Here is a 72,089-nt window from a genome sequence, read left to right as displayed (position 1 = left end):
TTTATGAAATACATAAGGGGTCTTTAAAATATTAACATATGTTTAATGTTGGTTCCTTGGTTTCCATTTGAAGGACAAAGGCCTGGACATACTGCTAAGCTTGCCATCGGTAATATATTTCCCAGATATAGGCTTGTTTCACAATAGTGCTAAACTGTTCCGCTAGGCTGTTTTGGTAGAGCAACAGCCTGTCATAATTCATTGCATCGGGCTTAGCCGGAAACTATCGGAGCACCGCCTGCACCTGTTGACAATCGAGCATGTTTCCAGAATTACTGCTGAGATTTACCCGGTCAAATACTGTCCAGCCGAATCCTGGCACTAATTCCAGAAACAGGCCAGGTGCCCACTGGGTCCCATTACAGTCAAAAGGCTCTGGCAGGGATAGGTAGTATATGGCTGGATACCAACAACTCTAGCAAGCCGGTTCTCTACCGGAACAGCCTGCTGGAAAAGTTTAAAGTGTGAAACAGTACTAGTGTGACACTTGCCATATTCACCGGATCCATATAAGGCCCCCTTTACACAAGCAGATGGACTTTAACACACACCGACAGATAATATAGGAAATTGATCGGTCAATTATTGGGACAGATTGGAATGAACGATCGTTCATGTGATTGTTTGATCAAACCCCTCCTCTCAAAGAGTTACTGTTACTGAAAAATGATTATTTTTATCCCCATGCGAAGATGCCATCAACAACAAACAGGTGTTTCCTATTTTGTCAGTTGATTACTGGCCATCGCTGGAAGTTGACCCATGTAAAAGAGCCTTAAGGGTTGTTACCAACCTGATAGAATCTCAATTAGTATAACATTACTAATCATTTAAAAATGTACTGAAAATAAACCTTCACATATTCTTTTGTTTTCAGAATGTCTGGAGAAGTTGTCAGCAATGTCACCATCTGTAAGTATAGCTCACCATTGTGATTAAGGTAATATAATAATTATGCTGAAGTCATTTATGAAACATAACTAAAGTTTATTCTTTCTAAATCTAGCCGTTGTTGGCGGTTCTTCAAGCCACTCTGGTGGAATAGGAGGAGGATTTGGCGTTGGTGCAGGAAGAGGATATGGCATTGGAGGAGGCACTGGCGGTGGAATAACATATGGAGGAGGCAGGTCTGGCAGTGGAGGGTCATATGGAGGAGGCAGCTCTGGCGGTGGAGTAATCATATGGAGGAGGCATGTCTGGCAGTGGAGGGTCATATGGAGGAGGCAGCTCTGGTGGTGCAGTATCATATGGAGGAACCAGCAGTGGTCAATATGGTGCCTCTCAAGGAAGCAGCAGTTACAGCCATTCTGGAGGCAGAAGCTCAGAGGTGGTTTCACAAACATCAACATCCTCAGTGAATAAAACATATTAGCATATTCCAATGCTCTGGCACTAGTCACCACTAGGGATGAGCGAACCCGAACTGTATAGTTCGGGTTCGTACCGAATTTTGGGGTGTCCGTGACACGGACCCGAACCCGGACATTTTCGTAAAAGTCCGGGTTCGGGTTCGGTGTTCGTCGCTTTCTTAGCACTTTTTGAAAGGCTGCAAAGCAGCCAATCAACAAGCGTCATACTACTTGCCCCAAGAGGCCATCACAGCCATGCCTACTATTGGCATGGCTGTTATTGGCCAGAGTACCATGTGACCCAGCCTCTATGTAAGCTGGAGTCACATAGCGCCGCCCGTCACTCTGCTCTGATCAGCATAGGGAGAGGTTGCGGCTGCGACAGTAGGGCGAGATTAGGCAGATTAACTCCTCCAAAGGACTTGATTAATTGATCGATCTGCAGCTGTGGATCATTGAGCTGCTGATACTCAATTGCTCACTGTTATTAGGCTGCCCAGACCGTTTGTCAGTCACTTTTTTCTGGGGTGATCGGCGGCCATTTTGTGTCTTGTGGTGCGCCAGCACAAGCTGCGACCAAGTGTATTTAACCCTCAATGGTGTGGTTGTTTTTTGGCTAAAGCCTACATCAGGGTGAAGCTGTCACACCAAGTGCATTTAACCAGCAATAGTCTGGTTATTTTGTGGCCATATACTACATCAGGGGCAAGCTGCGCCTGTCACCAAGTGCATTTAACCCTCAATGGTGTGGTTTTTTTTTGGCTAAAGCCTACATCAGGGTGAAGCTGTCACACCAAGTGCATTTAACCAGCAATAGTCTGTTTATTTTTTGGCCATATACTACATCAGGAACAAGCTGCGCCTGTCACCAAGTGCATTTAACCCTCAATGGTGTGGTTGTTTTTGGCTAAAGCCTACATCAGGGTGAAGCTGTCACACCAAGTGCATTTAACCAGCAATAGTCTGTTTATGTTTTGGCCATATACTACATCAGGGGCAAGCTGCGCCTGTCACCAAGTGCATTTAACCCTCAATGGTGTGGTTGTTTTTTGGCTAAAGCCTACATCAGGGTGAAGCTGTCACACCAAGTGCATTTAACCAGCAATAGTCTGTTTATTTTTTGGCCATATACTACATCAGGGGCAAGCTGCGCCTGTCACCAAGTGCATTTAACCCTCAATGGTGTGGTTGTTTTTTGGCTAAAGCCTACATCAGGGTGAAGCTGTCACACCAAGTGCATTTAACCAGCAATAGTCTGTTTATTTTTTGGCCATATACTACATCAGGAACAAGCTGCGCCTGTCACCAAGTGCATTTAACCCTCAATGGTGTGGTTGTTTTTGGCTAAAGCCTACATCAGGGTGAAGCTGTCACACCAAGTGCATTTAACCAGCAATAGTCTGTTTATGTTTTGGCCATATACTACATCAGGGGCAAGCTGCGCCTGTCACCAAGTGCATTTAACCCTCAATGGTGTGGTTGTTTTTTGGCTAAAGCCTACATCAGGGTGAAGCTGTCACACCAAGTGCATTTAACCAGCAATAGTCTGTTTATTTTTTGGCCATATACTACATCAGGGGCAAGCTGCGCCTGTCACCAAGTGCATTTAACCCTCAATGGTGTGGTTGTTTTTTGGCTAAAGCCTACATCAGGGTGAAGCTGTCACACCAAGTGCATTTAACCAGCAATAGTCTGTTTATTTTTTGGCCATATACTACATCAGGAACAAGCTGCGCCTGTCACCAAGTGCATTTAACCCTCAATGGTGTGGTTGTTTTTGGCTAAAGCCTACATCAGGGTGAAGCTGTCACACCAAGTGCATTTAACCAGCAATAGTCTGTTTATGTTTTGGCCATATACTACATCAGGGGCAAGCTGCGCCTGTCACCAAGTGCATTTAACCCTCAATGGTGTGGTTGTTTTTTGGCTAAAGCCTACATCAGGGTGAAGCTGTCACACCAAGTGCATTTAACCAGCAATAGTCTGTTTATTTTTTGGCCATATACTACATCAGGGGCAAGATGCGCCTGTCACCAAGTGCATTTAACCCTCAATGGTGTGGTTGTTTTTTGGCTAAATCCTACATCAGGGTGAAGCTGTCACACCAAGTGCATTTAACCAGCAATAGTCTGGTTATTTTTTGGCCATATACTACATCAGGGGCAAGCTGCGCCTGTCACCAAGTGCATTTAACCCTCAGTAGTGGGGTTGGTCAAGCTGTCACACCAAGTGCATTTAACCATCAATAGTGTGGTTATTTTTTGGCCATATCCCAGTCTAATTCTGTCAGTAAACGTATACCTGTCACCCAGCGCCTAAATACTAGGCCTCAAGTTTATATCCAGCTAAATCTGTCGTTACTGGTGTGGCTGGTCAAATTATTTAGTGTCCATCAAAGCACATTTTTTGTTCTGGGTTGATATACAATTCCCAATTTAGCAATTTCATAATTTAGTGGTTTCTGCTGTATCAGAGCTATTTGAAATCTATCCCTAAAAGGGTATATCATATTCAAGGTGCACATAGGGTCATTCAGAATAACTTCACACACCCGCTACTGTGCATTTCCAAGTCTAATTCTGTCACTAAATCCATACCGGTCACCCAGCGCCTAAATACTAGGCCTCAAATTTATATCCAGCTAAATCTGTCGTTACTGGTGTAGCTGGGCAAGTTATTTAGTGTCCGTCAAAGCACAGTTTTTGTTCTGGGTTGAAATACAATTCCCAATTTAGCAATTTCATAATTTAGTGGTTTCTGCTGTATCAGAGCTATTTGAAATCTATCCCTAAAAGGGTATATCATATTCAAGGTGCACATAGGGTCATTCAGAATATCTTCACACACCCGCTACTGTGCATTTCCAAGTCTAATTCTGTCAGTAAACCTATAACTGTCACCCAGCGCCTAAATACTAGGCCTCAAATTTATATCCTGCTAAATCTGTCGTTACTGCTGTACTGTTGTGGCTGGGCAAATTATTTAGTGTCGGTCCAAGCACAGTTTTTGTTCTGGGTTGAAATACAATTCCCAATTTAGCAATTTCCTAATTTAGTGGTTTCTGCTGTATCAGAGCTATTTGGAATCTATCCCTAAAAGGGTATATAATATTCAAGGTGCACATAGGGTCATTCGCAATAACTTCACACACACGCTACAGTGCATTTCCAAGTCTAATTCTGTCAGTAAACGTATACCTGTCACCCAGCGCCTAAATACTAGGCCTCAAATTTATATCCTGCTAAATCTGTCGTTACTGCTGTACTGTTGTGGCTGGGCAAGTTATTTAGTGTCCGTCAAAGCACAGATTTTGTTCTGGGTTGAAATACAATTCCCAATTTAGCAATTTCATAATTTAGTGGTTTCTGCTGTATCAGAGCTATTTGAAATCTATCCCTAAAAGGGTATATCATATTCAAGGTGCACATAGGGTCATTCTGAATAACTTCACACACCCGCTACTGTGCATTTCCAAGTCTAATTCTGTCAGTAAACCTATAACTGTCACCCAGCGCCTAAATACTAGGCCTCAAATTTATATTCAGCTGAATTTGAATACAATACATTGGGCCAAATAATATTTTTGTTGTTGTGGTGAATGATAACAATGAGGAAAACATCTAATAAGGGACGTGGACATGGTCGTGGTGGTGTTAGTGCACCCTCTGGTGCTGGGAGAGGACGTGGCCGTTCTGCCACATCCACACGTCCTAGTGTACCAACTACCTCAGGTCCCAGTAGCCGCCAGAATTTACAGCGATATATGGTGGGGCCCAATGCCGTTCTAAGGATGGTAAAGCCTGAGCAGGTACAGGCATTAGTCAATTGGGTGGCCGACAGTGGATCCAGCACGTTCACATTATCTCCCACCCAGTCTTCTGCAGAAAGCGCACAGATGGTGCCTGAAAACCAACCCCATCAGTCTGTCACATCACCCCCATGCATATCAGGGAAACTGTCTGAGCCTCAAGTTATGCAGCAGTCTCTTATGCTGTTTGAAGACTTTGCTGGCAGGGTTTCCCAAGGGCATCCACCTAGCCCTTCCCCAGCGGTGGAAGACATAGAATGCACTGACGCACAACCAGAGGCGTACATAGGAATCACTGGGCCCCATAGCAAAAATCTGAATTGGGCCCCTTAACCCCGCCCACTACCCACCATGGCCCCTCCCACTTCCCGACTTTGCTCCTCCCATGCCACACCCCCATTAAATAAATTTATACATGACCTACAGAAACTGTTAGGGGTTTCCTGGGGGTGACCTGTCACATGGGATATCTGCTGCAGCCTGCAGGTCTCCTTATTTGGGGTGCCATGTTAGGCTACTTTCACACTTGCGTTCGGGTCTCCGCTTGTGAGTTCCGTTTGAAGGCTCTCACAAGCGGCACCGAACGGATCCGTCCAGCCCTAATGCATTCTGAGTGGATGCGGATCCGCTCAGAATGCATCAGTATGGCTCCGTCTGTCCTCCGCTCAGCAGGCGGACACTTGAACGCTGCTTGCAGCGTTCGGGTGTCCGCCTGGCCGTGCGGAGGCAAACGGATCCGTCCAGACTTACAATGTAAGTCAATGGGGACGGATCCGTTTGAAGTTGACACAGTATGGCTCAATTTTCAAACGGATCCGTCCCCCATTGACTTTCAATGTAAAGTCAAAACGGATCCGTTTGCACTATCATGAACAAAAAAAAAAATGTTTTTTTTTTTTTTGTTCATGTTAATGCAAACGGATCCGTTCTGAACGGATCTAAGCGTTTGCATTATAGGTGCGGATCCGTCTGTGCAGACACCAGACGGATCCGCTCTGAACGCAAGTGTGAAAGTAGCCTTAAAGGGAATCTGTCACTAGCAATTTACCCCCAATTTTTTTTTCATGAATCCATGTTTAACAGAGTACCTGTTTTCCATCTGTCTTGTTCTTTTGATTGTGAGTCTTGTCATGTCTTCAAAAAATCGATTCTTATGATATGTAAATGAAGCTGTAAGGAGCCCAGAGGGGCGTTATTCTTTCTCCACGGTGCCCAGGAACGCCCCTCTGAAGTGCCGTGCCCGGCTAAGTTTGAAAACTAATAACGCCTCCAAGTTCATCTAAATCGCCTCCCAAATCGCCGGTTTGACGCACATCCCTTGCCTGGCGCATGTGCTGAATTTGGTGGTGCAGAAGTTCATTCACAACTACCCCGACATGTCAGAGCTGCTGCATAAATTGCGGGCCGTCTGTTCGCGCTTCCGGCGTTCACATCCTGCCGCTGCTCGCCTATCTACGCTACTGCGTAACTTCAGCCTTCCCGCTCACCGCCTCATATGCGACGTGCCCACCAGGTGGAACTCCACCTTGCACATGCTGGACAGACTGTGTGAGCAGCAGCAGGCCATAGTAGAGTTTCAGCTGCAGCACGCACGGGTCAGTCGCACTGCGGAACAGCACCACTTCACCACCAATGACTGGGCCTCCATGCGAGACCTGTGTGCCCTGTTGCGCTGTTTCGAGTACTCCACCAACATGGCCAGTGGCGATGACGCCGTTATCAGCGTTACAATACCACTTCTATGTCTCCTTGAGAAAACACTTAGGGCGATGATGGAAGAGGAGGTGGCCAAGGAGGAGGAGGAGGACGAGGAAGAGGGGTCATTTTTAGCACTTTCAGGCCAGTCTCTTCGAAGTGACTCAGAGGGAGGTTTTTTGCAACAGCAGAGGCCAGGTACAAATGTGGCCAGCCAGGGCCCACTACTGGAGGACGAGGAGGACGAGGATGAGGAGGAGGTGGAGGAGGATGAAGCATGGTCACAGCAGGGTGGCACCCAACGCAGCTCGGGCCCATCACTGGTGCGTGGCTGGGGGGAAAGGCAGGACGATGACGATACGCCTCCCACAGAAGACAGCTTGTCCTTACCCCTGGGCAGCCTGGCACACATGAGCGACTACATGCTGCAGTGCCTGCGCAACGACAGCAGAGTTGCCCACATTTTAATGTGTGCGGACTACTGGGTTGCCACCCTGCTGGATCTGTAGTGTCCCACTAGGTAGGGGTGGGCACTACACAAGGGTTAATTGGTGTGCGCGTTACTCCTACTCACAAGGAACAGAAGTGTTATATTTAATTGTGCATTTTATGTATGTTCTAATGTGTTTTTACATGCAATGTAACCCTGTATGATGCAACAGCAGGCCTAGTTGGGTGTAGTTAGACATCCCAGACACTAGAGGGAGATAGGGAGCCCCTAGTATAAATGTCCAGGCCCAGACAGGGAGAGTTAATGCAGAGTCAGGAGTCTGAGAAGACAGAGGTTAAAAAGCCTGCTCCTGACATGCAGCTGGATAGCCCTGGCTGCTAGTGATGTCCAGGAGGCTAGTGAGAAGCTCCAGCCTGCCTGAGAACAAGAGAGCCTTAGTTAGCTCTGAAGACACCCCAGTTGCAGGACCCAACCTCCTGGGAGAAACCCACAGTCATCCACTTTACAAGAGAGGGCGATCCAGGGTAAGCTAAGTGACCCTGATGGGCAGATGAAACTAGAAAGTGCAGCAAGAATCTAATACCTGAGGAAGATAGTAACCAAGGATTTAAGCCACCCTTTAGGCATCCGGGCCTTGAGAGATAAAGCCAGAGCAGGAGTTCTAGAAAGGACAGTGTACATTGATTCTGAGGAAAGGTACAACCTGCTGCTGAGTGCTTGTGAAGTTACCCTCTGCGTATCTTGCATAAATATTGCCTGCCATTTTGTGAATAAGCCTCCTTGTGGAACTGTGATTGAAAGACTGTGTTACCACCTTACCACCTGCTGTACAAAGTTGAACTGTTCAGTAAAAGTAACATTTGGTTCACCATTTTGCCTGTGTACCTACATCATTCAACTACCAACCGGCGTGCCACCGTCCAAAGGCACTGGCGTCACGAATACAACAGGGACCTTGCCCCAGGCACTCAAAATACCTGTAACATCCAGGGCACCTCATCCACCTTTAGGCCTGGTCCCTATATACAGAGTGTGCCCCAGAGGAACCGTGTCTACCTCTCCTTCACTGCCACGCGCCTGCCCAGGGTTCTCCAATACAGTGAGTACCCTCGATTGCCCATAACCGTGACCTCACTTCGTCTATACCCTGCAGGTCTGGCGTGTTGCATAAATTGGCATCACGAACAGGATATGAATATTCCTGCGCCATAGCGGATTTAAAAACTGTGTGCTGAAAGTTGTCTTAAAGTGACATGCCCCAATTGTTTTATTGAAAATTGCTGGGCCAAAGTGAACTGTAATAATTGTGGTGTGAAAATAGCATTGTGTGGACTGTTTTCTACTTGTTTAAGATACCGCTTGCTGTCAATGAATAGACAGCTATTTTGCTCAAAGATGGCCGCTTAGCTTGATTGAAATTGTTTGCTGCTTCATCTTCATCCTGAATTGGCGGTAAAAATTGGCGCCTTCTGCTAAAAGTGCGGGAAGGCTGTATGCTGGCGCCACCGCCCTGTCTGGACATTTGCATGTCTGCTGTAATGGACTCCGCCTCCCCCATACTGGAGTACCTGGGGGGCGGCCTCCCAGTGCAATGGGAGGATCTGTCTGAACTTGTTGGCGCCACCCTGTCACTCTCCAGAGAAGGATCGAGCATGTTGAGGAGTGAGGACTGTTCTGCTGAGATGTCCGCGCCTGATTTGTTAACCATGAATGTGACTGGTGTAGAGCAAGAGGACGCTCCACCGGCCTACTCTCCGGGACCAGAGAGACCCGCCTGCCCGCCACCGAGGACGCAACCGGAGACCTACTATGGCTCCTGGAGAGACTTCTTCCAGCCCTCGTTCAAGTGGTCAGCGTTGATGGCAGAGATTCGGGAGGCCGCAATAAAGAAGACAACTAAAACCAAAATATACTATGAAGAACTGGCAAAGACCGTTCACGAGTGCCACACGGACACCCAACCCCGCCTGGAAAGGAGAATGGGGTTGGTTGTGGCCTTTGACAAGGACCGAGGCTTCGGTTTCATAAAAGACTACCTGACTGGAAGAGACTTGTATGTCAATCGGAGGTCCGTCAAGCGGAGCTACCTCCCAGAACATTTACATAGCCTCCGCGAGGGAGAGGAGGTTGAATTCACCCCTGCTGAGGGCCTGCGAGGCCCCTACGCCACTGCCGTGTCCCGTCCTAAAAAGAAATCGGAGGACTGGGACCGTGATGAGGACCACCCTGGCTGCGAGCAAGAACCTGTGTGCTCTCCAGAACCGGCCCATCATGCCTTTCAAGAAAGGGGCTCCTTCATTGGCCCGAATGTATTTTGGCAGCCGACAGTGGTGGAGAAGAGGGTTAGCCCATGGCCCTCACCTGAGTTTCCTCGCTGGGAGAAAACTGTCCGTGAGCTTCAGGATGCCGAGAGATTCCGAGCTACCCTGGAAAATATCCACAGAGGGAGGAAAGTGGACGCCTCCCCTGAGCCTGCAGCGGCTGCGCAGGACGAACCACCCACCTTCCAAGTGCCGACGGCGACAGCGGAGACCAGCGATCCCGACTCTGAAAGCCTGGATGACCAGATTCTGCGGCTGGAGTTGAAACTACGGGAGCTACGCCAGATTGCCTCCGCCAGGATCCGGACTCCACCTGACCTACAAGAAAGAGGACGTAAGGACTCGGACATCTCCGGGTCTAAGGTGAGAGTACCTGTCCCTGCCAGTCGTCCCTCCTTAGTACCGGCACCTGCGGTGGGATCCTCTTACGCTGTGCACCGGCGCACAGAGCCAGTTGTTCCAGAACCCACCGGACCGCTTGCAGCAGCGGTACCCAGGCCAGTGCAGCAGCCCACGATTGTTATGCCTGCTCCGGTGCGGTCAGCGACTTTAATTACCCCTAGGCCTATGGGGCCTATACCTATTAGGGGTCCGTTTATGTTGCAGTTGCCCCCAATACAGTGTTGTGGGCACATCCGTCTATTGAACCTCAGTACAGGCCCGATATACAAATGGAGCCATGGAGCACCACTGAAATGCAAAGTGGATATGACTTGCCCCTGTAAATTGGCCTGCTAGGCCCTTGATGTTTGATTTGTTTTACCAAGGGATCCTAAAGAAGATTTAACCCTTTCAGGACAGGAGTCCTTCGTTGTTTTGGCCCTCTGTTGCTGCTGCCAGTTACCCACGGCTCAGTGGAGGCGGCAAGCCACTGAAATACCACGTGCAGCAAGGCCATCTTGTTTACAGGACCTCCTGCCTGCTTTCTCAGAGTGAAAACCCAGTTGTGCCTGTTTTCATAAGTTGCACCTTTAACCCTTTAACCCCCTTTTCAGGTTGATTACGGGTATTACAGCACTTGTTTTATATATGCCATTTGAATAATGTGGACTATTTTATGTGCTGCTATTTTATTATGCAACTTGAATTTCAAGAATTGGGCCCAGGGATAGACTCAAATGCACATGAGCCTCTGAGATTTTGCTACTATTTTAAAGAAATGTGCCCAGAGATGGACTCCAGCATGTGCGAGCCTCTGTGATTCTATCTTCCTCTCTATTTGCATCTGCGATATCCTTACTTGGCTGTGGATTGAACAAAAAAAAGAAGAACCTGGGTACGGACTCATTTTATATGCTTTGAGCCTCCAAGAATTGTTATTTAATTGTTTTTACATTTTCCATGGACTACAACTGTTCTATCATGGACAATTTGCACTTGAAAGTATTATTATGGACTATCCTGGTATTTACTGTTACGCTGTGCCAGGTCAGCGCCCCTGTTCCCATTGTGTTATCCTGAGAGAAGAGAACGACGCCCCTTTTCACCATTACTTGTTCCTAAGCCAGTAGAACTGCCTGATATATATATGCATATAATGTATTCTTGCAAATGTAGATGGAATTTTCCTGCTTTGCATTATTTCCTCTTTTTCAGGTGCAGTATCCAGCTGGGCAGGGCCCCTCCATGTTGCGCCGAGGACGGGCAACGTTATAGCGTGGGGGTATGTAGTGTCCCACTAGGTAGGGGTGGGCACTACACAAGGGTCAATTGGTGTGCGCGTTACTCCTACTCACAAGGAACAGAAGTGTTATATTTAATTGTGCATTTTATGTATGTTCTAATGTGTTTTTACATGCAATGTAACCCTGTATGATGCAACAGCAGGCCTAGTTGGGTGTAGTTAGACATCCCAGACACTAGAGGGAGATAGGGAGCCCCTAGTATAAATGTCCAGGCCCAGACAGGGAGAGTTAGTGCAGAGTCAGGAGTCTGAGAAGACAGAGGTTAAAAAGCCTGCTCCTGACATGCAGCTGGATAGCCCTGGCTGCTAGTGATGTCCAGGAGGCTAGTGAGAAGCTCCAGCCTGCCTGAGAACAAGAGAGCCTTAGTTAGCTCTGAAGACACCCCAATTGCAGGACCCAACCTCCTGGGAGAAACCCACAGTCATCCACTTTACAAGAGAGGGCGATCCAGGGTAAGCTAAGTGACCCTGATGGGCAGATGAAACTAGAAAGTGCAGCAAGAATCTAATACCTGAGGAAGATAGTAACCAAGGATTTAAGCCACCCTTTAGGCATCCGGGCCTTGGGAGATAAAGCCAGAGCAGGAGTTCTAGAAAAGACAGTGTACATTGATTCTGAGGAAAGGTACAACCTGCTGCTGAGTGCTTGTGAAGTTACCCTCTGCGTATCTTGCATAAATATTGCCTGCCATTTTGTGAATAAGCCTCCTTGTGGAACTGTGATTGAAAGACTGTGTTACCACCTGTTGTACAAAGTTGAACTGTTCAGTAAAAGTAACGTTTGGTTCACCATTTTGCCTGTGTACCTACATCATTCAACTACCAACCGGCGTGCCACCGTCCAAAGGCACTGGCGTCACGATTACAACAGGGACCTTGCCCCAGGCACTCAAAATACCTGTAACATCAAGGGCACCTCATCCACCATCAAGCCTGGTCCCTATATACAGAGTGTGCCCCAGAGGAACCGTGTCTACCTCTCCTTCACTGCCACGCGCCTGCTCAGGGTTCTCCAATACAGTGAGTACCCTCGATTGCCCATAACCGTGACCTCACTTCGTCTATACCCTGCAGGTCTGGCGTGTTGCAGATCCACGCTACAAAGACAATGTGCCCACCTTACTTCCTGCACTGGAGCGTGATAGGAAGATGCGCGAGTACAAGCGCACGTTGGTAGACGCGCTACTGAGAGCATTCCCAAATGTCACAGGGGAACAAGTGGAAGCCCAAGGCCAAGGCAGAGGAGGAGCAAGAGGTCGCCAAGGCAGCTGTGTCACGGCCAGCTCCTCCGAAGGCAGGGTTAGCATGGCAGAGATGTGGAAAAGTTTTGTCAACACGCCACAGCTAACTGCACCACCACCTGATACACAACGTGTTAGCAGGAGGCAACATTTCACTAACATGGTGGAACAGTACTTGTGCACACCCCTCCACGTACTGACTGATGGTTCGGCCCCATTCAACTTCTGGGTCTCTAAATTGTCCACGTGGCCAGAGCTAGCCTTTTATGCCTTGAAGGTGCTGGCCTGCCCGGCGGCCAGCATTTTGTCTGAACGTGTATTCAGCACGGCAGGGGGCGTCATTACAGACAAACGCAGCCGCCTGTCTACAGCCAATGTGGACAAGCTGACGTTCATAAAAATGAACCAGGCATGGATCCCACAGGATCTGTCCATCCCTTGTCCAGATTAGACATTAACTACCTCCCCTTAACCATATATTATTGGACTCCAGGGCACTTCCTCATTCAATCCTATTTTTATTTTCATTTTACCATTATATTGCGAGGCTACCAAAAGTTGAATGAACCTCTCCTCTGTCTGGGTGCCGGGCCTAAATATATGCCAATGGACTGTTCCAATGTTGGGTGACGTGAAGCCTGATTCTCTGCTATGACATGCAGACTAATTCTCTGCTGACATGAAGCCAGATTCTCTGTTACGGGACCTCTCTCCTCTGCCTGGGTGCTGGGCCTAAATATCTGACAATGGACTGTTGCAGTGGTGGCTGACGTGATGCCTGATTCTCTGCTATGACATGCAGACTAATTCTCTGCTGACATGAAGACAGATCCTCTGTTACGGGACCTCTCTCCTCTGCCTGTGTGCTGGGCCTAAATATATGCCAATGGACTGTTGCAGTGGTGGCTGACGTGAAGCCTGATTCTCTGCTATGACATGCAGACTGATTCTCTGCTGACATGAAGCGAGATCCTCTGTTACGGGACCTCTCTCCTCTGCCTGGGTGCTGGGCCTAAATATCTGACAATGGACTGTTGCAGTGGTGGCTGACGTGAAGCCTGATTCTCTGCTATGACATGCAGACTGATTCTCTGCTGACATGAAGCCAGATTGTCTGTTACGGGACCTCTCTCCTCTGCCTGTGTGCTGGGCCTAAATATATGCCAATGGACTGTTGCACTCAGGGGCGTAGCTAAAAGCTCATGGGCCCTGGTGCAAGAGTTCAGCTTGGGCCCCCCTTCCCTCAGTGCTTGTTGACAAGGGGCAGGGGAGCACATAACCATCCTGCTGCCTGAGGAAAACATTGAAAGGGCACCCCCTCATGCCAAATTCTTGACCTAACCCCTTCCCTCCAACCAGAGGTGTAAATTGACCTGCATGCACTTTCTATAATGCCAGTGTCTTATGCACCACAAGGGTCTTTGGGTCCCTCAGGCTCCTGGGCCCTGTAGCGACTGCTACCTCTGCACCCCCAATAGCTACGGGGACAGGTAGTGTCAGTAATAGGGACTGCGGCTACGGGGACAGCTAGTGTCAGTAATAGGGACTGCGGCTACGGGGACAGGTAGTGTCAGTAATAGGGACTGTGGCTACGGGGACAGGTAGTGTCAGTAATAGGGACTGCGGCTACGGGGACAGGTAGTGTCAGTAATAGGGACTGCGGCTACGGGGACAGGTAGTGTCAGTAATAGGGACTGCGGCTACGGGGACAGGTAGTGTCAGTAATAGGGACTGCGGCTACGGTGACAGGTAGTGTCAGTAATAGGGACTGTGGCTACGGGGACAGGTAGTGTCAGTAATAGGGACTGCGGCTACGGGGACAGGTAGTGTCAGTAATAGGGACTGCGGCTACGGGGACAGTTAGTTTCAGTAATAGGGACTGCGGCTACGGGGACAGGTAGTGTCAGTAATGGGGACTGCGGCTACGGGGACAGGTAGTGTCAGTAATGGGGACTGCGGCTACGGGGACAGGTAGTGTCAGTAATGGGGACTGCAGCTACGGGGACAGGTAGTGTCAGTACGGACTGTGGCTATGGGGACTAGTAATGTACAGCTGGTCCATGGATAAAGGGTACAGCAATATGGACTGTGGATTTGGGGACCGGCAATGTCTGTATGGACTGTGGATCCAGGGACTGTCAGTATGGACTGTGGATTGTGAGCAGCAGGTATGGGGTCCATCTTTGAATTGTATCTGGTAAAATGAACTGCAAACAGCATGGCCCCCTGCCCCTCCCTAAAATAAGGTGCCAGGCAGGTGCCACCATGTCGACCCTGCAGATGCAAACTCCAACAAGAAAACTCCACACACACCAATGCGTGGCCTGAAGTAGAGCCGAGGGCCGAGGCTAGTCAAAACTCACCTCGCGCCGCACGTCCGCACAGTCACTGCCGCTGCCGCCTGTTGCTTCTTCTGACAGTATCTGACTGGGAGCCGGAGATGCGCGGAAACCACGCCTCCGGCTCCCAGTTACTCAGACCTCACATGTCTGCTTCTGCTTCCGCGTCCGCCCCCTCTGACACACGTGAGCTGCCTAGTGCCTGCCTACTACAGCCTGCGCTGCGCCGTGCGCACTGCCCCCGACACTATTAGATAACATTTTGAATAGGAGGCGGTGGGGGGCCGTGGGCTCAGGGGCCCGGTCGCAATTGCGACCGCTGCGACCCCTGTAGCTACGCCACTGGTTGCACTGGTGGCTGACGTGAAGCCTGATTGTCTGCTATGACATGCAGACTGATTCTCTGCTGACATGAAGACAGATTCTCTGTTACGGGACCTCTCTCCTCTGCCTGTGTGCTGGGCCTAAATATATGCCAATGGACTGTTGCAGTGGTGGCTGACGTGAAGCCTGATTCTCTGCTATGACATGCCGACTGATTCTCTGCTGACATGTAGCGAGATCCTCTGGTACGGGACCTCTCTCCTCTGCCTGGGTGCTGGGCCTAAATATATGACAATGGACTGTTGCACTGGTGGCTGACGTGAAGCCTGATTCTCTGCTATGACATGCAGACTGATTCTCTGCTGACATGAAGCCAGATCCTCTGTTACGGTAGCCCTCTCTCCTCTGCCTGGGTGCTGGGCCTAAATATATGACAATGGACTGTTGCACTGGTGGCTGACAAGAAGCCTGATTCTCTGCTATGACATGCAGACTGATTCTCTGCTGACATGAAGCCAGATCCTCTGTTACGGGACCTCTCTCCTCTGCCTGGGTGCTGGGCCTAAATATCTGACAATGGACTGTTGCAGTGGTGGCTGACGTGAAGCCTGGTTCTCTGCTATGACATGCAGACTGATTCTCTGCTGACATGAAGACAGATTCTCTGTTACGGGACCTCTCTCCTCTGCCTGGGTGCTGGGCCTAAATATATGACAATGTACTGTTGCCCTGGTGGCTGACGTGAAGCCTGATTCTCTGCTATGACACGCAGACTAATTCTCTGCTGACATGAAGACAGATTGTCTGTTACGGGACCTCTCTCCTCTGCCTGGGTGCCGGGGCCTAAATATCTGACAATGGACTGTTGCAGTGGTGGGTGACGTGAAGCCAGATTCTCTGCTATGGGACCTCTCTCCAATTGATATTGGTTAATTTTTATTTATTTTATTTTTATTTTTATTCATTTGCCTATCCACATTTGTTTGCAGGGGATTTACCTACATGTTGCTGCCTTTTGCAGCCCTCTAGCCCTTTCCTGGGCTGTTTTACAGCCTTTTTAGTGCCGAAAAGTTCGGGTCCCCATTGACTTCAATGGGGTTCGGTTTCGGGACGAAGTTCGGATCGGGTTCGGATCCCGAACCCGAACATTTCCGGGAAGTTCGGCCGAACTTCTCGAACCCGAACATCCAGGTGTCCGCTCAACTCTAGTCACCACCCTTCAACTCCAAACTGTACTATACTTTTGTCAGTCTGCTCAAATACATGAAGCTTCACTAGTATGTTCAGTTGTATCATCCTGGCTCATATCTTGTTTGTTCTAAGGGATACAATTGACTATAATGTAGACATTCCATACTTCCTTTAACTATCTTAGATAAGTTATATCCATCAGTCGAATTGTTGAATATATTATCAGGTATTTGGGAAGTTAACACCACTGTATTTGTCAAAACAAAAGATTATGACCACATCATTTAGAGGGTGACGTGTCCTTTATATTCCCTTTGTATGAATGTAATTGCACTCATGTGTATCCCTGTGACATACCTAGGTGAGTTTGCTTGTAACTTCTGAGCTAGGTAATGGATGGTGCCAGTCCTGTATGCTCCTGCTTTCTTCGTTTCTGAGAGTTACGTAAGTCAGGGATCCGGGTGTTCGATGTATATAAATACTGTTTACTGGATCTTTCAGCTCCAGGCTCGCATGTCTTGTCTTTTCTGTATATCTTTAATAAACTGCATGTGAATCTTACATGAACTGTAGTTTGTGTACTTTTCTGCCGCAATACATTTTTCAGATATCACAAACTGTTGTTGAATGGTACAATGCAAAGTGATTGCAGATGCAGGACCACAATGTGTTTACCCTGCTTTCATTGAAAAACTAATGTACATGAGCTGCCATATACATTGATTAAATGACAAAAAACAAACAAAAAAAAACATTTGTTATTCTATAAATTATCTTAAGCTAGTTTCACACCTGCATTTGGCTGTTCCGGCAGTGAATGCTTGCAGTCGTTTTTGCCCGGCTGATTTCTGGCGTATTTGTCAGGCGGCAGTATCCAGTAATGTCAGACCCGGAGAACTCCAGTAGGCTGTTGTGTGTCAGAACAGCCTGTCAGAGACACAGCCGCAAGTGTGAAACTAGCCTTACATAGGTTAAAAGAAAAAACACAAGTCCATCAAGTTCAACATTTTTCACAGAACTGTCCACCTTCGTCATTAATTACGTACTGAATGCTGAAACGCTTAATGCCGTTTCTACTAGGTAAGCTTCTGGCCCTATATAAATGCTGATAAATGGTATCGGCCATTACTACCTCTCGCAAATATTCATATAAGAGCAGAGTAAGGTGGCACTGCTAATACACCGGGTACTATATCCGACAATCCCCTCACACTTCAAAAGTGTCTTTATTCCGAGCTAAAAAAGCCCAATTTTAATCTGCTCGTTTAGAATGTTCAAATGTGGCAAATGTGCGGCATGCAGCCAGGTCAATTTTACCAAAAAATTTAGGAGTTCACACGCGGGAGTCAAATATGATATCCGGAATTTTATAAACTGTCTGACAGTGGGAGTAGTTTACCTGGCACAGTGTACCTGCCCTCTAGATTACGTGGGTAAGACCAAGAGCGAGTTTAGACGCCGCATGAGAGATCATTATAATGATATTGCTGAGGAAAAGGATAACTCAGTGGCGAGGCACATAAACCAAGTACATAGAGGTGATGCATCATGCTTTAAATTTGTAGGCATCCAACATATCCCCCAACCACGAAGAGGGGGGATTGGGATAAAAAAAAAATTGAAGACAGAGGCAAAGTGGATTTTTAAATTAAAAACGGTAACGCCAAACGGCCTGTATGAATATATTTCATTCAAGCCATTTCTTCAATAAATGAGTTAAGCAAAAGTGGAGGTCACAAGTGCCTTGACCTGTGATCCTATTCATATTTCTAGGAGGGAACAAGTTTTGATCAGGGTACTTCCTTTTTAACCGCCTCCGGACCGCCTAACGCAGGATCGCGGTCCGGAGGCGGCTGTCCCAGGCAGAGTGACGCATCTATGCGCCATCTCGCGAGATGCGAGACTTCTTATGAACGAACTCACACAGTCGCGCGCGTTCACAGGATCGGAAGATGCAATTTTTTTAACCCCTAACAGGTATATTAGACGCTGTTTTGATAACAGCGTCTACTATACCTTCTACCTGATCCTCTGGTGGTCCCTTTTGCTTGGATCGACCACCAGAGGACACAGGCAGCTCAGTAAAGTAGCAACAAGCACCACACAACACTACACCACCCCTGTCACTTATTAACCCCTTATTAACCCCTGATCACCCCATATAGACTCCCTGATCGCCCCCCTGTCATTCATTACCCACCTGTTAGGCTCCTTTCAGACATCCGTATGTGTTTTACGGATCCACGGATCCATGGATCGGATCCGCAAAACACATACGGATGTCTGAATGGAGCCTTACAGGGGGGTGATCAATGACAGGGGGGTGATCACCCCATATACACTCCCTGATCACCTCCTGTCATTGATCACCCCCCTGTAAGGCTCCATTCAGACGTCCGTATGTGTTTTACGGATCCACGGATCCATGGATCGGATCCGCAAAACACATGCGGACGTCTGAATGGAGCCTTACAGGGGGGTGATCAATGACAGGGGGGTGATCAGGGAGTCTATATGGGGTGATCACCCCCCTGTCATTGATCACCCCCCTCTAAGGCTACATTCAGACGTCCGTATTTGTTCTGCGGATTCGTGGATCCGCAAAACACAGACACAGCGGATCCGCAAAACACATATGGATGTCTGAATGGAGCCTTACAGGGGGGTGATCAATGACAGGGGGGTGATCATCCCATATAGACTCCCTGATCACCCCCCTGTCATTGATCACTCCTCTGTAAGGCTCCATTTAGACATTTTTTTGACACAAGTTAGCGGAAATAGTTTTTTTTTGTTTTTTCTTACAAAGTCTCATATTCCACTAACTTGTGTCAAAAAATAAAATCTCCCATGAACTCACCATACCCCTCACGGAATCCAAATGCGTAAAATTTTTTAGACATTTATATTCCAGACTTCTTCTCACGCTTTACGGCCCCTAAAATGCCAGGGCAGTATAAATACCCCACATGTGACCCCATTTCGGAAAGAAGACACCCCAAGGTATTTGCTGAGGGGCATATTGAGTCCATGAAAGATTTAACTTTTTGTCCCAAGTTAGCGGAAAGGGAGCCTTTGTGAGAAAACACTAAAAAAATCAATTTCCGCTAATTTGTGACCCAAAAAAAAATCTTCTATGATCTCGACATGCCCCTCATTGAATACCTTGGGGTGTCTTCTTTCCAAAATGGGGTCACATGTGGGGTATTTATACTGCCCTGGCATTTTAGTGGCCCTAAAGCATGAGAAGTAGTCTGGAATCCAAATGTCTAAAAATGCCCTCCTAAAAGGACATTGGGCCCCTTTGCGCATGTAGGCTGCAAAAAAGTGTCACACATGTGGTATCGCCGTACTCAGGAGAAGTAGGGCAATGTGTTTTGGGGTGTCTTTTTACATATACCCATGCTGGTATAAAGAATGAGAAGACATGACTAATGATGGTATTTGAGTCTTCCTCCTCCCCAAACAGCAGAATACCCCTTTTATTAGCAAAAATCTGGGTGTCACCCATACAGCCTAAACATACAAATGAGACAATAGGATAGTGACATGTTTTAAAAAAGAGAGATGTATATATCCTCATAGTATGCATCTGGATACAATTAGGATAGGAAAACAAAAGAAAAGGAATTATTTTGTCTAGATACATGACGTTCCCTTTGTAGCCTTCTACATATGTTATATAAGAACATGTGATTATAAAGAGTATATAATTCAGAAATTTACAGAACGACAGTGTATAAATAAAATAATCAAAATGTAATTATAGTAATAAAAGGTAGACCAGGCACTCTATATGTGTAACCAATAGATGAGATATTTATTTAATAAAATACAATTTGATACTAAAAACATAAAATAACAGCATAAAATGACAGCATATGATTAGTATAAAACAATAATACAATGTGTAACAATGAGATAGCAGCAATGTTGGTAATATTTAGTTAGCAGCAAAGTTGGTTAGCAGCACAATATCAGCGGTCGGAAAGACATAAGCAGCCACCAAAGTTTAGCAGAGGAAAAGATTAAATCTATCCACGTGAATCGCACTTCACTTGCAAATCAGATACTCCTTTGTAACTGTAGCGATACAAGGTCTTTCTTTCAACTGAATTGTCCAAGTATAATTGCTTTCCTGGTTAAATCAGTGGGAAAGTTGGAGGGTATAATATTAAAAGCAGAGTGGCATCCCACTCAGTTATATACACGTATTCAATATTACCTTGCTCTTGTTCAATTCCCGTCTCTGGGTGCCGGCTTGTTGATCTCAGCTGACTCTGTGTCCAATATCGTCAGCGAGTTCAGCGCTTGTTAAAATCAGATATCCCCAGCGAGTTAAGCGCTTGTTGAAGTCAAGTGCCGCCAGGATCATCAGCGGGTTCAGCGTTTGTTGAGATCAAATATCGTCAGCGAATTTAGCGCTTGTTGGAATCAAGTGCCGCCAGGATTTTTCGTTCAAGGGGAAGTCTCTACCAGCATGCCGGTGTAAGGTATAGCCCATACGCGTTTCGGGGACGTGTCCCCTTCCTTCATATTATACCCTCCAACTTTCCCACTGATTTAACCAGGAAAGCAATTATACTTGGACAATTCAGTTGAAAGAAAGACCTTGTATCGCTACAGTTACAAAGGAGTATCTGATTTGCAAGTGAAGTGCGATTCATGTGGATAGATTTAATCTTTTCCTCTGCTAAACTTTGGATGGCTGCTTATGTCATTCCGACCGCTGATATTGTGCTGCTAACCAACTTTGCTGCTAACTAAATATTACCAACATTGCTGCTATATCATTGTTACACATTGTATTATTGTTTTATACTAATCATATGCTGTCATTTTATGCTGTTATTTTATGTTTTTAGTATCAAATTGTATTTTATTAAATAAATATCTCATCTATTGGTTACATATATAGAGTCAGATCAATAGGTTTTGGAACCGCGCTGCTGGACACTATGTGTTCCGGTTACAGGTGAATGATACAAGGGTGTCCACCCTCTCCTCAATGCCAAGGAATACGATCCTCCCAGATCTCCTCCTCTACAGGGTTTAAGATGATACGAAGAATAGTGAAGCACCCTTGAGAATCTTATCTTTAAAAGGTTTTATTCTACTTACAACAGATCAGTAGACAAAAGGCATAAAATACAAGTAGATCGTCACAATCCTGCCCGACCCGGGTTTCGCTGCCTTACTTCTTCAGGGGCAATGACTGAGCATGCTCACCATTGAGCCCTTTAAATAGCCCAGCTGTCTCGTTATACCAGTGGGTGTGATTACGATCAATATAGTATATTTGCAATTTAATATAATGATTTTAAAATCAACAATTCATTAGGTGTAGTCGCCTTTAAAATATAAACAGAATATACACACATACAAGAGCAACTTCTTACTCCCAATACTTCAGGTTTCCACTTATATCCGCATTACATATATAATCAGCTTTCTAGGGATCATTTTTCCAAGTTTTCTTATATAAAAGAAATAAAGTTTTCTTTTAGATATTAGCAAAACTGGGGGCGAATTTTTGCTAATATCTTCATGGGGGCGTGGGAGGACAACTTCATCCTTCCCACACTAGGAGTGGACATCCCAGGGGGAAAACTGACCTTTTGGAGAAGGTATATTGATGACTGTCTCCTAGTGTGGGAAGGAGGGAGGGAGGGACTTGAGTCCTTCATCGCGAGTTTGAACCAGAATGATTGGAATCTACGATTTGTGGGAGAAATCAGCAACACAAGTATTAACTTTCTGGACCTATGCATCCGGATAGAAAAGGGGCGATTTCTTACCTGCTCCTATTTTAAAGAGACAGGTGTGAACTCTTATATTGATATGAAGAGTTGTCACTACGGTCCATGGCTTAAGAACATTCCGAAAGGGCAGTTCAAAAGGATGGCCCGGAACTGTACAGAAGTGAATGACTATAGAACACAATGTGGGGTGTTAAAAAACAGATTTGTGAAGAGAGGATATGATGAGACCAATCTAGATGTATGTATACAGAATGTAGCAATTGTGGACAAGAACAGGCATATTCTATTAGTGCCGGCAATGTGCGGTCCGCAAAATGCGGAACGCACATTGCCGCTTTCCGTGTTTTGCGGATCCGTGGCTCCGTGTATCCGCAAAACACATTGCGGACGTGTGAATGGACCCTAAAGGTGACGCATTATGTATCTTTGATGAGGCTATGTGACTGATACCCCTTCAGTTAGTAGAATGAAGGTGTACACAGAAAAGAGTGGGCTCAAAGTTCAAAATGGACTTTTATCATCCACAAAAAAGTACTTACAGTATTATTAAATATTCAGAACATGATTTGATATATCATTGTATAGTTAGTGCTATTAAAACATAGAGTTTGTCTTGCACTCTTTATGGGTTTGATTGTCATAGATTACTACAAGTAAATACACGTCAGATATTTTTTAATTACAATAGACGGATTAATGACAACTGTTGCATAAACAAACTGGATACTCAAGAGAAATTTTGTATGTCCTATATACAGGTGTCTCCTTTTAAGTATTAAGTTCAACTGGCTGTTACAATCCAACATAAAATGATAATGTACCCTAATGATCGTGAGAACATTGCAGTGATTAGATACAGGGAAATAGATTACCGAGTTTGAGCAGTGCAAGCAAAGCAATATTTCCCATAGGTGTGATCAGTTAAGCAGATTGATGAGTGGTTGCCAGCTGTGCCAAACCCACTATTGCATTAAACTGGTCTCTTGACACCCATACAACCAAGCCCAACTTTCGAACAGATAAAAAGAGACACTGTTGTCTCTCAGTGCAAAGGGGCCCACACTCAATTTCATTTTTCAGAATCCATTATGGCTTATTTGCAAAAGCAAGGCAAAAGTGGTGGTGGAAGCAGGGGATTTAGTACCTGCTCAGTAGGTGGCGGAAGAACAGGAAGCTCCCGAGTTTCTGGTTTTGGATCAAGAAGCTTATATAATCTTGGTGGACGAAAGAAAACTTCAATTAGTGCTACCAGCTATCACGCTGGGGGAAGCCATGGTAGTAGTGGAGGAACGTTTGGTAGTGGTGCAGGAGGATTTGGTAGTGGTGCAGGATATGGTTTCGGTGCAGGAGGTTTTGGTGGTGCAGGAGGATTCGGTGGGGGAGCAGGATATGGTGGTGCAGGAGGATTCGGTGGGGGAGCAGGATATGGTGGGGGAGCAGGATATGGTGGGGGAGTAGGAGGATTTGGTGGCCATGGAGGTGGCCCTGGTTTTCCTGTTTGCCCACCTGGTGGAATCCAGGAAGTCACAATCAACCAAATCCTTTTGCAGCCAATGAATGTGGAAATAGATCCAGAGATTCAAAAAGTAAAAACTCAAGAAAGAGAACAGATTAAAGCCCTCAACAACAAATTTGCAACTTTCATTGACAAGGTAAGACTCCTATGGAGAAAAACTAAATCGATTAAATATTTGTAAATTGTATAACTTTTTTAAGTAAATGTGTATATTTTTTATAGTCAGTTCTTCAAAATTAATTTGGACAAAGCTGTTTCTTAGATTTTGTCTCAGGTTATAAACATGACTTCCATTTCATTTATAGGTTAGATTCTTGGAACAGCAAAACAAAGTACTAGAGACAAAATGGAAACTCTTGCAAGAACAAGGATCAAAGGGTGGTACCAAAAGAAACAACTTAGAGCCAATTTTTGAAGCTTATATTAGCAGACTGGGGAAACAACTTGACAGCGAAAAAAGCCAGAAACCCAATCTAGACAATGAACTGAAGCGCATGCAAGAAATGGTAGAAGAATTCAAGAAAAAGTATGATGGCATTATAATTTAGAATATTGATCTGATTACTGAATGAATTAACCTGTCTTTGACTTCTTGGCAAGAGAACAATTTCTAAACTAAGATCTTGTCTTTGTATATTATACACTAAACTTTTCCACAAACTCAAGTACAAATCATTTATAATAAGGATTAGCCATTTTACATTGTATTTCTACTTTTTGTAGATATGAAGAAGAAATTAAAAAGCGCACTCAGGCAGAAAATGAGTTTGTGGTGCTTAAGAAGGTGAGTTGTGTTCAAGTGAACTAAGGCCAATTCGACATCTTACTTTGTGTATTATTTTTAAGTAAGCGAAGTTATGGAGCCTCAGAATAAATGAATTGCAGGAATGCACTGACTATTTCTATTTTACAGGATGTCGATAAAGAATATATGAACAAGGAGTTATTGGAAGGCAAAGTAAATAACCTGACAGAAGAACTTCACTTCTTGAGAACTCTATATGATGCTGTAAGTCTTCTGGTTTATTAACCATTTAACATTGTGCATGGAGTTTAATAAAAGAACAATACCTGTGATTAAATCAGGCTAAAATATATCATCATTTTATGTCATTTTAACTGCATTATTTAATATACCTTAAATTGAAATTAAATTAATAGAAACATTATTATTGTAGCTTTGAACCTTAGCTTATGTGTGATGTTTGTGTGGTTTACAGGAGCTCTCACAGACACAAGGAGGAAGTGAGGATACCTCTGTTATTCTGTCCATGGATAATAACCGAAACTTTGACGTGAATAGCATCATTGAGGCAATTAAGGATCAATATGAACAGATTGCACAGAGAAGCAGAGCTGAAGCAGAAGCATTATATGACCATAAGGTTAGTGTCGGCCACCTGCTAATGCATGCTAATCAAAACCCTATCAACGCTCATAATTAGACCCCACCCTGTACTCCTAATAGATATATTGCCAATGCAAGTCGAAACTTAGACAGTGTGTTATGAAATACTTTATGGAATACCTATAATTTGTTACATTAAAGGGGTTGGCCACCCTAAGTATCAAAAATCCAAAGTGCCCCAGACAATAGCCAAAACCATGAAGTATTTATATCCTGTGACATGTACCGGCTATATATCATATTTCTAACCTGTTCACCATGACATGCCTCCCTGGAGGAGCTCCTCAGACCGGCTGTGTGGGGGGAGCGGCGGCAAAGTGAAAGTAAATATCCCAGCATGCATTGCAGCAAGCATGTTCAGAGGGGCGGTCACATGATATCTCCGCCCACCTGTGTTTCCATAGAGACAAGAGCCCCTCAGATAATATCAATAACTGCTGTACAGACATAGCAATAGGAAGAACGTTCCAGTCCCAGCAGCACGCAGGAATATGATGCTAATGTATCAGGCATGTGTTACTGGGGGGAGTGGGGGTCCTGCTTATAAACTTGCTGTAGGGTCTAGTCATTTCTAGTTGCACCACTGGATTTCGGCCATGAACAGAATGAATAGAAGGGAGATTTATCATTTCCCTTGTTTCTGAAAAGTGCAGTTAAAAAGTTGCAAACTATGTGTTTGTGACTTTTAACTGTGCTTTTAAAAACAAAAAAAAGGGTGTGGCAATGGCAGGGAGGGGGCGTGACCAGTCACCCCAACAAATGTATGTTAATTTTCGCCTGTTTTCGGACACAAAGGAAGCCAGAAATACATGGCAGCTCTGAGCTGTCATAGATGTCTGTTTAGGTGCATGGGCGGCCATAGAGGGCGCTGTTGAGCGGGGGGACAGATCTCTGATGAATACATTTGTAGAAATCGATCTGCTCACATGGAGAGGAGCCTCCTGTCTGTCATCACATGACTAAGGCCACTTTCACACTAGCGTTAGCAGGGTCTGGCAGGCTGTTCCCCTGCTGGATCTGTGCTAACGCTAGCCCACGAGTGTCGTCAGAAGTCCGCTCCGGCCCCATTCACATTCACTGATGCCCAGCACGCTGCATTTTTTGTCCGGCCGCCTCTCGGCAGTGGCGTTGAGAGGGGGGTGCAGCGGGTGCAGGCCGCACCGAGTGACACCAGTCTGATAGGGTGAGTGACGTCAGCCGCCGGACCCAACAGCACTCAGTTCCGAGGGAAAGAGCCGCCCCCTCCTCATCCACTGTGCAAGTCAAGGGCAGGTTCAAGCTGCAGCCGGGACACGCTCAGGTTAGTGTATGGCTGCATGTGGGAGCTGCGTGTCCTAAGCCTCTGCACATGGCCTGTACATCCACCTGACTGAACAGTCCCAGCTTGTCTCACCTCTGAGGTTAAGTTCACTTTTATGGTGGCTTTTTTTCTGCCTTTCCCATTCACATGTTGCAGTTTTTACCACAGTCGTGCTCCAGAAACGCAGCCTGAGGTGTTTTACTGCCAGCTGCTTCACTATAAAACGCATATGGCTTGACATGTCATTTATTTTATTTTTTTCATAAAACTGCTTTCATCAAAAAATGTAAAGAAAATCAATGTTAAATAGTGCAATTTTTTTTCCCTCATGCGTCAGTATTTCGGTTTTGCAATGCACCACAGTCTCTGCTGTGTGAACGAGGTTTAAGGTGTGTGTTTGGTGGCAAGCAAACCATTGATAGGGGGAATAATGCTGTATGTATAGAGCTCATGCAAGCAGCCATACTACCGCACCAGTGTGCACATACTGCTACCATAGAGGTGCATGTCAGTTACTGTACCCCCATATTCACTCCATATATTTATACAGAAGTGTTTTGTGTGAGATTCTGTATGAAATCCAACAGAAAACCAATTGAGGTGTGCTTCATTTGCCGCTGTATGTATGAAGGTATTCTCCCCTAGAAGCATAGCTCCGTTCTAAGGTGCTGCCATACAACTTCCATGTCTGTGTGCATGAACCCTTAGGCTACATTCACATGGAAAACAACCGTCACATGATCGCTTGAAGAACAGTGGTGGTCTATGGGGTTATTCACACTACCAGTTTTTTTTAATGTCTTATTTTGTCCATTTTTACAGACCAACAGCCTCCATACAATTGAAGGGAACAGTTGCCATTTCTAAGAAAGGCATTCATGAAAAAACCTTTTTATTTTTCATTGTCATGTGAATATAGCCTTAGAAGTCCCTTCTGTTTAGTTTTAGGTACATTTTATTATGTAATATATTTGATTTGTTAATTAACAATCCTCTTTAGTACACCGACATCTGGTGTGCGACACAAAAGCACGTACAACTTGTCTGCAACTTGCAGTCCGGCAACTGTTTTGTGCCGAGTACACACTTCAGCTTTTTGTCAGTTATTTCCATGAGTAAGGGCTCATTCAGATGACCGTTTGAACGAGTCCGCATCCGTTAAACAATTTTGCAGAAAGGATGCGGACCCAGTCATTTCAATGGGGCCGCAGAAGGTGCGGACAGCACACAGTTGTACCGTTCCGCGGCCCTGCAAAAAATATAGAGCATGTCCTATTCTTGTCCACGGATAAGAACAATAGGTATTTTTAGAATGGTCCGCCTGTTCCGTTACGCAGACTGTGGAACGCACACGGGCAGCATCTGTGTTTTGCAGATCACTCAACACGGCACGGTCTTCTTGATGCGCCCTTATTGTGAGCCAAAAACACAGAACGGGTGCAGATCTTTCCATGATACCTTTTCTCTAAGTAGCCTTCACTACTGGTTTTAGCTAATAATAACTGATCACATAACTGAAATGCTTCGGAGGGGGGGCTTGGGGGGGGGGGTGACACCATTTTCTACCACATCGGGTGACACCAGCCCTAGCAACGCCACTGCCTCTCGACATGTTTGCAGTGCTGCGGCCGCATCTGCGACGTGTCACTATTAAAGTGAATGGGGCTGAAGCGGACTTCCGGAGGCACTCGTGGGTTACTGTTAGCACTGATCACTGTATTCAGTGTACAGGGGGTTACGGATCTCTATATGCAGTGGTGGGGGGGTGACATATCACCATATACAGAGTGCAGGAAGGAGAGGGCACACATTTATAGATGGTGAGACCAGTGACTGCTGTAGATATCACTGACCTCAGCCATACTGACAGCTCACAAGGGGTTAAAGCTCCTGAACTGTTGGTCTGGCTGTAATATCATGTCTGTGATAGAGGGGCCATAAACAGGACAGACACTGGGATTGCTCACAGTTTGTGGTCCACAGCACTGCGCTGGCTCTGCTACATCCTCACATGTTGGCAGGATCCTCTCACTACAGGAGAAACAGAGTGGGCAAAGCCTGCAGTCAGATCAGCCATCACAGCTTCCCCTCAGTCTTCATTCCTCCTGCAAAAGTTTCTTTATTTTAGCTTTTAACAAGTGTCCCTGCTAAGCCCCTGCCAGCCCTGCACAGCCAGGAGTGCCAGTCACAGAAGGAAAGCACCTCTGATACAAGCAGGGTGCTTTAGGACCCAGTCAGCAGCACACTCCTTCAGGTATGGACAAGGAAGCTCCTCCATGGCACCTGCAGGGATGGACAGACTGGCTGCTGTGAGAGCAGGACAGGAGGGGGCGTGGCAAGAGCAGGACAGGAGGGGGCGTAGTGAGAGCAGGACAGGAGGGGGTGTGGTGAGAGCAAGACAGGAAGGGGCGTGGTGAGAGCAGGACAGGAGGGGGTGTAGTGAGAGCAGGACAGGAGGGGGTGTGGTGAGAGCAGGACAGGAGGGGGCGTGGTGAGAGCAGGACAGGAGGGGGTGTAGTGAGAGCAGGACAGGAGGGGGTGTGGTGAGAGCAAGACAGGAGGGGGCGTGGTGAGAGCAGGACAGAAGGGGGCGTAGTGAGAGCAGGACAGGAGAGGGTGTGGTGAGAGCAGGACAGGATGGGGCGTAGTGAGAGCAGGACAGGAAAGGGTGTGGTGAGAGCAGGACAGGAGGGGGTGTGGTGAGAGAAGGGCAGGAGGGGGCGTGGCGAGTGCAGGACAGGAGGGTGTGTGGTGAGAGCAGGACAGGAGGGGGCGTGTTCAGAGCAGGACAGGAGAGGGCGTGGTGAGAGCAGGATAGGAGGGGGCGTGGTGAGAGCAGGACAGGAGGGGGCGTGCTGAGAGCAGGACAGGAGGGACATGGTGAGAGCAGGTCAAGAGGGGGCGTGGTGACAGCAGGACAGGAGGGGGTGTGGCGAGAGCAGGACAGGAGGGGGCGTGGCTGCCAATTGACAGAAAACCAGACAGATCTGCTTGAGAAGATATATTAGTAAGTGTAATATCTCCCACCTTTCTTTATAGTTTTAATAAGTGCTAACAGAGTGGCCCACCCCTTTTTATATTCACTTTCATACTTATTGTTAATCATACAATATAACATTCCAGTAAATTATCCCTTAAGGACCAAGCGATTTTTCATTTTTTGCATGTTCTTTTTCCTTTTTTACTACCGGCCTTCCTAGTGCCATAATTTTTTAAAAATTTTTTACATTTTTTTTAAAGGGCAGGTCACTTTATAGCTAACTATGACCAATGTTTAGTTTAGGCTACTTTCACACTAGCGGCAGGACGGATCCGACAGACTGTTCACCATGTCGGATCCGTCCTACCGCTAGTTGGCCGTGACGCCGGACCACCGCTCTGTCCCCATTGAATATAATGGGGACGGGTGTGGAGCTCCGGCGTAGCACGGTAGTTTGCGGTGAGAGGCCGCCGGACTAAAAAGTCGGACATGCAGTACTTTTAGTCCGGCGGCCTATAGTCGTGCACTGAGTGTTGCGCTGGAGCTCCGTCCCCATCCCCATTATAGTCAATGGGGACGGAGCGGCGGTCCTGCGGCAAGGCGAAATAGCGGCAGGACGGATCCGACAGGGTGAACAGCCTGTTGGATCCGTCCTGCCGCTAGTGTGAAAGTAGCCTTAGATGATAATATGGAAATTGCTAATACAGCCTTTGTTGATATTCGCTGCCGTTCGCTATATGTCATAAGCCATGCCTATTGTTAGGCAAATCTTCTGTGCTGTCCACAGAGAGGTCCTGTCCATAAACTGGCTGCTGAAATAGGGTCATGTGACCAGGAAAATAACCTCCATGTGATGTCTCCTGCCTTGAAATACACTGCATCTGCACTAAACGCCAACAGTGTAAGTGCAGTGTATTTTAACAGAAGAGACATCACAGTGGAGGCGATATAACTTGTCACATGACCTTCCATCATCCGCCATTTCATGAACAGGATCTCTCTGTGGACAGCACAGGGATTTGCCTAACATGGCGATGTTGCTTATGAAATATAGAAAATGGTGCAGAATTTTACAAAGGCTAATCTAGTAAGTGACATATTATCATCTTGCAAACACATTGGCTAATATTAGCCAGAAAGTGGCCAACCGTTTTATGTTCCCCTAGGGAACTCTAACATGCAATTATCTGATCATTCTCCCTTAGGGCTTGTTCACGCGACCGTTGGTTTCCCGTTCCCGTATTGTGGACCGCATTTGCGGATCCGCAATACACAGGCACCGTTCCGTTGTCATTCCGCATCATGGATTCCGACCTATTCATTTCAATGGGTCCGCAAATCCAGAGATGCGGAACGGAAGAACGGAACAGAACACTACGGAAGCACTACGGAGTGCTTTCTGGGATTCCGTTCCGTGCCTCCGCACCGCAAAAAGATAGGACATGCTCTATCTTTTTGCGGAACGGAGGAATCACAGACACATTTAAGTGAATAGGTCTGCGATCCCCATGCAGCTGCCCCACAGAAGGTGCCCGTGCATTGCGGACCGCAATTTGCGGTCCACAGCACGGGCACGGGCTTCACACTGTCGTGTGAACAAGCCCTTAGACTGCAGAGAATTACCATTGCACTCTATAAGGGGTTACTATTTTCCTATGGAACATAGCTTGTGGCAGGCCTCAGATCCTTCAGAAGACTCGAGGATACCACAGCAACCAAACTGCTCCCTCTACCTTGGTGCAAGGTCTTAATATATTATTTATAAATGCAACACTTAGCATGTGCTATGCTTATGTCCATATTAAGATGCTGAGATGTTCTCTTTTTAACTCTTTTAGTACAAGCAGTTGCAAGCTGCTGCTGGAAAACAAGGTGACAGCCTGCAGAGCACAAAGACTGAAATTTCAGAACTTAACCGGTTGATCCAGAGGATGAGGTCTGAGATCGAGAGCACGAAGAAGCATGTAAGCCTAGCTGGTTTGAATAGATGCATTGATAATGACTGAATTTGTCCTTACACAGTATGGAGATTGCTTTGGGAATCAAGAAAATAATTGCAATTATTTTATCAGATTGAATCTCTCAATGCCGCCGTTGCTAAGGCTGAGGAACGTGGTGAGCGTGCTCTGAAAGATGCCAAACAGAAGTTGGCTGAACTTGAAGCTGCATTACAGAAGGCCAAAGAAGACCTGGCCCGTCTACTGCATGACTACCAGGGGCTCATGGGTGTGAAACTTGCTCTTGATGTTGAAATTGCCACTTACAGAAAAATGCTGCAAGGAGAAGAGCAAAGGTCAGTTTTATGAAATACATAAGGGGTCTTTAATATTAACATATGTTAAATGTTGGTTCCTTGGTTTCCATTGAAGGACAAAGGCCTGGACATACTGCTAAGCTTGCCATGGGTAATTATTTCCCAGATATAGGCTTGTTTCACACTCGTGCTCAACTATTCAGGTAGGCTGTTTTGGTAGAGCAACAGCCTGTCATAATTCATTGCATCCATTTTAGCCAGAAACTATCAGAGCACAGACTGCACCCGGTGGGGATCGAGCCTGTTTCCAGAATTACTGCTGAGATTTGCCCAGTCAAATACTGCTGCAAGCAGTGGATTTGTCCAGCCGAATCCTGGCACTGATGCCAGAAACAGGCCGGATGCCCGCTGGGTCCCATTACAGTCAATGGGCTCTGGCTGGGAAAGGTAGTATATAGCTGGATATGAACAACTCCAGCAAGCTGGTTCTCTTTTATTTATTTTTCTTTAAATATCTCTTTATTCCCATCATCTCAACAGAATAGAAAAAATTTCAACATTAAAAAAATTACATTTTTAGTATATCCAAAACATACCAATTTTTCCTATACATAAACAAATATCTTCATTCCCCATTTACCCACCCACCTACCTCCCTTATGGGGAGAGGAAGGGGGGAGACGCGTAGTAAAAAAAAAAAAAAAAAAATTATCTATCCAGCCCTAAATTAACCAATTCTTCCATATTTCATCTACATCTTCATCTACCGAAACAGCCTGCTGGAAAAGTGTGAAACAGTGCTAGTGTGAAACTCGCCATATTCACCGGATCCATATATGGCTCCATTTACACAAGCAGATGGACTTTAACACACACTGACAGATAATATAGGAAATTGATCGGTCAATTATTTGGACAGATTGGAATGAACAATCATTCCTTTGATTGTTTGTTTAAATCCTTCCTCTCAAAGAGTTACTGTTGCTGACAAATGATTATTTTTATCCCCATGCGAAGATGCCATCAACAACAAATAAGTGTTTCCTATTTTGTCAGTTGATTACTGGCCATCACTGGAAGTTGACCCATGTAAAAGAGCCTTAAGGGTTGTTACCAACCTGATAGACTCTCAACTAATGTTACTAATCATTTAAAAATGTACTGAAAATAAACCTTCACATATTCTTGTGTTTTCAGAATGTCTGGAGAAGTTGTCAGCAATGTCACCATCTGTAAGTATAGCTCACCATTGTGATTAAGGTAATATAATAATAATGCTAAAGTTTATTCTTTCTAAATCTAGCCATTTTTGGCGGTTCTTCAAGCCACTCTGGTGGAGTAGGAGGAGGTTTTGGCGTTGGTGGAGGAAGTGAATATGGCATTGGAGGAAGCACTGGCGGTGGAATATCATATGGAGGAGGCCTGTCTGGCAGTGGAGGGTCATATGGAGGAGGCAGCTCTGGTGGTGGAGTATCATATGGAGGAGGCATGTCTGGCAGTGGAGGGTCATATGGAGGAGGCAGCTCTGGTGGTGGAGTATCATATGGAGGAGGCATGTCTGGCAGTGGAGGGTCATATGGAGGAGGCAGCTCTGGTGGTGGAATATCATATGGAGGAACCAGCAGTGGTCAATATGGTGCCTCTCAAGGAGGCAGCAGTTACAGCCATTCTGGAGGCAAAAACTCAGTGTTGGTTTCACAAACATCAACATCCTCAGTGAAGAAAACATATTAGCATATTCCAATGCTCTGGCGCTAGTCACCACCCTTCAACTCCAAACTGCACTATACTTTTGTCAGTCTGCTCAAATACATGAAGCTTCACTAGAATGTTCAGTTGTATCATCCTGGCTCATATCTTGTTTGTTCTAAGGGATACAATTGACTATAATGTAGACATTCCATACTTCCTTTAACTATCTTAGATAAGTTATATCCATCAGTCGAATTGTTGAATATATTATCAGGAATTTGGGAAGTTAACACCATTGTATTTGTCAAAACAAAAGATCATGACCACATCATTTAGAGGGTGACGTGTCCTTTATATTCCCTTTGTATGAATGTAATTGCACTCATGTGTATCCCTGTGACATACCTAGGTGAGTTTGCTTGTAACTTCTGAGCTAGGTAATGGATGGTGCCAGTCTTGTATGCTCCTGCTTTCTTCGTTTTTGAGAGTTACGTAAGTCAGGGATCCGGGTGTTCGATGTATATAAATACTGTTTACTGGATCTTTCAGCTCCAGGCTCGCATGTCTTGTCTTTTCTGTATATCTTTAATAAACTGCATGTGAATCTTACATGAACTGTAGTTTGTGTACTTTTCTGCCGCAATACATTTTTCAGATATCACAAACTGCTGTTGAATGGTACAATGCAAAATGATTGCAGATGCAGGACCACAATGTGTTTACCCCGCTTTAAACATCTATTAGATGGAAGAAAAAACCTGAAAAAACAAACAAAAAAAACCAAAACATTTGTTATTCTATAAATTATCTTAAGCTAGTTTCAGACCTGCATTTGGCTGTTCCGGCAGTGAATGCTTGCAGTAGTTTTTGCCCGGCTGATTTCTGGCGTATTTGTCAGGCGGCAGTATCCAGTAATGTCAGACCCGGAGAACTCCAGTAGGCTGTTGTGTGTCAGAACAGCCTGTCAGAGACACAGCCGCAAGTGTGAAACTAGCCTTACATAGGTTAAAAGAAAAAACACAAGTCCATCAAGTTCAACCTTTTTCACAGAACTGTCCACCTTCATCATTAATTACGTACTAAATGCTGAAACGCTTAATGCCGTTTGCTACTAGGTAAGCTTCTGTATATAAATGCTGACATGGTATCGGCCATTACTACCTCTCGGTTTAGGGTATTCTATAGTCTGACTACTCTGTAAAAAATCCTTTCCTATATTGATTTCTAAATGATCTTTCCTCCACATGTAAGGAACGTCTCCTGGTAAACTCCTTGGAATGAATAAATCCCGCGTCAGTTCCTTGTATTGACCACACATGTATTTGTACGTGTAAAGAAGACCACCTCAAAAGTGTCTTTATTCTGAGCTGAACAAGCCCAATTTTAAGCTTCTTGTTATAAGATCTCCAAACACTTTTAAAAATCTGGTTGCTTTGGGTTTTTAGATCTCTTTTTAAAAACCCTACAAATGTCTATGCTTTTGACATTGAGTGCTGCTGCTTAGCTTACTTGTAGCTGGAGTACCCATGCCCTTTCCCCTGTTCTGATATCCCCATTCTATGTAATGTATAGGCAGCTATACGATTAGTGTGACATAAGTGCATTACTCTACATTTATCAATATTAAGATTCATCTGCCATGCTCTTTCCCACACTGTCAGCTTCTCTTGGTTCTCCTGTAATATTTGAATATTAAGCTGGATTTTCAGTATCCTACACAATTCTGTGTCATCTGTACAAACTGACACTTCACTCTCGTCTCATCCACAAGATAAGTGATAAAGAGATTAGAGAGAACTGGGCTAAATGGGCTTAACACAGATTCTTGTGGTACCCCACCACTGGCTCTAGCCTTTTTAGAGTTTCTCCCACTTGCAATAACTCTCTTTTCCGTCCCCTAACCAATTCTTTACCCATGAGCATATATTGCCCCCTAGCCGGGGCATAACAGCCACATGAGGAACACCCAGATTTGCAATAACTTACTCAATAAGAAGGCTTCACATGAACTATTCTCAGTGGGGCATACTAATTCGGTCTAATATTTAGACAGTGAAGAATCCGAAATTTGCTAAGGGTGCAACAATGTGTGGAATCAATAGGTGACAATGTCCCTAGGCCTAGTGAATAAGGCTCCCTACTTCACAGATTTGCATTTGACAGTGCTGATAGCCCTGATTGAATTAATTGAATTATAATAATGGAAACCTCCTGAAAAGAGTACCAAGCAGCTAAAATGTCACTGATCCAGAAGCATGGATGGATACCTTGATCTTTGTCTCCAATAATTAAATCTAATATGGTAGAAGGCCGCCTTCCTATACACTTGAATAGGAAGGAGTCATCCAATAGAAGTGAATGGGATGGCTTCTTGTAATTACACCTGCTCACGGCTGCGATGTCGATGGCAAGCAGGTAAACAATGAAGGCCTTCTCTTAAAGCAGCTCATTGGCAGGGGTGCTGGGTGTCGAACCTGAGGATACGTCATCAATGTTAAAATACCCCCCAAAAAACTTTAATTGACCTTTAACTATTGGATTAATCTAATAGATAAGGATGCTAATACATGACAATCTTGTTCCTGCTGTACTCTACAAGTCCAGGCTCCACCACACTGTGGCAGGACCTAATGTACAGCAGCACACATAGCACCTTGACACTGTTGGCATAAAGGCTGTGTGTGCGGCAGTGTCCTGTGCTAAAGAGGAGTCCAGGAACAAGTCTGGTCTGGGTTCCAAATACGTTTTTCTTCATCTGTTTTGGGGTTTGAATTTAGGGGTCTAGTCTGAAGTCTAATGCTGCAGTGACATGCTCCGGGCAGCAGACACTTTGTGCTCATTAAGTAGAGGAGACCACATCATTTACATGCATCGATCACCTCCACAATATGAGAACCAGTGGTCGCTATTGAGATCTCTGTCCTCACACAGCTGCATTGTTTCTGGTCAGCATATCGCTGGTTAGACAGCAGGTGTAAATCCACTTCAAATTAATTTAGAAGTTTCTTCTGAGAACCAAGTAAATTTAGGGTTCTGATTTGTGGTTTGATCTTGGGATCTGGTCTGCATTATTTAAGAGTCTGGATTAATTTAAGGGTTTGGTGTTTGAATTTATTTAAGAATCTAGTTGCATACAACATGATCATTTCTTATAATATCGTGAACCGAGTGTGCCTTGTGAGATCTAATAATACATAACCTTTAATAATCTCTTTAAAATAATTGAGACAGTGTTACTAAAATTCTTACAAACACACTTTGGTGCGTATAGCTGTTTGAAAGGAGAAGGGGATTTCATTGGTCTTTTGTCCTAGTGAGGACTTGGCGGTTTGCGGTGGGTGTTGCTTCTTAGGAGAGATCTGCAGATGATGCTCAGTATTTACTATACAGCAAGGCCTACTTTTCTCTGACCCTAACTCTAGTCTTGAGTGGGAAGATGGGCTAACTGGCTGTAGTCAGAGCACTCGCCCTGAAAGGAGCGACCCCCAGCTGCTGGAACTTCAGGCCTGACCTAATTATCCCTTCTACTAACAGCTGCCTACAAGCACTATCCGACGCGTTTCGCCATAGTACAATGGCTCATCAGAGAGCGATCTGTGCAGTGGCAGAGCTTCTTCATACAAAATGGCAATGGCAGCTTGCTAAAAGATTCTGTCTCCTTTTATACTTCTATCAACGCACACTTAGGTGGCGTTCACCAATCCCTGAGAGGCAGAAGAGGGCCAACAGGCAGCACTGAACCGTCCTAGCCCGACCCGCTCCGCCTTCTGGGAGTGACGCACATCAAGGGGCGGACTTGTTTCTATGGGAATCTTGCAACGTGTCCGCGGCAGAAAGCCTTTCCCCTCACTTCCTGCTTATGCCAGCGCTGTCAGAACACTAACAGCGCTGTTGACGAACAGACACCTTTAGTGATGCAAAAAAGTTCCTAATAGTGTTCATTGCGATCTATATTTAGGTAAGGTTAATGTGCATAATGGCTACTTAATCAGACTTCAATAGAATGATCATAATTTGAGGTTAATTCTGACTGGTTTAGCCCTATTTGTTATTTTTTGTCACATATTTTACTGCATGACACTGCTCAAATTTAAGGGTTAAGTTAATTTTTTGCATAAAAAAATACCTAATTTACCAAAAATTGGGAAAAATTAGCAAATTTCTAAATTTCAGTTTCTCTACTTCTGTAATACATAGTAATACCCCCAAAAATTGTGAGTACTTTACATTCCCCATATGTCTACTTCATGTTTGAATCATTTTGGGAATGATTTTTTATTTTTTGGGGATGTTACAAGGCTTAGAAGTTTAGAAGCAAATCTTGAAATTTTTCAGAAATGTTCAAAATCCCAATTTTTAGGGGCCACTACAGGTCTGAAGTCACTTTGCGAGGCTTACATAATAGAAACCACCCAAAAATGACCCCATTCTATAAACTACACCCCTCAAGGTATTCAAAACTGATTTTACTAACTTTGTTAACCCTTTAGTTGTTGCACAAGAGTTATTGGCAAATGGATATGAAATTTGAGATTTTCATTTTTTTGCTAAATTTTAACCCATTATTTCCACTAACAAAGCAAGGGTTAATAGCCAAAAAAGACTGTATCTTTATTGCCCTGACTCTGCCGTTTACAGAAACACCCCATATATGTCCGTAAACTACTGTACGGCCACACAGTAGAGCGTAGAGGGAAAGGTGCGCCATATGGTGTCATGGAAGGTGTACAGAAAACAAGAAGACACAAAATGAAGATCCGACTGACTGGATCCAAAACTAAGGAACAAAAGGGAGAGCCCTGCAACAGACCTGGCTCTCTCCCTAACGGCTCAGCCTATGCGAAAATCCCAATGGTAGATGATCGCATATCCTCGTACCTCGACTGTATAACACTGAACACCCTATAATAGTGAGGGGACATGACCACCGGCTCCCTACACTTAATACGGAGGGAGTCAGGGTCACCTGGGATCCAGCAAACAGGAAAACACAAATGAATGAACAAAACTTATCTGTAGAAGACTCAGTAGTAGGATCAGCATGCACACACTTCAGGAATTAATATAAACCGCAAAGTGATGCAGTATGGGAAGGGATTTAAAGGGATGCAATCAGTGCAACTACATGACAGCTGAGAGAGGCTAACGAGATGAGAAAATGAAAGCAAAACAAAAGGAACCTCAAGGAGGAGGTTCTGAAGGACGTCTGTCAGAGCTTCTCAGAAGTCTGGTGGTGACATATGGTTTTTGGAAGGCAGATTTTGCTGGACTGGTTTATTTACACCATGTCCCATTTGAAGCGCCCCTGATAAACCCCTAGAGTAGAAACTCCCTAAAAGTGACCCCATCTAAAAAACTACACCCCTCAAGGTATTCAAAACTGATTTTACATACGTCGTTAACCCTTTAGGTGTTGCACAAGAGTTATTGGTAAATGGGGATGAAATTAGAAAATTAAATTTTTTGGCCTAATTTTCCATTTTAAACCATTTTTTCCACTAACAAAGCAAGGGTTAACAACCAAACAAGACTGTATATGTATTGCCCTGACTCTGCCGTTTACAGAAACACCCCATATGTGGCCGTACACTACTGTACGGCCACACAGCGGGGCATAGAGGGAAAGGTGTGCAGTTTGGTTTTTGGAGGGCTGATTTTTATGGACCGGTTTATTTACACCGTGTCCATTTTCAACCCCCCTGATGCACCCCTGGAGTAGAGACTCCATAAAGGTGACCCCATATAAGAAACTACACCCCTCAAGGTATTCAAAACTGATTTTTACAAACGTCGTTAACCCTTCAGGTGTTGCACAAGAGTTATTGACAAATGGGGATGAAATTAGAAAATTTCATTTTTTTGCCTAATTTTCCATTTTAACCCATTTTTTCCACTAACAAAGCAAGGGTTAACAGCCAAACAAGACTGTATCTTTATTGCCCTGACTCTGCCGTTTACAGAAACACCCCTATAAGGCCGTACACTACTGTACAGCCACACAGCGGGGCGTAGAGGGAAAGGTGCGCAGTTTGGTTTTTGGAGGGCTGATTTTTATGGACCAGGTTTAATTACACTGTGTCCTGTTTCAACCCCCCTGATGCACCCCTGGAGTAGAAACTCCAGAAAAGTGACCTTATCTAAGAAACTACACCCCTCAAGGTATTCAAAACTGATTTTACATACATTGTTAACCCTTTAGGTGTTGCACAACAGTTATTGGCAAATGGGGATGAAATTTGAGATTTTCATTTTTTTGCTACATTTTAACCCATTTTTTCCACTAACAAAGCAAGGGTTAACAGCCAAACAAGACTGTATCTTTATTGCGCTGACTCTGCCGTTTACAGAAACACCCCATATATGTCTGTAAACTACTGTACGGCCACACAGTAGGGCGTAGAGGGAAAGGTGCGCCATATGGTTTTTGGAAGGCAGATTTTGCTGGACTGGTTTATTTACACCATGTCCCATTTGAAGCCCCCCTGATGCACCCCTAGAGTAGAAACTCCCTAAAAGTGACAACATCTAAGAAACCATACCCCTCAAGGTATTCAAAACTGATTTTACATATGTTGTTAACCCTTTAGGTGTTGCACAAGAGTTATTGGCAAATGGGGATGAAATTTGAGAATTTTATTTTTTTGCCAAATTTTCAATTTTAACACATTTTTTCCACTAACAAAGCAAGGGTTAACAGCCAAACAAGACTGTATCTTTATTGCCCTGACTCTTCCGTTTACAGAAACACCCCATATGTGTTCGTAAACTACTGTACGGCCACACAGTAGGGCGTAGAGGGAAAGGTGCGCCATATGGTTTTTGGAAGGCAGATTTTGCTGGACTGGTTTATTTACACCACGTCCCATTTGAAGCGCCCCTGATGCACCCCTAGAGTAGAAACTCCCTAAAAGTGACAACATCTAAGAAACCATACCCCTCAAGGTATTCAAAACTGATTTTGCATACGTTGTTAACCCTTTAGGTGTTGCAAAAGAGTTATTGGCAAATGGGGATGAAATTTGAGAATTTAATTTTTTTGCCAAATTTTCCATTTTAACCCATTTTTTCCACTAACAAAGCAAGGGTTAACAGCCAAACAAGACTGTATCTTTATTGCCCTGACTCTTCCGTTTACAGAAACACCCCATATGTGTTCGTAAACTACTGTACGGCCACACAGTAGGGCGTAGAGGGAAAGGTGCGCCATATGGTTTTTGGAAGGCAGATTTTGCTGGACTGGTTTATTTACACCATGTCCCATTTGAAGCGCCCCTGATGCACCCCTAGAGTAGAAACTCCCTAAAAGTGACCCCATCTAAAAAACTACACCCCTCAAGGTATTCAAAACTGATTTTACATACGTTGTTAACCCTTTAGGTGTTGCACAAGAGTTATTGGCAAATGGGGATGAAATTTGAGAATTTAATTTTTTTGCCAAATTTTCCATTTTAACCCATTTTTTCCACTAACAAAGCAAGGGTTAACAGCCAAACAAGACTGTATCTTTATTGCCCTGACTCTTCCGTTTACAGAAACACCCCATATGTGTTCGTAAACTACTGTACGGCCACACAGTAGGGCGTAGAGGGAAAGGTGCGCCATATGGTTTTTGGATGGCAGATTTTGCTGGACTGGTTTATTTACACCATGTCCCATTTGAAGCGCCCCTGATGCACCCCTAGAGTGGAAACTCCCTAAAAGTGACCCCATCTAAAAAACTACACCCCTCAAGGTATTCAAAACTGATTTTACATACGTCGTTAACCCTTTAGGTGTTGCACAAGAGTTATTGGTAAATGGGGATGAAATTAGAAAATTTCATTTTTTGGCCTAATTTTCCATTTTAAACCATGTTTTCCACTAACAAAGCAAGGGTTAACAGCCAAACAAGACTGTATCTTTATTGCCCTGACTCTGCAGTTTACAGAAACACCCCATATAAGGCCGTACACTACTGTACAGCCACACAGCAGGGGCGTAGAGGGAAAGGTGCGCAGTTTGGTTTTTGGAGGGCTGATTTTTATGGACCGGTTTAATTACACTGTGTCCTGTTTCAACCCCCCTGATGCACCCCTGGAGTAGAAACCCCCTAAAAGTGACCCCATCTAAGAAACTACACCCCTCAAGGTATTCAAAACTGATTTTACATACATTGTTAACCCTTTAGGTGTTGCACAACAGTTATTGACAAATGGGGATGAAATTTGAGAATTACATTTTTTGCCCAAATTTTTCCTTTTAACCCATTTATTCCACTAACAAAGCAAGGGTTAACAGCCAAACAAGACTGTATCTTTATTGCCCTGACTCTGCCGTTTACAGAAACACCCCATATGTGGTTGTACACTACTGTATGGCCACACGGCGGGGCATAGAGGGAGCAGAGCGCAGTGTGGTTTTTGGAGGGCTGATTTTTATGGACCGGTTTATTTACACCGTGTCCTGTTTCAACACCCCTGATGCACCCCTGGAGTAGAAACTCCTTAAAAGTGACCCCATTTTGGAAACTACGGGATACAGAGGCATTTTTTTGGGACTATTTTTAGGGTACATATGAATTTTGGTTGCTCTATATTACATTTTTGTGAGGCAAGGTTACCAATGTTTTGTGAGGCAGGGTTACCAAAAATTTTAATTCTGAAATTTCATCTCCATTTGCCATTAACTGTTAAGGAACACCTAAAGGGTTAATAACGTTTGTATAATCAGTTGAATACCTTGAGGGGTGTAGTTTCTTAGATGGGGTCATTAGGTTTACTCTAGGGGGGCATCAGGGGGCTTCAAAAGGGACATGGTGTCAATAAAAAAGGCCATCAAAATCGGCCTTCCAGAAGCCATGTCGGTCCTTTCCTTTTGCGGCCTCCCTTTTACTGATACAGCAGTTTACGACCACAAATGTGGCATTTCTGTAAACTGCAGTATCAGAGTAATAAATATTAACTTTTTTTTGGTTGTTAACACTTGTTTTGTTACCGGAAAAAACATATTGAAATGGAAAAGTGCCAAAAATAGCGGTTATGGCCGAGTTTTTTTTTTTTTTTTTTGACCGTGTTAATCTGGGGGGTGAGTTCATGGAATATTTTTATAGAGGAGAATCTTACGGACGTGGCGATACCTAATAAGTATTTTTTTTACAATTATTTAGGTTTTAGACTATATTATCCTTTTTGATACAAAATTGTTTTTGTATCGCTAATGTCTGTGTCATTTTTTTATTTTTTTAATCTGATTATCTTATGTGGGGGCTAATTTTTTGCGGGATGAGCGGACGGTTTTATTGACACTATTTTGGGGGCTATATGACTTTTTGATCGCTTGCTATTAAACTTTGTGTGGTACTCCCTGAAGCAACTAATAATGCAAAGGCCCGGATGATCGGGGCACGTGTCACATTGAGTAGTGGTGTCCTTCCGTATCCCCCTCCTGTGACACACTCTGCACCTTTTTTTGGGTTCGTCCCTTCTTTCCAGTATGGGGGACCACACCTGGAAAGTGTTGGCCAGGGACGATCCGGGCGCCTACAGTTCCCGAGGTACTCCGGCCTGCTCTTTCCCGGTCCGAAAAGATCAGGGCCTTGAGGACTGCCTAATAGAACTAAAGGAATGTCCCTGTGTTGCCAGTGCTCCGGGACAGCACAAAAGAGTTGTACATGTCAACCTGTACCAAGTAGACCGCAACTTTTTTGTACCATGCCTGAGTTTTGCGCATGGCATTTTATGGCTTGAGGACTTGATCAGAGAGATCAACTCCTCCCATATACCGATTGTAGTCGACGATACAATCGGGATTGAGGACCGTTGCCACGGTACCTCGCACAGGGACACGGGTGATGCCGTTACCATGAATTGTGGACAGCATAAGGACATTCCTCTTGTCCTTATACCTGACCAGCAACAGGTTTCCAGTGGTAAGGGCACAGGTCTCACCCCTGGGAATAGGTACCTGGAGGGGGAGGGCAGGGAGGCCACGTTGATTTTTCCGCACGGTCCCACAAGCGGACGTGGATCTGGCGGCAAGGGACTGGAACAAGGGGATACTAGTATAAAAGTTTTCCACGTAAAGGTGGTAACCCTTATCTAGCAGTGGGTACATAAGGTCCCACACAAGTTTCCCGGTAACACCCAGAGTGGGGGGACATTCTGGGGGTTGAATCTGGGAATTTTGCCCCACGTATACACGAAATTTGTAAGTGTACCCTGAGGTACTCTCACAAATTTTGTATAGTTTCACACCATACCTCGCCCTCTTGGAGGGCACATACTGGCGGAAAATGAGTCTCCCCTTGAACGCAATGAGAGACTCATCAACCGCGACCTCCCTTCCAGGTACATAGGCCTCCATGAATTTGGCCCCAAAGTGATCGATGACCGGCCGTATCTTATACAGATGATCATGGGCAGGATCACCTCGGGGGGGACATGCTGCATTATCTGAATAATGCAGACATTTCCGGATGGCCTCAAACCGGGAGCGTGTCATGGCCGTACTGTAAAGTGTGGTCTGGTATAGGACGTCCCCACTCCAGTACAGACTGACACTAGGTTTGTTGAACAGGCCCATATGCAGCACGAGGCCCAAAAATGTCCTCATTTCGGCTGCACTGACCAGCGTCCAGCCACCAGGCCTGGCCAAAAAGGAGGTTCGTCTGCTCCACCATCAGATTTACCAGTGGGTCACTGAAAAAATGACAAAAAAGTCATATTCAGTGTAGCCCACTGTGGAAATCTGGATTCCTGATTGGCCTACAAAATCAGGAATCACGGGCTCGTATCGCTCTGGGCTACACCAGACTAGTTCACCGGCAGGGTGCTCTAGTGGACTTAACTGGTGGGCCGGAAAACTAGTACGAGCCCCAGAGCTGTTCGAACTAGGCTGGGCCACAGGGTCCCTAACATGGCGGTCCCCTTGCTCCGCCTGGCAGCGTCTCCGTCGCCTTGGGGGCTCATCATCATCGCTAGATGATAAGGAGGACGCGGATGACAACAGGAAAGTGGGGTCATCCTCGTGCTCACTGGGACTCTCGGAGTCGGAGGCAAGCTGGGCGTATGTCTCCTCGGCCAAGAATGTCCGGCGGGCTATAGGGGAGTATGTGTCTGCGTGTGTATGTGCGTGTGTGGAAATCTTTATTTGGTGTGCATGTGTGTGGGGGCACGGGTGTTTGCGAACTCACCCTAAAACTAAGAGAAAAAAAAAACTAACTAAAAAAAAGGGCAAAAAAAGTGAAAAAATAAATTCAAAACCACTGATCAACCGTCCGAAGTTGATCAGCGGTGGGGTGTGCGATTCGCTAACTGGACTCTAAGAGTGCCGGCCACAGTCAGCGTACACAAAAAAATAATAATAATAATCCTGCACCCCAAAAAAGTTGGGGAGGGGGGGCAAGCGGCACCCCCAGACACTCTAACTTAAGGTGATGCAATCAAAGATGGTCAAACAAACTTTCCTTTTATTTTCCCTGCCTAACCCAAACTTTCCCTATACTTTCCCTATGTACCTGCTGTATAGATGGGGGGTGCTGGGGCACAGATCAGGTCCTGGGGGGCACAGATGGGGTGCTGCTGGCACAGACTGATGACGTGCAGGCAGCTCCTCTTTCCTCCAACTCTGGAACACAAAAGGAGGTGGAGAGGAGCGCTTGCAACTTTTGAATCTGCCGCTGTCCCGCCCACCAACCAATCAGAGGTGATCCATCACCATCCTGTTCCGTGTTATCAGGTCTTCAGAGACCCAAATAACCCGGAAACGCAGAAAACCGCAGGTCTGAATTGACCTGCGGTTTTATGCGATTGCCGACATGGGGGGGTCACAGGTGAAGAGCTACCTATTCACCAGGGATGCAAGACTGGCATCGCATAACACCTTTATACTGGATCTCCTACAATTCTGTCTAACCAGGAACTATTTTACTTTCAATGACCACTACTACCACCAGCTCAGGGGTACCGCAATGTGAAGTCCATGTGCGCCATCTTATGCAAATTTATTCCTGGGCTGGTGGGAGGCCAATATTATCTGGTCTGAGTTTTTAAATCAGTGGAATGAAAGCGTAGTTCTATGGTATAGATTCATAGATGACGTGTTCTTACTCTGGAAGGGTACAGAACAATCATTCAAGGAGTTTGTGAAAATCATTAACGTAAATATTTGTAGTGTCCCACTAGGTAAATGTGGGCACTACACAAGGGTCAATTGGGCCACGTTGTTCCTCGCCTTCTGTAGAACAGGGTCATTGTATTTCATATAATGTTTTTATGTGTATTTTTACTGTTTTCTCCTGTATCAGGCCTGTTAGGGGTAGTTCCTCCTCCTAGACAGTAGAGGGAGCTAGGGAACCCCTTAGTATATATAGTCAGGTCCTGTTCAGGGAGGGGTGTGTAGAGTCAGAAGTCAGTGTGGACTTTAGCCAGAGGAGAGCTGAGGAGCAGCTTCTGACATGCAGCTAGATAGCCCAGGCTCCTAGCTTGCCACCAGGAGAAGAATTTGCCTCCTGAGAAACCTAGTTCCTTTAAAGGTGCAGTGCAGAGCCAAGTTTATTTCCACAATCACAGAGTATCATGTAGTAATCTGAAAAGCTATCATCAAAAAGTGTCACAGAAATATTAGCTATTCAATTTAAAATGTAACTTTTAATCGATAATGGTTAAGAGAAGTATTCATTCCAAATATTTCTTGATATATTGTCAAATTGCCAGAATAAGGGTAGAATCGAGACCCACCGTGGACATCAGGGCGGTAGGTAGTTCAATAATGATCACACTAAATAAAGCATGTATATGAAATTTGTTCATTAAGTCCCTGGGGGTATGCTGATTTCAATCTATGGATCCACTGGGCTTCCTTTCTCAATATTTTGTTATCCCAGTCACCACCCCTAGGTGACTGTCTCACCACCTCAATCACCTGAAACTTAAGTATTTTCACATCTCCATCATGATGTTCATTAATGTGGCGTGCAATTGGTTTGTCCCTTTTATTCCTTATATCACCTAGGTGTTCGCCTACCCTTCGCCTAAATTCACGTTTGGTTTTGCCAATATAGTCTAATGGACAGTCACATGAACACATATATATTACACCTTGTGTACGACAGTTAGCAAAGTCATAATTTTGATATGTAATACCTGTACTACTGCTACTGAAAGAGTTAGATTTTAGTATGTGTGGACAACATACACAGTCATTACCACATTTATATGTTCCTGGAGGTCTATTCCCAAGCCAGGTGGGATCACTTTGTGGTCTTTGATAATGGCTGTGTATTAGTCTATCACGTAGTGATCTGCCACGTCTATATGTGATGGCGGATGTAGTTGGTAGGAATTCCGCTATGTCGGGATCGGAAAGTAAGATATCCCAGTTGTTATTCAGGATATCCCTCACTTTCCGACTTTGTTTGTCAAAAGTGCCGATAATTCTTGTAACCGTTTCAGTTTGACCAGAGGGGGCATTTGCCGCAAGAAGAGAATGACGATCTCTCTGATTAGCATATTGAAATGCCTCCCTTAGTACCTGATCCGGGTATCCCCGCTGTAAAAACCTATCCCGTAGGTCTGCAGATTGTTTATAAAATGCGGAGTGGGATGAGCAATTTCTCTTCATGCGTAAATATTGGACCCTAGGGATGCCTCGTTTGAGGCTTATCGGATGGTAGCTATCCCACTGAAGCAAACTATTGGTGGAGGTGGGTTTCCTATAAGTTTCAGTATATAGTTGGCCAAGATGTTTAGATATGCGAACATCAAGGAATGCCAGGGTTTCCTGATTAATTTCGGATGTAAACTTAAGGCCAATCTCATTGACGTTTAGATGTTTCACAAAATTTGAGAATTCCTCTCTCTTACCATCCCATAAAATGAACACGTCATCGATGTAGCGACCCCAAAATAAAATGTTGGGGGTTCATCGATGACATGATTCATTGAATACCAGTGTATCTTCCCACCAGCCCAGGAACAAGTTGGCGTAACTGGGCGCACATGGGCTACCCATCGCTGTGCCCCTGAGCTGGTGGTAGAAGCGCGTTTCAAACAGGAAATAGTTATGTGATAATGTGAATTCTAATATTTTGATAATAAAATCTGAATGACGTTGGTACTGAGTGCCACGCGTGCTTAAATAGTATTTGATAGCAGAAATACCCCCAGAATGGGGTATGCTGGTGTACAGTGCCTCAACATCTATAGAGCTAGATAGATAGGTATCTGCAACCTCAATGTTCTCAATTTTAAGCAATAGATCTGTGGTAGTCTCTAATATGGGAAGGCAGAGAGAGAACAAAAGGTCTCAACACTTTATTCAATATATGAGCTGACGCCATATGTGAGGGAATCCACACCAGAGACAATTGGGCGTCCCTTTAGTGGTGGATATCCCTTGTGGATCTTAGGGAGCGCATAGAAGGTAGGGATTTGCGGGTGACAGGACAGCATAAAGCCTATTTCTTCCTTAGATATTAATCTATCGTCAAGTGCTTGGATTAGTATGGTCTCCAGTTCATTCATTAAACTTGACCGTAGGGTTTGAGGGTAAGATAGTATAGCACGTGGTCTCATTAGTAGGCACAAACACATATCCCTGTACATATCATGATTCATAATAACAACATTGCCCCCTTTATCAGATGGCTTAAATATGATTGAAGGGTCTTTTTAAGTTTAATTAGGGCCTGTTTTTCATCCCTACTCAGGTTACTGTCCTGGGTCCTTTGTGATCTTTCTAGTTTATTTTAATTGGTCTGTTACCAATTTAACAAATAGATCTATGACTAGCGTATCCTGAGGGGGTGGGGTTCTCCTACTTTTCATCTTAAGGTCGGTGAAGGGACCCAGACCACATGTTTTATCATCCTCATCTAATAAAGAGCTTAAGATCCGTACCCCCTCTAAATCGGATCTGGATATACCGAGTTTCCTACATTCATCCTCATCATGATTTTTAAAGAACTTACGCCATTTAAGCTTACGGATAAATAAATTGATATCTTTAATCCATTCAAATGAATTAAAGTTGGTTGCAGGGACAAACGAGAGGCCCTTGCCCAGAAGGTCCTTCTCCTGTTCCGTAAGAAGTCTATCCGTAAGATTAATGATTTGATTCTGGAGAGGCGTTACTTGGTTCTGTTTGTTCGCTGTGAAGATGCCTGTTCCCTGTCTCTTAATTGATACGGACACTGGTTCCCCCCACTTGTCATTTCTAAAAAAGTAGTGGTATTCTGCATGGGCTGTGGGATTTGAGAGCCAGAGAGCATTGGTAAGGACAAGGAAGAGCATGCTTGTGATGAGGACGGTTGGTCCATTGTTCCTGTTTGTTGATTTTGATAGGGGGCCCACATGTATCCCCGATTTGACTTTGGTGGCCATCGCTTATTTCTACTTCTTCCTCTACTGTTACCTCTGCCCCGAAAGGATGGTACCCCTCTCTCTGTATCAGAGGATTCTGGGTCAGTAGAGGACACGTCAGTTTGTACAGAGTCCTGTGGATTATTTTGCAAGATATTAAAAGCCCGTTTATCACGAAACTCCCCCAGGTCACGAACAAATTGTCTGTGTTTGCGGTCTTTTAGAACAATTTGATATCTTTCAATATTTGTTCTAAGTGTGCTTTCACGTCGGCCAAACTCTGGATCTGTTTTATAGTTCAAAGCAGATTCAATCAGTGAATTCAGGTGATTGGAGGCTTTCTCTAGAATGATATGTTCTTCCTCCAACAGAATTTGCATGAATCTGATTGAACTTGAGACCAGTTCATTCTCCCATTTCTCCAGTAGTTGGGCCGATCGTGACCGTTCTGCCTGGTACCAAGTTAACCCTAAGTCCCTTGGGTACTATTTTGTTTTTAATGTAATTCTCCAATGATTGACAATCCCACCACGATTTAAGCTGATCCCTATAAGCCTCATAGAGATCCTTAAATATGGTTTTCAGTGATGGGGTCTTGTCTACGCTCTCATCCCCCTCTCTTTCTGAAAATGCCTCCAGTGCATCATTTAACCAGTTGTTAGTGTCCACAGGTCCTGTCAGGAAACCAGCCATAACAAAGTAAAACACAATCACAGAGTATCATGTAGTAATCTGAAAAGCTATCATCAAAAAGTGTCACAGAAATATTAGCTATTCAATTTAAAATGTAACTTTTAATCAATAATGGTTAAGAGAAGTTTATTTCCAGCCGAACAGAGAGCTGAAGGGCAGAAGGATATTCTACAGCAAGGATATATATACCAGAGGAAGGTTTCCCTACCCAAGGATAAAGCCAGCAATAGGGCATACGGGCCTTGGAGTAAGCCAGACAGGATCTGAGGAAAAGTGTAGCCTGATCTGTAAGTGTTTATGCCCTCTGAGTATCTTGCAAAGACTTTGCCTGCCATTTTATATGAAGCCTGCCTGTATTCAACCTTTTTACATGTGGAACTAACCAGAGAAAGTGAAAAATGTTGTTTTTTTGCAAAGACTGTAAATAGTTGAGCTGTTTCAGTAATGGAAGTTCTGGTTCACTGCAACGTGTGTTCCTCAATTATTCCTACAATATATCGGTGTGCCACCGTTATCGGCACTTGCGTCACGAACTTAAAGGGATCTTGCCACCGGCACATTAAACCTTCAACACCCAGGGCACCTCACCTACCACCTGGCCTGATCCCTATACACAGAGAGTGCCCCAGAGGATCCCTGTGCCAGACTCCCCATCACTGCTGTACTCCTGCCCAGAGAAAATATATATAAAAACTGTGAGTACCAAAGACACCCTCGGTTAGTAACTACACCTGTCACCTCACCATCGCTCACCCTGCAGGGCTGCATACTGCATGTTCTAGGCCTGAGATTCACCTCTGTGTGTGACCGAATGTCCCTTCCATTTTTGGATGTACTAATCGAGAGATAACAACAGTAAGACATCAGTTTTTCGCAAAACAACTGTAACGAACAGCCTACTTCGCTGGGGGAGCGCACATCCTTATTCCCTACGTAAAGGTATTCCAAAAGGCCAATATCTAAGTTTACGTTGCAATTGTTCTAGTATGAATAAATTCAAATTGCAAGCAAATGATTTAACAACAAGATTTAGTGACAGGGGGTACCCTGATGGTATCCTCAGGTCTGCGTATGAATCAGCTTGCAGAGTGAAATGAGAGTCGCTCCTGGTCCCCAAAAAAGCAGATACAGAACAGTCATCTAATAGACAGATCCAAATTATTGGCACGTATGACAACGCACATGCGCAAATCAGACAAACACTTACCAAATATTGGGACATCTTATGTGTGGATCCAGACCTAAAAGAGGTGATTGGGACATATCCACATATTACCTACAGAAAAGGAGGGAGCCTAAGGGATAGGCTGGTTAACAGCCACTTCCAACCCCCACAACCAACTGGGAACTGGCTGTCAAGACCACTGGGAATGTTCAAATGTGGCAAATGTGCGGCATGCAGCCAGGTCAATTCTACTAAATAATTTAGGAGTTCACACACGGGAGTGGAATACAATATCCAGGATTTTATAAACTGTCTGACAGTGGGAGTAGTTTACCTGGCACAGTGTACCTGGCCTCTAGATTACGTGGGTAAGACCAAGAGGGAATTTAGAAGCCGCATGAGAGATCATTATAATGATATTGCCAAAGAAAAGGATACCTCAGTGGCGAGGCACATAAACCAAGTACATAGAGGTGATACATCATGCCTTAAATTTGTAGGCATCCAACATATCCCCCAACCAAGAAGAGGGGGGATTAGGATGAAAAAAAATTGAAGGCAGAGGCAAAGTGGATTTTTAAATAAACCACTTCAGCCCCCCTAGATTAAACCCCCTTAATGACCAGACCACTTTTTACAATTCTGCACTACACTAATTTCACGGTTTATTGCTCGTTAATACAACTTACCACCCAAATGAATTTTGCCTCCTTTTCTTCTCACTAATAGAGCTTTCATTTGGTGGTATTTCATTGCTGCTGACATTTTTACTTTTTTTATATTAATCGAAATTGACCGAAATCTTTGCAAAAAAACAACATTTTTCACTTTCTGTTGTAAAATTTTTCAATTAAAACTACATTTCTATATACATTTTTATCTAAATGTATTGTTCTACATGTCTTTGATTAAAAAAATGCAATAAGTGTATATTTATTGTTTGGGTAAAAGTTATAGCGTTTACAAACTATGGTGCAAAAATGTGAATTTACGCACTTTGACTTTCTGAGCACCGGTCATGTTTCCTGAGGTTCTACAATGCCCAGACAGTAGAAACACCACACAAATGACCCCATTTCGGAAAGTAGACACCCTAAGTTATTCACTGATTGGCGTAGTGAGTTCATGGAAGTTTTTATTTTTGGCACAAGTTAGCGGAAAATGATTTTTTTTTCTTTTTTTTTCTTACAAAGTCTCATATTCCACTAACTTGTTACAAAAAATAAAATTTTACATGAACTCACCATACCCCTCACGGAATACCTTGGTGTGTCTTCTTTACAAAATGGGGTCACCTGATGGGTATTTATACTGCCTGGGCATTTTAGGGGCCCTAAAGCGCGAAAAGTAGTTTGGAATCCAAATGCATAAAAATGCCCTGTGAAATCCTGAAAGTACTCATTGGAATTTGGGCCCCTTTGCGCATCTTGGCTGCAAAAAAGTGTCACACATGTGGTATCACCCTACTCAGGAGGAGTAGGGCAATGTGATTTGGGATTTTGAGATATTTCTCTCACCCAGCATGGGTATATGTAAAAATACACCCCAAAACACATTGCCCTACTTCTCCTGAGTACGGCGATACCACATGTGTGACACTTTTTTGCAGCCTAGGTGCACAAAGGGGCCAAAATTCCAATGAATATCTTTTAGGAGGGCATTTTTAGGCATTTGGATTCTCACGCTTTAGGGCCCCTAAAATGCCAGGGCAGTATAAATACCCAAGATGTGACCCCATTTTGGAAAGAAGACACCCAAAGGTATTCCGTGAGGGGCATGGCGAGTTCATAGAAGTTTTTTTTTTGGCACAAGTTAGCGGAAATTGATATATTTTTTTTTTCTCACAAAGTCTCCCTTTCCGCTAACTTGGGACAAAAAGTTAAATCTTTCATGCACTCAATATGCCCCTCAGCGAATACCTTGGGGTGTCTACTTTGCTAAATGGGGTCATTTGTGGGGTGTGTTTACTGTTCTGGCATTTTGGGCGGGGCTAAACTGTGAGCAACCCTGTAAAGCCTAAAGGTACTCATTGGACTTTCGGCCCCTTTACGCACCTAGGCTGCAAAAAAGTGTCACACATGTGGTATCGCCGTACTTATGAGAAGTAGGGCAATGTGTTTTGGGGTGTATTTTTACATATACCCATGCTGGATGAAATAAATATTTCTATAAATTGACAACTTTGTATACATTTTTTTTAAAAGTTGTCATTTACAGAGATATTTCTCACACACAGTATGGGTATATGTAAAAATACACCCCAAAACACATTGCCCTACTTCTCCTGAGTACGGCGATACCACATGTGTGACACTTTTTTGCAGCCTAGGTGCGCAAAGGGCCCCAAATTCCAATGAGTACCTTTTAGGAGGGCATTTTTAGGCAGTTGGATTCCAGACTTCTTCTCACGCTTTAGGGCCCCTAAAATACCAGGCCAGTATAAATACCCCACATGTGACCCCATTTTGGAAAGAAGACACCCCAAGGTATTCCGTGAGGAGATTGGCGAGTTCCTAGAATATTATTTTTTTGGCACAAGTTAGCGGAAAATCCTTTTGTAAGAGAAAAAAAAATAAAAAAATTTCCGCTAACTTGTGCCAAAAAAAACCTTGGATTTCAGACTTCTTCTCACGCTTGGGTTATTTATTCTCTAACATGATAATTTCATCTCACAGAGAAGTATTGTTTCTACAGTAGGCAGTGGATCCCTGTTTACACAGGTCTTTCTTTTGCCATGAAATTATGGTTTTGATTGCTGCATTAATAATGCTTTCTCGCAATGGACATTGATTAACGGCAAGTTAACATGGGTCACTTCTCAGGAACAAGTGTTTGTACGAATGTTCATTCCTAATAATCGGCCCGATAATTGGCACAACCCATGGAGAAGGATATGCAAATAAATATTTGTCCATCTATATAATTAAGCTCCATATGATTAATCCTTATGGGGTGTCATGGTAGAAATTTTGTATGATCCCTAAAAATTGTCTGCCATGCTCCAAATCTTAAATGTTAGTATAGGTGCAAAGAATGAGAAGACATGACTAATGATGGTATTTGAGTCTTCCTCCTCCCCTAAACAGCAGAATACCCCTTTTATTAGCAAATATCTGGGTGTCACCCTTACAGCCTAAAAATACAAATGAGACAATAGGATAGTGACATGTTTTAAAAAAGAGTAATTATATATATCCTCATAGTATGCATCTGGATACAATTAGGAAAGGAAAACAAAAAGCAAAGGAATTCCTTTGTCTAGATACATGACGTTCCTTCTGTAGCTATCTACATATTTCATATAAGAACATGTGATTATAAAGAGTATATAATTCTGAAATTTACAGTGTACAGTGTATAAAATTGAATAATCAAAATGTAATTATGCTTAATCAATCCTACTATATCAGGGGCTATTAGACAGGATGTTTTTTTGGCCAAACATCTGTGATAACTGGCTCATATAATTGTGCTGCAAAATTAATTTGGTGGCTGATTTTCATTGCTCCCCATTCACTCGAATTGGCCTGTTTAGTGTTGATTGGCGCTTGTCTTGCCTGAACATCAGATAGTGTAATAGAGATCTTACCAACAGAAAAATGTGTGATAATAGGTATAACAATGATACTAGGACTATTATAATTATGCCATAGGAACAGAAAGTTAAAGGGAACCTGACACCGGGATTTTGTGTATAGAGCTGAGGACATGGGTGGCTAGATGGCAGCTAGCACATCTGCAATACCCAGTCCCCATAGCTCTGTGTGCTTTTATTGTGTAAAAAAAAACGATTTGATACATATGCAAATTAACCTGAGATGAGTCCTGTCCCTGACTCATCTCACATACAGGACTCATCTCAGGTTAATTTGCATATGTATCAAATGTTATTTTTTTTACACAATAAAAGCACACAGAGCTATGGGGACTGGATATTGCGGATGTGCTAGCGGCCATCTAGCAACCCATGTGTTCAGCTCTATACCGAAAATCCTGGTGACAGGTTCCCTTTAAAGAAATGATAAGGATAATCACTTTGAAGGTGACACATTATGTATCTTTGATGAGGATCTGTGACTGAATGATACCCCTTCAGTTAGTAGAATGAAGGTGTACACAGAAGAGAGTGGGCTCAAAGTTCAAAATGGACTTTTATCATCCACAAAAAAGTACTTACAGTATTATTAAATATTCAGAACATGATTTGATATATCATTGTATAGTTAGTGCAATTGAAACATAGAGTTTGTCTTGCACTCTTTATGGGTTTGATTGTCATAGATTACTACAAGTAAATACACGTCACATATATTTTAATTACAATAGACGGATTAATGACAACTGTTGCATAAACAAACTGGATACTCAAGAGTTATGTTGTATGTCCTATATACAGGTGTCTCCTTTTAAGTATTAAGTTCAACTGTATGTTATAATCCAACATAAAATGAATATGTATACCCTAATGATTGTGAGAACATTGCAGTGATTAGATACAGGGAAATAGATTACTGAGTTTGAGCAGTGCAAGTTAAGCAATATTTCCCATAGGTGTGATCAGTTAAGCAGATTGATGGGTGGTTGCCAAACCCACTATTGCATTAAACTGGTCTCTTGACACCCATGCAACCAAGCCCAACTTTCGAACAGATAAAAAGGGACACTTTTGTCTCTCAGTGCAAAGGGGCCCACACTCCTTCAACTTATCTGTTCTTTTCGTTCCCTTTCAATTTTATTTTTCAGAATCAATTATGGCTTATTTTCAAAAGCATGGCAAAAGTGGTGGTGGAAGCAGGGGATTTAGTACCTGCTCAGTAGGTGGCGGAAGAACAGGAAGCTCTCGAGTTTCTGGTTTTGGATCAAGAAGTTTATATAATCTTGGTGGACGAAAGAAAACTTCAATTAGTGCTACCAGCTATCACGTTGGGGGAAGCCATGGTAGTAGTGGAGGAGCGTTTGGAAGTGGTGCAGGAGGATTTGGTAGTGGTGCAGGATATGGTTTCGGTGCAGGAGGATTTGGTGGTGCAGGGGGATTTGGTGGTGCAGGAGGATTTGGTGGTGCAGGAGGATTCGGTGGGGGAGCAGGAGGATTTGGTGGCCATGGAGGTGGCCCTGGTTTTCCTGTTTGCCCACCTGGTGGAATCCAGGAAGTCACAATCAACCAAATCCTTTTGCAGCCAATTAATGTGGAAATAGATCCAGAGATTCAAAAAGTAAAAACTCAAGAAAGAGAACAGATTAAAGTCCTCAACAACAAATTTGCAACTTTCATTGACAAGGTAAGACTCGTATGGAGAAAAACTAAATCAATTGAACATTTGTAAATTGTATAACTTTTTTAAGTAAATGAAAAATAGGATTAAGGCGGCTCAACTGGTCAGTAGAATGGCTGAGGTGCTGAACTGCTGGTTTTGACTCACCCAGTCAAAAGGAGAAGATTTAGGATAAGAAGGTAGCAGGCACACTCATAGATGGGATAAATAAAGTGTTTTTTTATTTTGTTAAAATCTTACATATGTTAAAATTGGGTACTGGTGTTTCAAGAAAAAGGTGGGTGTAATAGTCTGGGCACTTGTTACGGGTGCCAGATGGGAGGTGACTGATATTAGGTGATCTTGGGGTAAATTCGTGGAGAATGGATGGGGGAAAAAATGGACGGTATTTAGTCCGTTGGGGTAGGTGGTGTGTTGTGATAAAAAAGGGGGATGGTCGGGGAATACAGTCTTTTGAGACTGGCTAGAGTAGGTGGGGTAGCCTTTCCCAGTAGTTTGTGATATAGGTGTAGAATAGAGTGAATTGGGCTAAAAGGGAAAAAAACAATTCATGTAGTAGGTGAAATAGAAATGGATAAAAAATAGAAAAATATATAAAAATAGAAAAGAGTACAGTCTTATGTATTATAGTTCAGCATCCGGTGGTCTCAAAGATAGCGCTAAAAAGAAAAATTAAAAATAGTAGAGAGATAGTATGTGTTACGTATGTAACATATTGTCCCACAAGTAGCACTTTAAACAAGATTTCAGTAAGTTAAAAAGTGATACTTTTCTGTGTAATAGAAGGCCTTATATTTGTGGGAAGATGTATAGCTCCTGTGGGGGAATTGGTGCTCTGGACCTCGGTGCGGCGTCCCGCACTGTCTTAGGTACAGAGATCGCTTTACTTTTTTAAGTAAATGTGTATATTTATTATAGTCACTGCTTTGAAATTAATCTGGACAAAGCTGTTTCTTAGATTTTGTCTCAGGTTACAAACATGACTTCCATTTCATTTATAGGTTAGATTCTTGGAACAGCAAAACAAAGTACTAGAGACAAAATGGAAACTCTTGCAAGAACAAGGATCAAAGGGTGGTACCAAAAGAAACAACTTAGAGCCAATTTTTGAAGCTTATATTAGCAATCTGAGGAAACGTCTTGACAGTGAAACAAGCCAGAAACCCAATCTAGACAATGAACTGAAGCGCATGCAAGAAATGGTAGAAGAAATCAAGAAAAAGTATAATAGCATTATAATTTATAATATTGATCTGATTACTATTGAATTAATTAACCTGTCTTTGACTTTTTGGCAAGAGAATAATTTCTAAACTAAAATCTTGTACTTTTCCACAACTCAAGTACAAATCATTTAAAATAAGGATTAGCCAATTTACATTGTATTTGTACTTTTTGTAGATATGAAGAAGAAATTAATAAGCGCACTCAGGCAGAAAATGAGTTTGTGGTGCTTAAGAAGGTGAGTTGTGTTCAAGTGAACTAAGGCCAATTCGACATCTTACTTTGTGTATTATTTTTAAGTAAGCAAAGTTATGGAGCCTCAGAATAAATGAATTATAGGAATGCACTGACTATTTCTATTTTACAGGATGTCGATAAAGCATATATGGGCAAGGAGGAATTGGATGGCAAGGTAGATAGCCTGACAGAAGAACTTCACTTCTTGAGAACTCTATATGATGCTGTAAGTCTTCCGGTTTATTAACCATTTAACATTGTGCATGGAGTTTAATAAAAGAACAATACCTGTGATTAAATCAGGCTAAAATATATCATCATTTTATGTCATTTAACTGCATTATTTAATATACCTTAAATTGAAATTAAATTAATAGAAACATTATTATTGTAGCTTTGAACCTTAGCTTATGTGTGATGTTTGTGTGATTTACAGGAGCTCTCACAGACACAAGGAGGAAGTGAGGATACCTCTGTTATTCTGTCCATGGATAATAGCCGAGACTTCGACGTGAAGGGAATCATTGAGGCAATTAAGGATCAATATGAACAGATTGCACAGAGAAGCAGAGCTGAAGCAGAAGCATTATATGACCATAAGGTTAGTGTCGGCCACCTGCTAATGCATGCTAGTCAAAACCCTATCCACGCTCATAATTAGACCCCACCCTGTACTCCTAATAGATATATTGCCAATGCAAGTCGAAACTTAGTGTGTTATGAAATACTTTATGGAATACGTATCATTTGTTACATTAAAGGGGTTGGCCACCCTAAGTATCAAAAATTCTAAGTGCCCCAGACAATAGCCCAAACCATGAAGTATTATATCCTGTGACATGTACTGGCTATATATCATTTTTCTAACCTGTTCACCATGACATGCCTCCCTGGAGGAGCTCCTCAGACCGGCTGTGTGGGAGGAGCCGCGGCAAAGTGAAAGTAAATATCCCAGCATGCATTGCAGCAAGCATGTTCAGAGGAGCGGTCACATGACATCCCCGCCCACCTGTGTTTCCATAGAGACAAGAGATCCTCAGATAATATCAATAACTGCTGTACAGACATAGCAATAGGAAGTACGCCCCAGTCCTAGCAGCACACAGGAATATGATGCTAATGTATCAGGCATGTGTTACTGGGGGGAGTGGGGGTCCTGCTCATAAACTTGCTGTAGGGCCTAGTCATTTCTAGTTGCACCACTGGATTTAAGCCATGAACAGAATGAATAGAAGGGAGATTTATCATTTCCCTTGTTTTTGAAAAGTGGCGTTAAAAAGTTGCAAACTATGTGTTTGTGACTTTGAACTGTGCCTTTAAAAACAATAAAAGGGCGTGACAATGGCAGGGAGGGGGAGTGACCAGTCACCCCAACAAATTTATGTTAATTTCCTCCAGTTTTCAGACACAAATGAAGCCAGAAATCCATGGCAGCTCTGAGCTGTCATAGATGTCTGTTTAGGTGCATGGGCGGCCATAGAGGGCGCTGTTGAGCTGGGGGACAGATCTCTGATGAATACATTTGTAGAAATCGATCTGCTCACATGGAGAGGAGCCTCCTGTCTGTCATCACATGACTAAGGCCACTTTCACACTAGCGTTAGCAGGGTCTGGCAGGCTGTTCCCCTGCTGGATCTGTGGTAAAGCTAGCCCACGAGGGTCTCGTCGGAAGTCCGCTCCAGCCCCATTCACATTCACTGATGCCCAGCACGCTGCGATTTTTGTCCGGCCGCCTCTCGGCATGTTTGCCATGCTGTGGCCACATCTCTGACCTGTCCCCATTAAAGTGAATGGTGCCGAAGTGGACTTCCGGAAGGCACTCGTGGGCTACTGTTAGCACTGATCACTGTATACACTGTACATTTATAGATGGTGAGAACAGTGACTGCTGTAGATATCACTGACCTCAGCCATACTGACAGCTCTCAAGGGGTTAAAGCTCCTGAACTGTTAGTCTGGCTGTAATATCATGTCTGTGATAGAGGGGCCATAAACAGGATAGACACTGGGATTGCTCAAAGATTGTGGTCCACAGCACTGCGCTGGCTCTGCTACATCCTCACATGTTGTCAGGATCCTCTCAGTACAGGGGAAACAGAGGGGGCAGAGCCTGCAGTCAGATCAGCCATCACAGCTTCCCCTCAGTCTTCCTTCCTCCTTAACAAGTGTCCCTGCTAAGCCCCTGCCAGCCCTGCACAGCCAGGAGTGCCAATCACCGAAGGAAAGCACCTATGATACAAGAAGGGTGCTTTAGGACCCAGACAGCAGCAATCTCCTTCAGGCATGGACAAGGAAGCTCCCACATGGCACCTGTAGGGATGGTCAGACAGGCAGCTGTGAGAGCGGGACAGGAGGGGGAGTGGTGAGAGCAGGACAGGAGGGGGAGTGGCTGCCAATAGCAGGAAAACCAGACAGATCTTCTTAGTAAGGCAAATCTTCAGTGCTGTCATCAGAGAGGTCCTGTCCATAAAATGGCTGCTACAATAGGGTCATGTGACCAGGAAAAAACCTGTGTGATGTCTCCTGCCTTGAAATACACTGCATCTGCACTAAACGCCTAACAGTGTAAGTGCAGTGTATTTTAACAGAAGAGACATCACAATGAAGGCGATATAACTTGTCACATGACCTTCCATCATCCGCCATTTCATGATGGACAACACAGAAGATTTGCCTAACAAGGAGATGTTGCTTATGAAATATAGAAAATGGTGCAGAATTTTAACAAAGGCTATACTAGTAAGTGACACATTATCATCTTGCAAACACATTGGCTAATATTAATCAGAAAGTCGCCAACCGTTTTATGTTCCCCTAGGGAGAATCATCTGATCATTCTCCCTTAGACTGCAGTGAATTACATTGCACTCTATGGGAGGGTTACTATGTTCCTATGGAACATAGCTGTGGCAGGCCTCAGATCCTTCAGAAGGCTCGAGGATACCACAGCAACCAAACTGCTCCCTCTACCTCGGTGCAAGGTAACATACCCTCACAACTTAATATATTATTTATAAATGCAACACTTAGCATGTGCTATGCTTGTGTCCATAGTAAGATGCTGAGATGTTCTCTTTTTAACTCTTTTAGTACAAGCAGTTGCAAGCTGCTGCTGGAAAACAAGGTGACAGCCTGCAGAGCACAAAGACTGAAATTTCAGAACTCAACCGTATGATCCAGAGGTTGAGGTCTGAGATCGAGAGCACGAAGAAGCAGGTAAGCCTGGCTGGTTAGAATAGGTGCATTGATAATGAATTTGTCCATACACAGTATGGAGATTGCTTTGGGAATCAAGAAAATAATTGCAATTATTTTATCAGATTGAATTTCTCAATGCCGCCATTGCTAAGGCTGAGGATCGTGGTGAGCTTGCTCTGAAAGATGCCCAAAAGAAGTTGGCTGAACTTGAAGCTGCATTACAGAAGGCCAAAGAAGACCAGGCCCGTCTACTGCGTGACTACCAGGAGCTCTTGAGCGTGAAACTTACTCTTGATGTTGAAATTGCCACTTACAACAAAATGCTGCAAGGAGAAGAGGAAAGGTCAGTTTTATGAAATACATAAGGGGTCTTTAGTATTAACATATGTTAAATGTTGGTTCCTTGGTTTCCATTGAAGGACAAAGGCCTGGACATACTGCTAAGCTTGCCATGGGTAAAATATTTCCCAGATATAGGCTTGTTTCACACTCGTGCTCAACTATTCAGGTAGGCTGTTTTGGTAGAGCAACAGCCTGTCATAATTCATTGCATCTGGTTTAGCCGGAAACTATTAGAGCACAGCCTGCACCCGGTGGGGATCGAGCCTGTTTCCAGAATTACTGCTGAGATTCGCCCGATCAAATACTGCTGCAAGCAGTGGATTTGTCCAGCCGAATTCTAGCACTGATGCCAGAAACAGGCCGGATGCCCGCTGTGTCCCATTACAGTCAATGGGCTCTGGCGGGGAAAGGTAGTATATGGCTGGATATGAACAACTCCAGCAAGCCCGTTCTCTACCGGAACAGCCTGCTGGAAAAGTGTGAAACAGTGCTAGTGTGAAACTAGCCATACTCACCGGATCCATATAAGGCTCCCTTTACACAAGCAGGTGGACTTTAACACACAGTGACAGATGATATAGGAAATTGATTGGTCAATTATTTGACAGATTGGAATGATCGATCGTTCCTGTGATTCCTCAAACCCCTCCTCTCAAAGAGTTACTGTTGCTGACAAATGATTATTTTTATCCCCATGCAAAGATGCCATCAACAACAAATAGGTGTTTCCTATTTTGTCAGTTGATTACTGGCCATCGCTGGAAGTTGACCCATGTAAAAGAGCCTTAAGGGTTGTTACCAACCTGATAGAATCTCAACTAGTCTAATGTTACTAATCATTTAAAAATGTACTGAAAATAACCTTCACATATTCTTGTGTTTTCAGAATGTCTGGAGAAGTTGTCAGCAATGTCACCATCTGTAAGTATAGCTCACCATTGTGATTGAGGTAATATAATAATTATGCTAAAGTCATTTATGAAACATAACTAAAGTTTATTCTTTCTAAATCTAGCCGTTGTTGGCGGTTCTTCAAGCCACTCTGGTGGAGTAGGAGGAGGATTTGGCGTTGGTGGAGGAAGTGGATATGGCATGGGAGGTGGAATATCATATGGAGGAGGCATGTCTGGCAGTGGAGGGTCATATGGAGGAGGCAGCTCTGGCGGTGGAGTATCATATGGAGGAGGCATGTCTGGCAGTGGAGGGTCATATGGAGGAGGCAGCTCTGGCGGTGGAATATCATATGGAGGAACCAGCAATGGTCAATATGGTGCCTCTCAAGCAGGCAGCAGTTACAGCCATTCTGGAGGCAAAAGCTCAGTGTTGGTTTCACAAACATCAACATCCTCAGTGAAGAAAACATATTAGCATATTCCAATGCTCTGGCACTAGTCACCACCCTTCAACTCCAAACTGCACTATACTTTTGTCAGTCTGCTCAAATACATGAAGCTTCACTAGTATGTTCAGTTGTATCATCCTGGCTCATATCTTGTTTGTTCTAAGGGATACAATTGGCTATAATGTAGACATTCCATACTTCCTTTAACTATCTTAGATAAGTTATATCCATCAGTCGAATTGTTGAATATATTATCAGGAATTTGGGAAGTTAGGCTACTTTCACACTTGTGGCAGTCTGACTGAAAGCATTTGTGAGACGGATCTGGATGCGGATCCGTCTCAAAAATGCATTGCAAGGACGGCTCCGTCTCTCCGCTTGTCATGCAGACAGACGGATCCGTCTTGTATCTTTTTCACATTTATACCGGTCTGCGCATGCGCAGGCCGGAAGGACGTTTGCGGCATTCCGGTATTTTGAATGCCGGATCCGGAACGAAAACCTTCCTATGGGAAAAAATGAGGGTTCCGTCATTCAGGCATGTCTTCAGTTTTTTTCGCAGGAGATAAAACCGTAGCATGCTACGGTTTTATCTTTTGCCTGATCAGTCAAAACAACTGAACTGAAAACATCCTGATGCATCCTGAACAGATTACTCTCCATTCAGAATGCATGGGGATATGCCTGATCAGTTCATTTCCGCTATAGAGCCCCTGAGACGGAACCCTACGCCGGAAAAGAAAAACACTAATGTGAAAGTACCCTTAACACCATTGTATTTGTCAAAACAAAATATCATGACCACATCATTTAGAGGGTGACGTGTCCTTTATATTCCCTTTGTATGAATGTAATTGCACTCATGTGTATCCCTGTGACATACCTAGGCGAGTTTGCTTGTAACTTCTGAGCTAGGTAATGGATGGTGCCAGTCCTGTATGCTCCTGCTTTCTTTGTTTCTGAGAGTTACGTAAGTCAGGGATCCGGGTGTTCGATGTATATAAATACTGTTTACTGGATCTTTCAGCTCCAGGCTCGCATGTCTTGTCTTTTCTTTATATCTTCAATAAACTGCATGTGAATCTTACATGAACTGTAGTTTGTGTACTTTTCTGCCGCAATACATTTTTCAGATATCACAAACTGTTGTTGAATGGTACAATGCAAAATGATTGCAGATGCAGGACCACAATGTGTTTACCCCGCTTTCATTGAAAAACTAATGTACATGAGCTGCCATAAACACAAATCGATTAGCTGGTGGGGGGGGTGGGGGGGGGGGCAAAGAAGGAAAAAAATATATTTATTCAATAAATTATCTTAAGCTAGTTTCACACCTGCATTTGGCTGTTCCGGCAGTGAATGATTGCAGTCGTTTTTTGCCCGGCTGATTTCTGGCGTATTTGTCAGGCGGCAGTATCCAGTAATGTCAGACCCGGAGAACTCCAGTAGGCTGTTGTGTGTCAGAACAGCCTGTCAGAGACACAGCCGCAAGTGTGAAACTAGCCTTACATAGGTAAAAAGAAAAAACACAAGTCCATCAAGTTCAACATTTTTCACAGAACTGTCCACCTTCGTCATTAATTACGTACTAAATGCTGAAACGCTTAATGCCGTTTGCTACTAGGTAAGCTTCTGGCCCTATATAAATGCTGACATGGTATCGGCCATTACTACCTCTCGGTTTAGGGTATTCTATAGTCAGACTACTCTGTAAAGAATCCTTTCCTATATTGATTTCTAAATGATCTTTCCTCCACATGTAAGGAACGTATCCTGGTAAACTCCTTGGAATGAATAAATCCCGCGTCAGTTCCTTGTATTGACCACACATGTATTTGTACGTGTAAAGAAGACCACCTCAAAAGTGTTATTATTCCAAACTGAACAAGCCCAATTTTAAGCTTCTCATTATAAGATCCTCCATCTCGTTTAAAAATCTGGTTGCCCTGGGTTTTTAGATCTCTTTTTAAAAACCCTACAAATGTCTATGCTTTTGACATTGAGCACTGCTGCTTAGCTTACTTCTAGCTGGAGTACCCATGCCCTTTTCTTGTTCTGATATCCCCATTCTATGTAATGTATAGGCAGCTATACGATTAGTGTGACATAAGTGCATTACTCTACATTTATCAATATTAAGATTCTTCTGCCATGCTCTTGCCCACACTGTCAGCTTCTCTAGGTTTTCCTGTAATATTTGAATATTAAGCTGGATTTTCAGTATCCTACACAATTCTGTGTCATCTGTACAAACTGACACTTCACTCTCGTCTCATCCACAAGATAACTGATAAAGAGATTAGGGAGAACTGGGCTAAATGGGCTTAACACAGATTCTTGTGGTACCCCACCACTGACTCTAGCCTTTTTAAAGTTTTTCCCACTTGCAATAACTCTCTTTCCCGTCCCCTAACCAATTCTTTACCCATGAGCATATATTGCCCCCTAGCCGGGGCATAACAGCCACACGAGGAACACCCAGATTTACAATAACTTACTCAATAAGAAGGCTTCACATGAACTATTCTCAGTGGGGCATACTAATTCGGTCTAATATTTAGACAGTGAAGAAACAGAAATTTGCTCAGGGTGCAACAATGTGTGGAATCAATAGGTGACAATGCCCCTAGGCCTAATGAATAAGGCTCCCTATCTCCACACTTGATAGGAGTTATGTCACTGGAAAAGTACTTCGCCAAGTCAGTCCAAGCTCCTGCTTCAGTAGCCAGAACCTCCCATTGAATCTACAAAATTGTTTACATTTTTATGGTTTTTATTCACTTTTAACCTGTTCCCAACCACATACGCATATATACTTCTGTGGTGGGGACTTTAAAAGCCGCAAAGTGACTTCTGTTATAAACAGCAGGCATCCGGGGCTAATGTATGCGATCAGATGCCGTGGTCAAATGCGAGGTCAAAAACCTGGAATGCACGCTTCCGGTTGTGCACCATCTCTCCCTAGCGAGGATCAGGGGAGCCAGAAAGAGTTTTCGGCAAACTCGGTCCTTCCGCACATTTGTTTCTATGGAGCCCCTGCATTAGAATCTATGTGAAAAGCAATCTAATGATACTTGTTATAGTTTCCTTGATATACCTTGCTTGATATATTTGGTGCATCCTTAAATACTTAAATTTTTATTTTATTTTTGCTAAACAACACCCACTTTCTGTATGCTCAAGAATGTCCAAAACCTAAATTAAATGTAGTGCATCACATGTATGTCCGTTTTTTTATTAAAATTCTTTTTATTGAAAATTGAATGAAAAATGTTGATATAGTTAGAAATATTGCAATATTAAAGGGGTTGTCCCATGAAAAATATTCTACATTGTTTAAACCGCCAGCTAGAATACTTATTTAACTGCATGTAAGTTATAATTTAATATAGCCACTTGAGTCAATGCGATCTATCAGTGTAGTGCCACCTGATGTTTGTTCTTTTCCTTGTTTCTCTTCCCACCTCACTGAGGTGGTTACACAGGTTCAGTTCCATCATTCAACTGCTACCGGCTCCCTCTTCTGTTAGAAGCTGTTACAGTTACAGGAAAAGTTGCTGCAAGAAGGACATGCCCACTGATAAAGGACACACCCACAAAGAAAAACATGCCCCTTGAGCTGTCAAATCACAGAAAAAATAATATAGAACATCCTGATATGATAATGAATGCCGCAGGTGTACATGGCTACATACAGTATATATGATCACAGAAAATAATGCACTATAATAATAGATGCAAGCATAACATATGGACTAAGCCCTAACTCTCTTGATAAAATCTGAGACACTTGGTCAATACGTTTTGATCAAAACACATCTAAGCCCACCTACCAAGCAACAAGATGGTCTCAGTTCAAGCGGGTCCTACGCTAAACCTGGCTATGCCTTTATGCATTTATGTTCAGGAGCGCAGACCCCACACATATAGTGTGTTGATCCTAGTTATCTCCATGTGCAATAGCAACCGGTGGGAGGAGGAGCACACACACCTATATGTACCACCACGATCAAGGTCACCTATTAGATAGGTGGGCTAAAAGTGCACATGAATACTACTCCCAAAATAGGAGCGTATTCACAAATGAAGGCGCCACTCCTTCAAGACAAGTTAAACAAATCACAGAAAAAAATTTATAGAAAATTCTGCACGATATGATAATGAATGCTGCAAGTGTACATGGCTACATATATATATATATATATATATAATCACAGAAAATAATGCACTATAATAATAGATGCAAGCATACTATATGGACTAAGCCCTCACTCTATTGATAAAATCTGAGACACTTGGTCAATACGTTTTGATCAAAACACATCTAAGCCCACCTACCAAGCGACAAGGTGGTAGCCATGTACACCTTCGGCATTCATTATCATATCGTGCAGGATGTTCTATAAAAAAAAATCTTTGATTTGTTTAACTTGTCTTGAAGGAGTGGCACCTTCATTTGTGAATACGCTCCTATTTTGGGAGTAGTATTCATATGCACTTTTGCCCCACCTATCTAATAGGCGACCTTGATGTTGGTGGTACATATAGGTGTGTGTGCTCCTCCTCCCACCGGTTGCTATTGCACATAGGGGATAACTAGAAGCAACACACTATATGTGCGGGGTCTGCGCTCCTGAACATAAATGCATAAAGGCATAGCCAGGTTTAGCGTAGGACCTGCCTGAACTGAGACCACCTTGTCGCTTGGTAGGTGGGCTTAGATGTGTTTTGAGCAAAACGTATTAACCAAGTGTCTCAGATTTTATTAAGAGAGTGAGGGCTTAGTCCATATAGTATGCTTGCATCTATTATTATAGTGTATTATTTTCTGTGATTATATATATGTACCCCTTGAGCTGTCAGCCAGAAATTAATGTAGCAGAACAATTGGAAAAATGAATGTGGAGATCTCTGGATCCATGTGAGATACAGGGCTGGTTCTAGCTTTGTTAGAGAACATCATGTATTATGTCTCCTTTTCATTTTTTACATTAACCATGGCATAACTCCTTGAATGTCCAAACCTCAATAACAATGTGAACAACCCTAAGCAAGTGTAAAGAATTCTGTCTCTAAGCAAACTTTTTGTTACCACATACAGTGCAGACAAAATTACTAAAGAAAAAACACTGGAAGAGAGAAAAGAAACACATACGGGGGAGGCAGCGCTCGTGTTATTTACCATCAGACAACAGGGAACCATGTATACAGGTATAATACTTACCTTTGGCCATTAGGACAGTCACAACAATATTGTTGTAATGGCCTTTCACTTGTATCATTGTACCATCTGTGCCAGTGTTGCAGTACGCAGCCCTGCAGGGTGAGCGATGGTGAGGTCACAGGGGCAGTTAACAGACCAAGGGTTGCTATTGTTACTCACAGTTTTTATATACCCTGGGCAGGCATACAGCAAGTGATGGAGAGGCTGGCACATGGATCCTCTGGGGCACTCTCTGTGTATAGGGACCAGGCTGGGTGGTAGGTGAGGTGCCCTGGGTGTTGCAGGTTTAATGTGCCGGTGGCAAGATCCCTTTAAGTTTGTGATGCCAGTGCCGGTAACGGTGGCACACCGATTTATTGCAGGAATAATTGAGGAACACAAGTTGCAGTGAACCAGAACTTCCTTTACTGAACAGTTTAACTATTTACAGTCTTTAGTCAGTTCCACATGTAACAGGTTGTGACAGGCAGGCTTATATATAAAAGGCAGGCAAAGTCCATGCAAGATACTCAGAGGGAATAACACTTACAGATTAGGCTGTATTTCTCATCAGTTCCTGTCTGGCTTTCTCCAAGGCCCGTATGCCCTATTGCTGGCTTTATCCTTGGTTAGGGAAACCTTCCTCTGGTATATGTCTCCTTGCTGTGGAATATCCTTCTGCCCTTCAGCTCTTTGTTTGTCTGGAAATAAACTTGGCTCTGCACTGTACTTTTAAAGGAACTTGGTTTCTCAGGAGGCAAACTCTTCCCCTAGATGCAACTTCTGAGCTTCTTTTGCTCAGGAAACTCAGGCAGGCTAGACTGCACTAACTAGCCTCCTGGACTATACTGCACTGACCCTTTCCTGTTTGGGCCTAACTATATATACTAGGGGTTCCCTAGCTCCCTCTACTGTCTAGGAGGAGGAACTACCCCTAGCAGGCCTGATACAGTAGATAACAGGAAAAACACATAAAAACATCATATAAAATACAATGACCATGTTCTACAGGAGATGGAGAATAAAGTGGCCATATTGACCCTTGTGTAGTGCCCACATTTACCTAGTGGGACACTACATAACCCACTGCTTTGAGGTTGCCTGTCCTCGGCGCAACACAGGGGGCCCGCCCAGCTGGAAACTGCAACCTGAAAGACAAAGAAAAATGCAAAGCAGGCATATACAATAATCACTACTTTTGCATTATAACTATATCAGGCAGCTCCGCTTGCAAAGGAACAAGTGCGGTGGAAAGGGGCGTTCTCTTCATGCAGGATAGAACAGGGAACAGGGGCGCTGACCTGGTACAGCATATCAGGAATAACCAGGATAGTCCATAATAATGAAAATTGTAACAATACCATAAGTTCCTGGAGGCTCAAAAGAACAAAATGAGTCCATACCTGGGTCTTGTAGACAGTTAAACAGGGGTTTCCCGGGAGGGGCTACTGTGGTCCACAATGTAGTCTCCAAATCTCACAGGTGGGTGCCCCTTAGTAGGCCGCCTGGACCTTCTTACTGGCAGAGGCTCTTCTGCCTTGGTTCAGGGGGGCCAGAGGAATCCACATTCTCTGGAGCCCTTTCAAGTACACCCTGGGACCGGTCATCCTGGGGTTGAGGACTAGCAGGAACTGGAGCCGGTACCACCAAGTTCAACCAGGGTTTGAGGAACCAATGAAGTGGCTCCTTGTCATGTAACAGGTTTTCAACAGCCTGCATAGGATCAACAGGTTGGGCTGACAACTCGGGCTCAGGAGACTCTGGCTCAATGTCCCCTGCTGCAGTTTCTTCTTCTATGCAGGGTTTTAAATGATATCTGTGTACAATTTGGGAGCCTTTACCTTCCCTGGAAATTTGATAAATGTGGGCCTCAGCATTAAGAATAGCAGTTATGACATAGGGAGTCCTCTCCCACTTACTGTCCAGTTTAATGGTTCGGTGGTTAGTGGTTTACTGGTTCGGTCTTCAGCCACACCACATCTCCTATAGCAAGAGGTTCTGCATGAGCAGCCAGGTCATAGTCTCTCTGCTGCCACTCTCAGGCACTTTCCATGCGCTCCTGAACAATCTCCTTGGCATTAAGGAGACGTCTTTGATGCTCCACCACCCAATCAGTCTTTGGTAGTGGATTGATGACATCAGGCACTTGTACATCTGTTCTGGTTTTGGACAAGCTGCCAGTTCGATTTAATGTACTGCTCCAAATTAATTAAGATACGTGCACGGAGAGATCAGACAGACAACTCACTACATGGAGTTAATCAGTATCTCTGGTTTATTTATGAAACAACAGACAATACATAGTTTTCACGAGAGGAGGGAGTGGGAGGGGGGTGAAAGATAAAGTATATATTTTCTATTGGCTATGAACTCTCTACTTTTCTGTAACCTTGACGGCCAGAGGAAATTCCTTCTCCCTCCCCCCCCTTGTTCCTGGGTGAAACCGTTACTACTTCTTTCTTTGCAACTGCTTGCTTGAGCTGAATGGAAACCACAAAGAAACACATGATAAAAATACAAAGTAAGATTCTAGTTTATAGGTGTAGGCTGAATGCCTGGCCGCCATCTTAGCTCAACAAGCAAGTATCCATTTTGTATCAATAGTCCATAACAGTCCCCCCTTGGAGACTTGATTGTAGACTTTCCCTTCGCCTAGCGAATCCCCTGGGCATACCATTCGTATCCTCTTCACCCGCAGTGGCGACAACCTACCCCTTATAGGTAGGCTCCCGGTTGCTCGGACTTGTGGTAATACCCTGGGATTCATCTCACCCTATCTCAGCCAGGCATCATTGTGAGGAGGGGGAGCTGTGTTGAACGATGTTTCCTTCTGTCCTTCCTCATCGTAGAGGAGCATAATAGGTCGTTCATCAGTTTTCTTCATTCTTTTTGAAAAGCGGGTCACACAAATAAGAACAAGCTTAATCACTACATATATCACCAATATTATTAGGGCTACCTGCAATATTACTTGGACAATTCCCATGAGCCAACCCCCAATACCTTTGAACCAGTTATTGGGGTTAAGGGAAGAGAAGGTATCAGACCACCATGTATCTTTATCAGCTTTATGTGCGTCCAGCCATTTATCCCTTAAATCCGCCATCTTCTCTATATCCACCTTAACTTGCAAATTACCCTGCGGGTCTATGTAATGGCAACAAGAGGGTCCCACAACCTGGCACATACCTCCATCTTTAGCTGTAACATAATCTAGAACTAATGTGTGTTGGTTGGTGACAATGATTAACTGGTTTTGCACAATGTTTGAGGTATTCATAAGTCTCATCACTTCCCATATTTGGTCATCCAGGTAGTCTGTTGCTACTACCAGATGATCCCACATCTGCGCTATCATGGGATATATGAAGATGGAACTAACAATTTTGTTGGTAATGCTCATCTCTACTACATGTGGCTTGCCACTTGGTCTGGGTGTGTTATCTTTGGCCCTACGATACAAGGTGTGTTTAGGTACTGCATTTATGCCAATTTCAGAGTGTGGTACTATAAAGGTAGCAGGAGTAAGCCTGGCGATGGTGCACAGTCCTGTGACATTCTGGATAACCATTTGTACGCTTTGTGTCCACAAACTAAGTATATGTCGTCTGGAACTGCCACTGCTGTGCCATTGAATAATCGGGTAATTAGTTTGGCTAATTGTGTCCCTTTCGCCAACTCATATCCTTTTGACTGACTTTCGGTGTCAGTTAGCTAATATACCTGTCAGGAGATCCTGTACAGTACGGTTGTTACAGGGCAGATCCTTTCCGTTCTCAGCATCTACACCAATACACTGCACGTGGCTGTCTGTTTTTGAATCATTGCAACCGGAGTGTATGTGTGGACTAAATGTCATACCTTTGGTTTGTACTTGGAGACAATAACAGTGTGTCCAGCTAGGAAAACATGTGACATTAGCCCAGTGTCCCTCTTGCCAAGGAGTAGAGCTATAATCTACCGAGGGTCCTGATCTGTTTATCATGAGCCATGGGGCATCTGCCCACCCTGCGACAGGTAAGGCTACTTCCCTGTCCTTGTTTGTACTGGATTTAACTTGGTGTATACTAGTGAGAAAGATGGTAGAATTAGACAGGTCAATCAGTTCAGAAAGTTCCAAGGGAATTGCAACATAAGGCATACTGGTTGAACTCACGGGACTGTGGGTACAGATCCAACAATCTCTGAGTGTCTCAACCCCTGGACTAGAATTTGATGGTGCCGTGTCAGTGAATTGTCCCATTCATCACCCAGTGGTGTGAACACTGCTGATATGCCTACAGTCAAAGTCATAAGTAGGTGGACCCTCATGGCTTATTGTTCCAGGGTCGTCGGGACAGCCTTTACTCTTTTACAATGTGAGGCGTGGATCCAGGTAGGCCTCCCTTCGAGTTTCACAGAGGTCGGGGTAGTCAGCAACACCTGGTACGGCCCCTCGTATCGTGGTTCGAGGGTGTTTCTGACGTGTTTCTTTACCACCACCCACTCTCCAGGTTTGAGATTGTGTATTCCCTCTAGGGAGTCAGGATCTGGAATGGAAGAGAAAACTTGTGCACATATGTTAGACAATTGTTTACTCAGGGCAATCACATATTTAGCAACAGATTCATAATGCATTTGCAATTGCTGTGGGAAGTACTGTCCCATCCTAGGCCGTGTCCTAAACAAAATTTGGTGTGGAGGCCTAGGGGTGTGTCTAACTGAAAATAGTGCTATTGGCAGGCATTGTACCCAACTGAGCCCTGTCTCCCCAGTC

At 44.0% G+C, this 72,089-nt stretch overlaps 2 protein-coding genes across 3 annotated transcripts in view; both read left to right on the top strand.

Annotated features, from left to right (window-relative positions):
* LOC122931265 (keratin, type II cytoskeletal 59 kDa, component IV-like) overlaps positions 1 to 1,168 on the top strand; it is a 1,759-nt gene extending 591 nt beyond the window's left edge. Inside the window, exon 3 of the mRNA XM_044285322.1 lies at positions 878 to 1,168. Within this exon, the coding sequence (XP_044141257.1) occupies positions 878 to 935 (58 nt within the window). The 3' untranslated portion in view covers positions 936 to 1,168. The remainder of the gene's footprint in view (positions 1 to 877) is intronic.
* Positions 1,169 to 23,201: 22,033 nt separating this feature from the next.
* Positions 23,202 to 62,367, top strand: LOC122931263 (keratin, type II cytoskeletal 6A-like). 2 transcript variants are annotated; one of them, XM_044285316.1, is made up of 10 exons: positions 23,202 to 23,817; positions 23,987 to 24,207; positions 24,405 to 24,465; positions 24,595 to 24,690; positions 24,902 to 25,066; positions 31,208 to 31,333; positions 31,442 to 31,662; positions 32,821 to 32,855; positions 32,927 to 33,220; positions 61,885 to 62,367. In XM_044285316.1, the coding sequence occupies exons 1-10, from the start codon at positions 23,254 to 23,256 to the stop codon at positions 62,151 to 62,153; spliced, it is 2,052 nt and encodes a 683-aa protein (XP_044141251.1). In that variant the 5' UTR covers positions 23,202 to 23,253; the 3' UTR covers positions 62,154 to 62,367. The 2 variants fall into 2 exon arrangements, with proteins under 2 accessions (XP_044141251.1, XP_044141253.1); XM_044285318.1 differs by lacking the exons at positions 23,202 to 23,817; positions 23,987 to 24,207; positions 24,405 to 24,465; ... (4 more) ...; positions 32,821 to 32,855; positions 32,927 to 33,220 and adding exons at positions 55,247 to 55,790; positions 56,786 to 57,006; positions 57,186 to 57,246; ... (3 more) ...; positions 60,566 to 60,786; positions 61,672 to 61,706 and having other exon boundaries at positions 61,801 to 62,367.
* Positions 62,368 to 72,089: the final 9,722 nt, after the last annotated feature.

Source organism: Bufo gargarizans, chromosome 3 (assembly GCF_014858855.1).
Source record: "Bufo gargarizans isolate SCDJY-AF-19 chromosome 3, ASM1485885v1, whole genome shotgun sequence".
Classification (NCBI taxonomy): domain Eukaryota; kingdom Metazoa; phylum Chordata; class Amphibia; order Anura; family Bufonidae; genus Bufo; species Bufo gargarizans.
This window is presented reverse-complemented; position numbering and strand designations above follow the sequence as displayed.

Coding starts and splice junctions, on each gene's coding strand:
- LOC122931263 (XM_044285316.1), top strand. CDS start 23,254: ATGGCTTATTTGCAAAAGCAAGGCAAAAGTGGTGGTGGAAGCAGGGGA. Junction 32,856..32,926: donor TGTCAGCAATGTCACCATCT/GTAAGTATAGCT, acceptor TTCTAAATCTAG/CCATTTTTGGCGGTTCTTCA. Junction 33,221..61,884: donor TGGAGGAGGCAGCTCTGGTG/GTGGAATATCAT, acceptor ATGGCATGGGAG/GTGGAATATCATATGGAGGA.